The sequence below is a fragment of the Leopardus geoffroyi genome, chromosome A1 (assembly GCF_018350155.1).
Source record: "Leopardus geoffroyi isolate Oge1 chromosome A1, O.geoffroyi_Oge1_pat1.0, whole genome shotgun sequence".
NCBI classification, from domain to species: domain Eukaryota; kingdom Metazoa; phylum Chordata; class Mammalia; order Carnivora; family Felidae; genus Leopardus; species Leopardus geoffroyi.
The window spans coordinates 189,871,730-189,934,450 of NC_059326.1; the positions used below are offsets into that span (position 1 = coordinate 189,871,730).

Here is a 62,721-nt window from a genome sequence, read left to right on the forward strand (position 1 = left end):
GATGAAATCTTAAAGACACTTATGAAGAAATCAAATGGGGGGTACCTGGGTGGCTCAGCCAGTTAAGCTCAGATCATTATCTCGCAGTTTGTGAGTTCAAGCCCCATGTCGGGCTGTGCTGACAGCGCAGAGCCTGGAGCCTGCTTCAGATTCTGCGTCTACTTCTCTCTCTGCCCCTCCCTCACTCATGCTCTGTCTTTCTCTCTCTCTCTCCCTCTCTCAAAAATAAGGAAACATTAAAAAAAAATTTTTTTTTAAGAAATCAAATGGAGGGGCGCCTGGGTGGCGCAGTCGGTTAAGCGTCAGACTTCAGCCAGGTCACGATCTCGCAGTCCGGGAGTTCGAGCCCCGCGTCAGGCTCTGGGCTGATGGCTCAGAGCCTGGAGCCTGTTTCCAATTCTGTGTCTCCCTCTCTCTCTGCCCCTCCCCCATTCATGCTCTGTCTCTCTCTGTCCCAAAAATAAATAAACGTTGAAAAAAAAAAATTTAAAGAAATCAAATGGATACAGAATCATCCATGGTTTTTGCAACATTGTTATACCAATCTTTTGCAATTATTTTTCACACTCCTAATTCCACAGTTATATACATATTTTTAATGACCAAATTAATAAGCCTTTAAGTATTCAACCTTACCCTTACATGTACACTAACTTTATTTTTATACACATATCTTACTGGATTTCTCACTAGTACACATGGATAATTTGTCTGCATTCCAGGAAACAGCACATTATAGTAGGAAAAGAAAGGGCACTTATGTGTCAATTATATCTCAATAAAAATGGAAAAGACAAACAGACAGGCAGGCAAGCATACCAACAGTACTTTGTAGTCCTTCCTTATAATAGGAAGGAAATATAATTAAACTGATACGTGTGGTTTCCAAAGAAACTAACAGGAAACATGTATAGACTTATGTGTTAAAATAGACATGACAGCATGAAGTAAAAGAAAATATAATAAATTTAGCAGGTAGAACAAAACAAAAGAGCAGAATGCCCAGAAACAGAAGACCTAGTTCAAGAGTCTACTCAACCTCTTTCTAACAGTATGACCTTGAACAGCTCACTGCAGCTTTCTGGAACTTGGGTTCTTCCTCAATAAAATGAAAGGGTGGTCCAAAATCTAGAATTTTCAAACTATAAATCTAACAGTTTTGTGTACCCATTCCCAGACTGATAGGTACTCTGTCCTAACAGAGGAAGGTGAGGCAAAATGCACCCACATTCACACACAGTCTTTCATACCCGTACCCACATGTACACACCCTCCATACATAGTGGCTCAAGGCTATCTGCTTTAAATATCAGGCTTCTGGGTAATATCTTACTTGTTTCTGGCCTAAAAATAATTAGAAACCACTGGGATAGATGACATCAGAGTGCACGCCAGCTCTAACTTTCTCTGATCCTTCTTTCCATACTGCCATTTGTGCAAAAGGCACTCAAACAGATGTGCGTTACTGATGGTGTCTGTTGTATTGTAAAACTGAACACTTGACTCTCAAGAGGTGCTGGAATTAAGCTTCTCTCTACACACAAGATCCCTCACAACTCTGCACATGTTTAAGATTTAAAACGTGCAGCCTAATTAGCAGAGAAAGAAAAAAAGTTTAAAACCTAGCTGCTTAACTTTGGCATGGGCTTCAAATTATATTCCCATTTGCAAATTACCATTGGATTTTTTCACATATATTTGACATTTTATTTCCCTGTTAAGGCTAAATTCAAGGGGCGATAAAGGGAGGAGGAAGAAAAGAAAAAGAAAGAACCAAACAAGCAGCCATGTAGGAGGCTAGAAGAGAACAGCTTGATAAAGATCACCGGAAGATTGCTGCCTCTAGAAAGTTCAAGAGCCCTGTAGTAAAATAACCCTGTATAATTCTAAAGAGGTCTGAAATGTTTAACTAGTTTTTAAATGTGAACAAATACACATACACCCAGCAGTCTAATATGCTTTAGCTTCATGTCCTGAACACTATAAAATTGTCCTATTATTGGCATTCACAACACTTTAACAGCTTGGATAGATTATGTTTCTTAGGAAAGAAGGTAGCTACAAGGTAAGGTTCAAATTCCTAAAGTTCAGATAGTTTTAGGACATTAAAAAAAATAACTTCTCATAGGAAGAATTAATTTCTCTCAAGCAAAAAACAAGGAATGGGAATTTTTTCAATTAATGTCATGTTTTAGACAGAGCCAGTGGAAATTATCAGTCTCATAGGTGACTTTTGCAGAAAGGCTTAAACCAGCATTTTCCCAAGAGGCTATATCCAGGTCTGTTAGAAGTATATAAGCATGAAAATATGGAGGAGATTTGCATATTCATTGCACAAAGTTTACATGAACTGACAAAAGTTCAAACAATATATTCTCAGGCACTTTTCAAGTTCACATTTTATTGCTGCTATGTCTAAGTCAGTTGGAAAGTTCACTCATCTGTATTCCTTCTCACTCAGCTAATATTACTGTCTTGGGTCTCATGAGGGGAGGTACATTACTTATTTCATAAAATTGGAGGTAGGATTATGAGATTTGAGCATTGAAAGGGTTTTGTTCCCCACCTCTCTGACATACAGAATTAGGGAAATAAGGTAAGGTCATCTGAAATTTTCCTGTGGCCTTCAAAGTTGAACTTTTGGAAAATTTGATGAAACAGTTTGGAAAGCATTGAGCAAAAGGGGGAAAACACAGAAATCCACCTAAGAGTGAGCACGTAATATGGCCTTTGGAGTCAAATAATAGTGGGTCTTTGTCCCAGCTCTACTTTTCACTAACTGCTATTTGGCAAGTTATTAAACCTTTCAGAGGCTTTATTTTCTCATCTATAAAATGGGAATTAGACTGTTTCATAGAGTTTTGCAAATTTACAAAGATGCCTGTAAAGTATTTGCCATAATGCCTAGACTTAGTTCATTATTGTCTTTAGAACCATTAACTCTGTCCTTTGTTGCATAACTTTGATGTTTAAAAGCATCAAAAGGTCCCTACAGATAGAGAATTTCTCTTGAGTAAACTTCTGTAACTAAACCTTTTATATTCTACATTAGCACAAGAACTAAGATTATTCATGGAATAGGATTCATATATCCTAAAAAAAATTTTTTTAGTAAACTAAGATTATAGGTCATTAATCCAGTTGCCACATAACAAGCTCCACCCCTCATAATTCTTTAACAGTGAACTAAGGTCACCTTGCCCCTGTGTACCACTTCAAAGACCCCTAATACTTTTCATGGTCATTACCCTTGTTTGTATCCACTTTTTAAAAACAGCCATGTCTGAACCATTTCAGGAACAAGGGTACAATTAGGCATTGATTGTTTTCCCCCTTTCAGTTCTTCCATGTTAAAAAGAGGGGATAAAGAAACAAAACTCAGCAACTCCTAGAAAAGAGGATGTTAGACCCAGCCCTTGGCTGAATTTAATTTGAGGCATTTCAGTATGGTTATTTCTCAGAGTCATTGAGGGCTAATGGTGCAATCCGATTTTGCCCAGATGAATTTCCCATGACAAACGATATTGGCTCATCATTTGTGGTCGTGACTGAGTGCCAGTATTTTTCTTCCCCCAAAGCTCGGGTAGGACAGCATGGAGCTCTTATGTTCCTTGGGACATTTGTTTCCAATTTTGCAAACACTATGAATGTGGTTATTTTTGTAGCTCTGTTAGGAAAGTGCATGGCATTTGGTTTTTCTTGTTGGAGTTAATTATAAATCATTAGGGCTCCAGTGCCCACAACAAAGTCCTTGGACCTTGAAGCTCAATCACTGGTGATTGCAATAGTCCTGCCCACAGCCCCCCTACCTCTTGCTAAATCCTCCATTTCTCATTATAGAAAAGAAGGGAGGAGGGGGCGTTATTTTAAGATGTTTTTATTGGCTTCTAAATGTGAAGCTTTGGTTCCAAAGTCTTCTTTTTTCCCAGAGCAAGATAAACTTTTTCGGGTTGTAAATCATGGGACTTTTGTATCACTTGACAGGGTCCATGTTTAAAAGCCCTTCCAATTGCCTCTCTGATGACTTACGAAGCAGAAAGAGTTGCCCATGCATCATGAAAAGGACCCTTTCAGTAGCACTGGGCCTACACCCAAATCTGTTGCTTTAGGATGATAAATCATTCTATTTTCACCCACTCCCCATCTCAATCTCCTATTTACAAAAAACACCATTGTGACCTGACCAGTAATTTTAGTACAAACTACTGGCTAAATTGAGAGGCCCCGAGATGGAAAAGCTCAAGATAAGGGCCAGTCCTCCACCTCTGAACTGACTGCTTTTCCTGCCCACAGCCAGGCACCCACATCACTGAGCTCTCCCAAGCCCCCTATAATTACCCACCTCATCTCACTCTCCAGGAGAGCACCCATAGTCCCAAGTTTTTCCCATTAAAATATCCCTACCCCACATGTCATTTTCCCATAGGGCTTTGTTTCGTGCTAGAGAGTAAATGGTTAATCTAATTAAAAAAAAAAAAAAACTGCATTCATGTATAGGTGCCAAATAGATGATGAAAAAAACGATGATTTTTTTTTAACCTCCAAACTCTCTTCATTCAAGGCCTTCTTTGGTTGAATCAGAGCAGGCAGTTGACACTCCCTTGTTTACCTCTGCTTCCAAGGCCTGAAAGAGTACCTGGCACTGGGTAAACTTCAAGAACCACTTGATGAATGAATGAGGCCCCATCCAATCTTTCCTCCCTTCCCCCACCCCTGGCGTACCCTGGGCTTGGAGCAGAGCTTACACACCATGGAGTTAAAATATATTCAAAGGGCACCCTAGGTGACCCTGAAGACCACTAAGTCCTGCCTTGCCACTTCATAGATGAGGAAACCCATGCCCAAAGAGGGGAAGTTTCCCTCCCAAGGTCACACAGTGAGTGACTGTAACAGAATCTGATTCAGATCCCTTGATTCCCAGGTCAGGGCTCATCTCCCAACATGGTTTGCTTCCACTTTCTTTATTTTTTTAATATAAGCCTTCTGGAGAAGAATAACATGAGACAGATGTTTTCAACAGTTTCCTAAAGAGGATTTACTTTTAATCACACACACACACACACACACACACACACACACACAAGCCTTCTGATTATGAAAGGAGCAGAAGCTTCTGGTCCAGAATGTCCTCTCCTTCCTTTCCACCCACAGGAGTCCCCACAAACCATAAATACAATCATGACATCAACTTGAAAGCAAAAATGAAGAGCTTGGAGATCATTGTAGTGTGGCTTCCCCTCAAAAGCAGACCCCAAGATAGAAATCCTAGGAAGCATTGTGAGGAAATGAGGGAGGAGGTAGGCAGAGAAGGAAGGAAAGCCCATTAAGGACTCTTTTTTTAAAGAATGTTTAAATATTTATTTAGTTTTGAGAGAGAGCGAGAGACAGCATGAGTGGGAGACGGGGAGAGAGACAGGGAGACACAGAATCTGAAGCAGGCTCCAAGCTCCAAGCTGTCAGCACAGAGCCTAACTCAGGGCTCAAACCAACAAGCTGTGAGATCCCGACCTGGGCTGAAGTCAGCCACTTAACTGACTGAGCCACCCAGGTGCCCCTATTAAGGACTTCTTGAGGCACAGATCACACACAGTCAATGAAGGCTACTGGGGCTTCGGTCCTATCGAGAATCCTCTTAAAGGCTGTGTAAACACACCTCAGAGTAGTCCACTAAAGGGTGAGGAAACTCTAACTCCCTGTCCCATATTAGTAGAAAACCAGTGAGAAGCATTAAATCTCTGGTGCTGCTGGCTTCCCCCACAAGACCCCCATAGTGTCTGCAGCCAGACAGCCCATGTAGGTGGGGACAGGACCTCAGCCTGCAAGGCAGCTGTCTGCAGATGTCCCCTGTGCAGGCACCAACAGCATCTGCTGCAGAGAACAAACAGGTGATCAAAAACTACCACTATTCCTCCAAAAAAGTGACCTACTCTTGAGAATGCACTGTGCAGGATTACAGGTGGAGTTTTAGCAGCACAAAGAAATTATATGAAACCCAGTAGGAGGCTGACCTCTTCTGCAAATAATATCCTTATTTCTATAAGGCTTTTCCTCTTGCTCATTCTTCAGGTGTCAGCTTCAAAATAATAAAGAAATAAAGTTTATTGGGGAGGCTTTCCCTGCTTTGCTCTCATGTCCTTCCCCTTGGTATTTATACTCTTGCTTATAAATATGTATTCAGTATCCATCTTTCCCATAGATTCTATGTTCTGAGTGCAGGAACAAGTCTTTCTCACTTACTTCTATGCTGCCAGGACCTAACACAAAGCCTGAACACAGAAGGGGTTGAATAAACATGTTATGTTTGTCATTTGCAGGTTCTATTTAATGCAGCTTTGTCATGGGTCATATTTGCTTAGCATGGATGGATTGAATTAAGCCTCCTGGCTTGTTTTTGCCTCTTTGTACTTGGTCAACTGAGCTTCTTTGGTGGATGGTAGGTGAAGCTATTTCCTCAAAGACGCTTAGGTCAATAAAAACTCAGGTGAGAGGATCTCATTAAGTTTCATTAAAGGAAACTTGCTAAAACTTCCTCCCTCTAACCTCTTTATTGTCAGGACCCATTTATAAAGCACGGGGTTACAAATATAATGGATTTAATCAGATTTCCTCTCTTCTTGAAAGGATGAAAATTTAGCTTCCTTATAGAGTAAACTGTATGATGTTATCACTACCTGTTCTGAGAAAGACAAGCCTACACCAATTAATGACTAGCATTTTCTCCGGATTTTATATTCTTGGAGACTTTCACAACAGTGGACAACTGTGAATTGGCAAAATAGCTGCCCCCAGAGAATGGAGGGGAAAATGCATAAATTACTCTTGATGGATCATCCTTCAATTTTCTGCTAATGTGTTTTTGGTCAAGACAAATAACAGTAACTCACTTATAGTAACTCAAGTAAAGGGTGGAGTTAGTTATTGTAAGACTCAGGAAAGACAAGAAACAAGGCATCTTTGGGGGTTGGCCTCTTAGCTCTTTCCTTTCTTTCTCTTCCCCCCACCCTTTCATTCTCCATCTTCCTCTGACAACCAACTTTCATGATTTCTGCTTGAAAGTAGCTATCATGTTCCACTTTTCATACATTAATATTTTAATTCTAGCTCCTACTACTAACCAGCAACCGGCTCTTTGTTTCTCAATTCCATATCCCCAAATGAGGAACATGACCTGCCCTGCTATTTTGAATTGGAACAAACTCCAATAGTAAGTCATGGGTTATTGACAAGCCCATAGCACTGCTAACTTTGAGATTAGTTTGGACCCTGGTCCAATCAGTACGGTAGGAAGGAGAGTGGGAAGAGAGAGTTCCAAAGCAAAGAATGAAGACATGCCCACTCAAGGTGAAGGTAGAATTTCCTAAGAAAGGAGCATAGATGGTACCAACGATCCAAAATATTAACTACTCTAATCTTCTTTCAACATGGGCGGGTATCTGATGGCTAAGGATGCAGAAACTTAAAACGTTTTAAGACAGTTGTATCAGCGCCTCTCCTCCACTGTTCCTCTGTAAGCTAACCACTTCCAACTATAAGCATCTTTGACTCTCTGCGTGGGTCTTTTCTTAGCCATAGGTGCACACTCAAAGAGAACTAGAGGTGCCTGAGTTGATGGCACCAGAAGCAGCATTTACTCAATGACAAACGGAACTTCATAAATACCCCAGACACTTTGGCCCTTGGGTGGGACAACTCTGAGGCATATTCTCCACTTTTTACCAGAGGTCCAGACTATAAGTGAGCCCACAACCATAAGTTGCTCAATAACATGGAATTTTCCAGATTAAGAGTTGAACCAACACTTTCTCTAGATCGGTCTTCCAGATCTTCTTCTCCTCCCTCTGTGTCATGATCTCCTTGCTCCTATTCTATGAAGCAATCACCAAAAAACACTTAGGGACAACAAGGCAATGATAAAATCCACAAATGTATCATTCCCTACAGTAAGGTATGTTTGCTCTGTGTGTTTGTTCATTATAACACAGATCTTCTCAATTTGTGGTACAGGTTGTGTCTCAGCAACTAAAAACAGTAATTTACACGAGCTTAAGAAATGAACCGAGTGGTCCAGGCTCAGAAAGATTTTCACAGTTGGAAAAATTCAGTCAATAAGCAAAAAGTAATTTAAAAACAACACAAGTTCTTCAAATGGAAAGGTATATTATGTCCATGCTTAAGAACTCAACATCAACTTGATAAAGATGTCAATCCTGCCAAGTTAATATATAAATTTAATGCAATGCAAATAAAAATTATCAGCAGTATTTTTGAACTATTTTCACATGGAAAAATAAACAAGTAAAACTAGCCAGAAAAATCCTATTAAAAAAAGTAATGAGGTCAAACTAGCCCTGCCAGATATTAAAATATGATATAAAGCTGTATTAATTAAAGCAACATAATAGTGACCCATAAATAGACATATCAGTAGAATATTCCAGTAACAGACCCCAAAACATAGGAAACTAACATATGATAAAAATGTATTATTAAAGAAATGGTATTCACACAATGGGTAGCCATTTAGAAAACAGAAAGTCGAATCCATTCCCCTAACCTCAAACAAAATAAATTACAGATGGAGCAAACATTTAAATGTAAAAACTGAAAACCACAAAATTATTAGAAAAAAAGGGCAGAAAGCTTTCTAAGCATGACATGTAAATCAGAAGTCTTGGAAGAGAAGACTGATAAATTTGACTACACAAAAATTTTAAAAATTTGTATAGCAAAAACCTCCATATATACAGTCAAATGAATATCTTTTAAAAATGAGATAAATCTGTGCAATTCCTATCATAAAGAGCTCAGTTCCCTAGCATATAAAAAGCTCCTAAAACTTATTATGCAAAATCAACAACTCAATATTTGCCAACTGATGTGCCAAGATTGCCAGCAGACAGTCCATAAAATAGGAAGTACAAATACTCTAAAAACATGATTAGTTTCAGCTGCAATCAGTATAAAAGAAAAATACATTCCTCTATGTCTCTCCTTTACTCTCATACTACTTTACTTCTAAAACCAAAGGTGTGGATCTTCCACACATCAAGCAATTCTGCAACCCCAGCTGGGTGCCCTATGATTTAACTCAATTCTGCCACTATCTGAAGATCGCATCAGATCCCACAGGTTAAGGGTTCAGTCCTAAAAGACTGTCACCTCAGAGGTGAATCACAAGTCCAGATCGTTATCTGTGCTTCTGATTCACTGCCTATAAATGAGAGGTTCCCAAGATCCCCTCCTTCAGATCATTTAATTTGCTAGAGAAGCTTACAGAACTCAGAAAAGTGTCACTTGCTAGATAACCAGTTTATTATAAAAGGATATAATTCAGGAACAACCTGATGGAAGAGATGCATAGGGCAAGGTATGGGGAAAGGGGCACAAAGCTTGTGTGGCACTCTCTTGGCACCTCCACATGTCCCCCACCCAAGAAGCTCTCCAAACCATATTCTTTTGGGGGTTTGTTGAGGCTTCATTACCTCATTATGTAGGCATGATTGATTGATTGATCCAACCTTCACCTCCTCTCCCCTCCATCTTGGGGACTGTAAATTCCAATCTAATAATCCTGGTTGGTTCCCCTAATAACTAGCCCCATCCACTGGGGCTTTCCAAAAGCCACCTCATTAATATAAACTCAGGTGTGGCTGAAAGGGGTTTGTTGTTAATATCAAAAAATATTTCTATCATTTAGCGAATTCCTATCATTTAGCAAATTCCATGGATTTTAGGAGATTTGTATCAGGAATCAGGGACAAAACCAAATATATTTCTTATTATAACTAATACCTAAAACTAAATCTTACTACTAATAACATAAGTGCAATTAAATGATAGTGAAATACTATTTCTCACATATCAAATTGGCCACAGGGAAGTTTGATGTCACTCGGTGCTGGTGAGGATACTGGGGAACAGGCAATCTCATATATTGCTAGTGCAAGTATAAAAGGCAAAGGGCAAGTATAAAGGGAAAAATCTACTGAAATTTATTTTTTTATGTTTTATTTTATATTTGAGAGAGAGACACAGAGACAGAGACAGAAAGTGAGCAGAGGAGGGGCAGAGAGACAAAGACAGAATCTGAAGCAGACTCCAGGCTCCGAGCTGTTAGCACAGAGCCCTCTATGCAGGGCTCGAACTCACGAACGGTGATATCATGACCTGATCTGATGTTGTTGGAGGCTTAACAAACTGAGCCACCCAGGCACCCCTACCGAAATTTAAACACACATATGCGTTAATTCAGCAGTTTAATTTCTGTGGGCAATTCAGGACCCTCTCTAAAACAATCTGGAAAACAATCTGTTGTAGGCAACAGGTTTGAGCAATGGAAACTTGAGCCAGGCAAAGGGCCCACAGTGACCACTGAGCTGACACAAACAGGCTCATTAAGCAACACACCTCAAAACAGCCAGAGGCCCTAACTGACCAATTTCAATCAGGCGCCATTTCTACCATAAAAGGGAAAATTCCATATGTCCCCACACTCTTTACTGCACCCTTTAACTGTGGCCCGTCACTACCACTTCATGGCAGACAGTTTCTCCTTTGCTGCCCTCCCTGCTGCTTCCTTGCAGTGTATTCAATAAACTTTTTTTTATGGTTTTTTTTTTTTTTTTTTTTTGAGAGAGAGCACATGCGTGAGTGTGTGCATGAGCAGGGGAGGAGCAGAGAGAGAGAGAGAGAGAGAGAAAGAAAGAAGCTGAGAGAGAGAATCCCAAGCAGGCTCTATGCTGTCAGTCAGAGCCCCGATGCAGGGCTCAATTCCACAAACTGTGAGATCATGACCTGAGCCGAAATCAAGTATTGGACGCTTAACCAACTGAGCCACCCAGGTGCCCTTCCACAAACTTTTGTCTGATTTTTCTGCCTTCAGTGAATTCTTCCACGACCTGCCTTGCCAGCCCCCACACAATCAGGACGCCCCACACAGAGTCAGCAAACTTTTTCTATAATGGGCCAAATAATAAATATATTAGGCTTTGGACCATGTAGTCCCTGTCTCAACTATTCAACTCTGTTGTTGTAGTATGAAATCAGCCATAGACAATAAATGAATGAATGAGCATGGCTGTGTTCCAATAAAACTTTATTTACAAAATAGCTGTGGGTGTGATTTGGCCTGTGGGCCACAGTTTGCCAACTCTTGCTCAGAACACAGTAGAATACAGTAGAACACAGTAGAATATGAAGGGCTAGGCACAGTCTCACTGTGGCAGAGACCATTGCTGTCCCCAAGCTCCATTTCTCCCCCATAGTAAAAGATCTGCAGCTAGGACCTGGATGGCCAATCAGGGATTTCATTTCTTAGCCCCCTTTGCTGCTTGGTGACTGTGTAACTAAGCTCTCAGTGATGTGTAAGCAGAAGTTCTATTTCCAACCTCTGGTTCATTTGATTAAGACAAAATCTCTGTTCTGACAGTGACCAAAAGGACATTAAAGCCATATACTAACAATGGCAGAGCTGTCATCATCCAGGGTTCCTTAATGACTGGATGGGACAGAGGGGTCCATAGTCCCACATAAGAAAAATTGTTCCAAACCTGGTCTGAGGACAGAAGCTTTTTGCTTCACAATCTCTTTCTGAGAAGTTAGCATTCCTGATAAAATGCTTAAACAATTTCCTGTGAACTTGAATGGGATTAAGGTTTGCTCTGGGAAACCAATTACCCACATGCCCAATTACCCACACACTCAGTTGCCAACTGTCAATCAAAGATCTAGTGACCTTTAACCAGACTTACTTTTCTTTCTGTGTCTACTCTAACAGTGATTATCTAACTAAACCCTTTTCCTACCACGGTTCTCTGCCAAAAGTGAATTTGGGAAGCAGCCTTCTAGGGTGATTTCTCTTATGTGCATGACCATAATAAAACTGATACATGCTTATAACTAAATTGTCTAACAAGTTTTCTTTAACACTTGGAATAGTCACCTGACTCTGTAACAAGAGAAATAATTTTTTTTCTTTGAGCCATGAAATTTTGTTCTCTATTGCAGCCACCCAATCTACCTTAATACATTCACACTTTATAAATTAGTTTCATTTACTAAATGCTTACTATATGCCAGAGACTATACTAAGCAGTTGACATGCATTATATGTTACCAAATTCCATTTCTTCCCCCATTGCAAATATCTGCAGCTAGGATTGGATGTCCACTAGGCTGTGCCCTGGGATGTAGCTGTGCCCATGAACACAGGGAAAGGCTCAGATTTGCAGTCTTGAGCCAGAGCTCTGTGCACCCATTCACCCCGGCCCTGAAGGAGTGGAAGGTTCTTCTTGGAGAGCTCCTATGGCTCTTTCAGGTGAACCAGACTCTTGGGACTGTGAAGAATTCAGCTTCACCAGCAGCACAGTCTGGCACAAAGAAAGAAAAAAGGACTAGCTGTCCCACTCATCGTTGGAGACTAAGAAAAAAATCCTGCAGTTCATAGAAATGTTCAGGTCATGGAAGTCTCAGGAGAGATATTTGGAGTTCTTGTGTATGAGGAAGAGTTTAAACAATCTATTGAAAAATCAACCATCTATGTATCCATCCTTGCACTATACAAATGATGATTGAACACTTACTATGGTGCCAGGACACAAAACACTGGGCAGGGGTGGGAGAGAGTGTTAAACAGGGAGGTGTTTGTCAAGAGTACAAAGTTTGTTATGCAAGATTAATAAGTCCCAGAGATCTGCTGCACACCACGGTGCCTATAGTTAACAATACTGTATACTTAAAATTTTGCAAAATGAGTAGATCTAAAGTTCAGTGTTCTTATCACTAAATAAGTAGGATGGGAAGAAACTCTTAGAGGTGGCAGATACATTTATGGCATTGATTTATGGTGATAGTTTCATGGGTGTATACCCATTTCCAAACTCACAAAGTTGTATACTAAATATGTGCAGCTTTTTGTATTTTGATGATTACTCAATAAAAAGGTTTTCAGGAGCACCCAGGTGGCTCAGTTGGTTAAGCGTCCAACTCTTGATTTCGGCTCAGGTCATGATCTCAAAGTTGATTAAGTTTGAGCCCCACACTAGGCTCTGCACTGAGCTGACAGCACAGAGCATGTTTGGGATTCTCTCTCTCTGTCTCCCTCTGCCCCTCCCTTGCTTGCTCACACTCTCTCTTTCTCTCTCTCTCTCTCTCTCTCTCAAAACAAAATAAACAGAAAAAGGAGATTTAAAAAAAAAAAAAACTAGCAATACAACAGTGAACAGGACAGTCAAAGAGACATCATTACATTTGTACCCTGTAGTGTGGGGCAGTTCATACAAGCCATCAAATACAGAATTATTTTGTAATTTCAAATGTGTTCTTTTCAGTTGACACTTGCATTCCCCCACCCATCTCACGCAGTACATCTAGCCCTCACCCAGGGGTAGGGGCATCCATGTATAGTGATGGTTATATACAGCCAAATGCTTGCCTCATTGGCCTGCCCCTAAGACTGTAATTCTCCTCAAGGAGTCATTTCTCTGGGTTCAGACTGTGCAAATGTAAAAGTCCCCATTTAAATGCAAATAGTCCTGCAGCCATGATACATTACATCATTGTCATTCATTAACACCTTTCAAGTATAACAGCAACCAGGTCTAAGAAATCCTGGAGAGGGAGAGAATCTAAGAGAGTGCTTCCAGGAAGAACAAGGCTAGCTGGCCAGCCTCAGCAGGGGGATAAGAAGGGAGTTACCAAGAGACTGAAAAAAAAGCTAAGTAAGGACAAAAAAATCCACTTGGAATGGTTGAAGGACTCTTTTCAAGGAGCAACCAGGGGCAACGGGATAAATAGCAACAAAGTGAATGATGTCTGGTATTGGACTATGTAATTGATTACTCAGTATTTACATACATCTGAATCTCTTAATGGTTCACAGTCATTTTTGGAAGTAGGCAGGATATACCTTAATAACATTATGGAGAAAAATCTTCTTTACTGAGCAGGAGAACCCATCCACCCAAATAATTTTAGTTGGATGAATAACTAAATTGAAAGCTTTGATGAAGGAGGAAGCCTTCAGGAGGCAATAGAAGACCACTCTGAAGCTAATTCCAGGGTTTTGTTTTGCTGAAGGGGGGTCTGTAAATTGAGGACATACACTGAGTAACTTGCATAATAAAGGAGTCTTCAAATACTATGTGGAGTAAGAGATGGGGAATGACAAGTTTGCTAGCAGAGGACAGAACAGGGATGAGATCTTCATTAGCTATCTATTACATGGTCTATGGTAGAAATCATCTTCCCTGTTTCTTCCTGAAATCCTCAGTAAAAAATGCATTTTTGTTTATGTGTCCTAGAACTGGGGGTTCACCAAAGACCCTAGAGAATAGAGAATAGCAGGAACACCAGCTTTCCTCAGGAAGTCTGCCACATCCGGATTCCAATTAAATTATCTAAAAAAATTTTTTTAAGTTTATTTATTTTTGAGAGACAGAGACAGAGCACAAGCAGGGGAGGGAGAGAGAGAGAGAGAGAGAGAGAGAGAGAGAGAGAATCCAAAGCAAATTCCAAGTTCTGAGCTGTCAGCACTGAGCCCAACGCGGGGTCAATCCTGATGGCAAGTCCTGACCTGAGCTGAAATTGGACGCCAAACTGACTGAGCCACCCAGGTGTTCCTTCAGTTACAATTAAACACCTCGAGTTGCACAGGATCCAATGCATGAAGTCTTCTGCTTAAACAGGGTTATAGATTTGAGGATAGGATTTTTAAATAGCGGTGAAAAGGTCTGGGTATTCAAAATACAGTGCTTTTACTGGTACTACACCAGACATTGTTTTGTATTCAAAACCAGTTCCCTACTTTTTAAAAATGAAGATCCTAATTCTCAAAGCCAGGAGAACATAGAAAATTTCCCATTTTCAGGAGAGATGTGACTTTCACTGGACAAGACTAGAGAATTCCACCAAGGTCACTTTTCCCAACAATGACAAGAATCAAAGAACCTGGCTCTCCTCTGAGAGACAGACATAATCCATGGAGCCTGGGAGCCACATTTGAGCATAGAGCTTCATGAAGCTTATCTCCTCAAAGTAAATTCTATTTTCTTCTCTATCAGAAGGCTGCTTAGACACCATTGGATGGCACCATTGCTTACATTTTAAAATTCCAGACAGTCAAGGCAAGTCACGTTTCAAACCCAGCAACAGAAAGAATAGCAGAACATTCTCCAAAGAGCCTAGAACACATCATCCCACCAAGGTGTATTACCAAGACAGTTCAACTACAGAAGGTTCAAGGTAAGTAAAATATACTGTCTTAGAAAATAACCCAACTCATATAAAAGACACGATCTACAGATTCAATGAGCATTAGCAATCTCATTACAATTTCCATGTAATTTGACATCCTAAAGAGCTCTACTCTTGGTTCGAGATGGATTACCAGCAATTGCCACTCACTTCTGTTTAGGGGCTAATGGGGGAAGGCATACTGTTTTGTGGCTTTTGCTTTCCGCAAACATGCTTAAGCCTTGGTTAGTCAATTACCCCCATGACTCCTATATCCATTTACAGTAATTTCTATTAAGAAAAGTTCCACCTCTTGCACTAATGGGAGCTTTGATGATCAACTCAAGGTCCCTAGCTACTATGTTTAGCTACTATTCCTGCTTGAACTTGCAAGACCTCTCTCTGAATTATAGAAAAATGGATCTTTGAGAAGTATAATGATTCTGATTACTCCTCCTCTAACACCCATCTCACTAGCAGACAGAAATCAGCATGGGTGACAGTCAGGAAAACAACACTAAAAACAATTGTTATAGTTGTCATTGTCTGGCATAACATACACAGGCATACATGTGCCACACACAATGGAATTTTATCCAACAGAGCAATCCTGTATTAATTATATGTTAATACTCTTTCACTAATTTAAGTAACTCTTTCCACATTGCTTTCCCAGAGTAAAACCAGACATGTCCACTGCTAATTGTATTACAATGAAAGATTCCATCATCACAATGAATTACATGTGCCACCTTTTTTCAGTGGCACATTCCCAGCTCATGACAGCCAGCGGAGCCACAGGAGAGAAGGAAAAACCAAAAACATAAGTCATATATAAAATAGGAGGAAAAAGACAATAGAGAATTAAACCAAAGTTTGATGCAATGACTATGACTAGTGGTGGGGACCTGCCCCATTCAAGCCTGGCTTCTATAAAACTGAAAAGAAAAAGCTCCAAAGCAGTGATTTTAAGCAGAGTCATCTCCTTAGTGCTCAAAGTGTGGTCCACAGGATAGCAGCAATGGCATCACCTGAGGGCTTGAAATGCAGAATCTCAGGCCCTACTTACACCTTCTGAATCAGAGTCTGCATTTTCATAAACATGCAGGTGATATGCATGTTTGAGAAGTACTGCCATTGTCAACAGTCACCAACATAGGATCAAATGTCCCCACTCCAACTCCATGACACCACATGAGCCCATCAGTACTTAGATATCTTCTAGAGATAAGGAAGGAGGGTAGAAAATACTGACTTGACTGACTGTAGCTAGAATAAACTAGTATTATGTTTCCAAACATCAAGCAGAATGAAGTCTCAAAAATGAGACCAATTTAAGCTATCAAAAACTAAACTGACTTTTTTTGCACAGCTAATTGTTAAATCCACACCTTTACTATTACCAGCCTTCAAGCATCAGTTCACTTTTTTTTTAAATAGGTCGGTTATTTAGTTAAGTTCTTTGTAAAACAGTTCACATTTTGGTATCTTCCATGAAGGCCTTCCCGATAGGCCCACCAGGCTGCGTTATTCATTCAGTACACATCATCTTGCATTGTCAAGGTTTTTTTTTTTTTTATTTATACAGCTTATGTCCCCAATTAGACTGTTACCTCCTTGAATTCATTAATACTTGATTCCACTAATGCAACCCTGTTTTTAGACCACTGTATAGGCTTAGAATTGCTTTCACCACAAGTAGCAATGCATACCTAATAGTTGCTTGCAAATTTCACAATTCAAGTCTCTTTCTGGAAGTCTCAGGACTGATACAGAGGCTTCACAATGTCACCTAGCACCCAGACACTCTCTACCTTTCTGCTCTTCAATCTTTACTTTTTACATTTGGGCTTCTTGCTTTAGCAATATGACTGCCTCAACTCCAAACATCATAGCTTCACACAACCACATTTAAGACAAGAAAAAAGCTAATCTCCTCGCCTATCTCATTTTACTCAGAAGCAAAATCCCTCCCAGAAGACTTCTTCTTACATCTCACTGGCCACAAGTTGGTCACATGGCCACCCCTAAATCTCTGGAGCAAATGGGGAATGCAATTACTAAACTAGGTTTAGACCCTGTACTCAGGCGAATGGTCCACATTCCCAGATCATATTGTAGCCTGAAAATTGGGGGGTGTACAAACTTAGGAAGAAATGAGGAACAGCTGCTATGTAAGCAGCCAATAGTGTCTGATGCAACCACTACATTCAAGGCATCCTTCTAGTCACTGTTTAGAATACAAAAATGAGGATGCCTGGCTAGCTCAGTTGGTAGAGCATGTGACCCTTGATCTCAGGGTCATGAGTTCAAGCACCACATTGAGAATGGATCCTACTTAAAAAAATAAATAAAATAATAGAATACAAAAATGAATCGGGCAACTATAGGCCTAACTCAAAACATTGGTTGTTTATACTTCATAGACACTGAGTGCACTTAACAAGCACTGGGACCCATGCAAGGTTTGATCTCTGCCCTCCCAAAGTCCCCCCTTTCTCCATCCCCAAGCATATGCCTCAGAGTTAACCACTCTTCACAGTTTGATGTATACCTGTGTACAAATATTTTTATTAAATAATGCTTTTTATTTAATAAAATAAAAATAAAATTTTATTTAGTAAAATTTAATGATATTTTCATTAAAATGTTATCATAGTCTTACCAAACACTTAATATATGCCAAGGTCTATTCTAGATGCTTGAAATAAAACAGTGAATGAGACACATTCTTCACAAGAGCATGCTTCTGTTCACATTAAAATCTGCTTTTCTCTCATGATCGTCTTAAAGGTCTACTTCTTTCTTTGTAATGGTTTTCTGTATCACATTCTATGCTTCTACCAAAACATATATAACTATTCCCTTTTTAACAGACATTATGGTTCTAATTTCCTACCATTGATGACATACAAGATCTTGATGAACTTTCTTTAAATGTCTGAACACAGACAGGAGTTTTTCTCTTGGATAGCTTCCTGAAGTAGCTTGCTATAACATACTTTTTTCCTTTGTATCCTCAACACTAGGCACAGTATTTTACACACAATGGGTATTTCAACAACATTTACTGAATGACCAGTCTCCGCATCATCCCCACCCAATCAAGAACCCCTTGAACTTTCGACATGACTTTTTTTTTTAACATTTCAATAAGAAACTGAATTCTTGCATTTATAGTACAGAAATAAAAAATTTAAACCCTAATTCTGTTTTGTAGATTTAAGCTATAATTCACTCTAGTTTATTAAAAGACCGCTTTTGGACTTTCCCAGCAACAACTTGGCATTTTTAATATGTTCTCATTATTAATAAAATTCTGTGTTTTAAGGAACACGTTTTCAAACTGGCTTTTGAAAGGGTCCCTAGAGAACTGCTGTGGATAGCTACTGACGTGAAGAAAACCCAACATTCACCATGTGAAATTATCATCTGCATATCCACAGGGCCCCTTCCCGGAGGCTGTCTGGGGACTAGAGCTCCACATTGCACTCGCACTGTGTGACAAACAGCAGGGAAGATGTCTTCTTCCACATCTCACCCATCTGATGTGGGTGCCAATAAGTGACAAATGAGCACAATTATTGCTTGTGTTGAATGGGATCGATGTGGGCTATCATCTATTAAAGTGTTTATTAAATGTGCACATTTCTTGTCATTTAATAACCAAGCAAACTATGTACTTGCGGATTGTGAACAGAACTTCAAAGGCATGCAGCACCAAATTTGGCACTCACCAACCAAATCTTAAAAGGGCATGTAAGGTAAGTCAGGGATGACTGTGAGGGAGCAAAAAATGTACTTCAGGGAATTTGTGATTTGTGAATTTGGAGGATGAGAGGAACATCTCCATATTTAAGAATGCAGAAACTAACAAGGACCATTTAGGCACAAAGAAGTTCATACATAAGGGGGAAAAAATGAACCTGCGAGTAGCTTAGCGCAACACTTTTCAAAAACTTTTGACTGAGACCCACAATAAGAAATATATTTGGGGCGGCTGTGTGGCTCAGTCGGTTGAGCGTCCGACTTCGGCTCAGGTCATGGTCTTGCAGTTCGTGAGTTTGAGCTCCGCATCGGGCTCTGTGCTAACAAACAGCTCAGAGCCTAGAGCCTGCTTCAGATTCTGTATCTCTCTCTCTCTCTCTCTCTCCCCCCCTCCCCTCCTCATGCTCTGCCTCTCTCTGTCTCTCAAAAATAAATGTTAAAAAATATTCTTTAAAAAAAAAAGAAATATATTTTACATCATGGCAGGGCAGACACACCCATACATGCCACACACATGTAACTGAAATGAGAGTTTCACAAAGTAATACTCTTACTACCTAACATTTTCCATCCTATTCCATTCTATTTCAGTTTCTGATGAGGTTTGTGACCCACTAAATTGATTTCAGAACTCACTGATTAGTGGTTTTTATCACTGATGGTCAGCAGGTATCCACTGCAATTTTTTTAAAATCATCTTTATGAAAGACAGGAAACTCAGGCACATAATCATCACATACTGACAGTTTTAGAGTCACCAAGACCTGGGTTTTAATCCCACCTCTATCACTAGTATATAACTTAGAAAAAGTGCTTAAATTTTATAAACTTTAGTGTCTCCATCTGTAAAATGGAGAAATAACAGTATTAATCATATAATGTACTCTTAAATGATAGCTACTATCACCAATATCAGGAGGGGGATGACCATGGGGATTTACTTGCCCAAAAGATGAAAAAATTCATCAACAGATGAATAGACAAACATAATAGAATATTATTCATCCATAAAAAAGGAATAAAGTACTGATACATGCTATAACATGGATGAACCTCCAAACCATCCTAACCAAAAAAGCCAGACACAAAAGTCACATACAAATTTTCCTTGCTATGAAATAGCCAAAATAAAGAAAACCATAGAAACAGAACACAGAATGGTGGTTGCTTGGGATTAAGAGGTGGGGAGAGAGAGAGAATATGTTTAATGGGTAAAAGGTTTTATTTTGGGGTGATGAAAATGTTTTGGAAATCAAATGGTGGTTGAACAACATTTTGAATATACTTAATACCACTGAACTGCTCATTTTATCTTTTTTAATTTTTAATTTTTTAATTTATATCCAAGTCAGTTAGCATATAGTGCATTAATGATTTCAGAGGTAGATTCCAGTGATTCATCCCCTATGTATAATACCCAGTGCTCATCCCAATAAGTGTCTTCCTTAATGCCCCTTCCCCATTTAGCCCATCCCCCCACCCACCTCCCCTCCAGCAACCCTTAGTTTTGAACTGTTCATTTTAAAATGGTTAATTTTCTGATATGTGACTTTCACCTCAATAAAATATTTTTCTTAAACGAGCAGGCATAGTACATAAAAAGAAACCCAGTAATTATTAGTAAGTTTTATTATCTTACCAATAAGTTATTTTTAGCCCCTCAACAAAATATAAAATCACTATGACATCATTAATAGATGTTTATTGATATGATAATTAATGTTTGCTAGACTTTCATCTAAATTTTCCTTGTTACAACCCACATACATACTGTATAAGACTCTGAAAACTGAAGAGTTTGGGGAAGGAGCTTGGTCAGCTGCTTTCTGTCTTTCTAAATTGACATTTTCTATGGTGACCCCACTGACCAGCTTCACTCTTCCACCCTCAGGAAACTTTCTAGGGAGGTCAGGTTCTAAAGCCACAGACAAATGCATGCAGGTGGGAAGGGACTGTCTTGGCCTTGGTACTTAATACCTACAGGCCTCAACCACCTCATATATAAAATGGAGAAAATAACAGGCCCCCCTCCCCCCCCCCCACAAACACTCCTGAGGTTGTAATGCACAATGAGGTAATGCGGGTGAGAACTGCACTAAGAACACATGCTGGCCCCTTGCACGTGTTCAATAATGGCAGCTACGTTCACTGTTATTTTTTTCTTTTTCAAGTGCAAGCTATATTGTGTGAAAAGAGATCTAGTGAATCCTGTGGTGGATTCTGTAAGGGATTTTAAGTGAATTCTTACATAAAATAATACGTCAGCAATTAGAGCAGTCCACAAGTGGTCCAAAGAGCTTTGCAAAACAGAGTTCCCATTTCATAGGCATGTGTTAAGTAAAAGCTGTGTTCATCTGTCAGGGATGCCACGGGATATTTGCTATCATCTGAACATAGGCAGTTAACACCTACCTCACAGGATTATTTTAAAGAATAAGAAAATCACAAAGGAAAAAGTCATGGCCCAGTGTGACATAGCGAGGTGTTCGGCAGGGGGAGGGGGGGGGTAAGGGTTATTACTATTGTAATTACCTCTGACACCAAGTCATTATTAGAGAAGATTCTAGCGTAGAGTAGATCAACCAGAAGACTCCCTTCCAACTCTTGGTGGCACACTTTATAGGAAGACTCATTGTTGAGTGTATTTTCCTGTTTACTCAATAAGAATATCTGCCTCGTTAATATTTCAGAAAGAAATACAGTCCAGGGGTCCTAAGGGCTGAGATTTTTGAGGACTCATAAAAATGTTTACCCTGAGATATTCCTGGAAGCATTGTTTATAAAATGTTAAGACTGAGAAATAACTAAAACACACAAAGTTAGAGAACTGGATACAAACAATGGTGCATGATTAAGAGCACAGGCTCTGGAGTCAGCCAGGCAAGTTTAAAGCTCCACTCAGCCTTTGGCAAGTTAACCTCCTCCCCCCCCCCCCCGCCCCCGCCCCATGCTTTCCTCTGATTCATACAGTAGTTGTGAGAATTAAAGTAAGTAAAGCATTTAGCACAGTGCCTGACGCAAGCCTCCAGTGATGATGATGATGACAATGGTGGTGATGATGGTGGTGATGATGCCATCACCATGACAAATAATGTTGTAGATCTATCTTTTCCTGCTTCATAAATAAATTAATATATATGGCTAAGTTTTCACACTAGGTCATGCAGTAGAGAAATCATAATACCTTAATCCAGTGATGGGTTATTGTGTCCTTTATATCTTTCTTTAGTGTCTGCAGTTTTCTTTTACAGTGACTTTAGAATCTAATAAAAACAAAATCTTTTCTATTTTAGCAAAATAAAAAAGGAAGAAAGGAAAGAGAAGGTGGAGGAGGGAAGGAGGAAGGAAGGAAGAGAAGGAGGTGAAGATTTGCTCTATAGGGCTAATTCCAGTTTCCCCTACAGCTGAACTCAGTGCCTTCCCTGGACCATTATAACTGGTATTATTTGAAGACTTGAGGATTTTTCCCCCTGAAAAATGAAAAAATTATTTTGTAGTGCAAATGGTCTTTCTCTGGTATATTTGTCCTACAATTTGGAGATTGGAAGTTTCTTAAAAGCAGGGCAAACATGAGTGCCCATCCAGATAATGGTAAACTTTCTTCTTTTCTGAACCTAAATTTTGATCATTTTCAAGCATTCAAAAGTTGAAAGAATAGTATCAACACCTCTGTAGCCACCACTTAATTTCAGTACATTTTGCCGTGTTTGCTTTCTTTTCTTTCTCTAACACACACAGATATACTTTTCTTTTTCTTTTATTTATTTACTTATTTGTGTGTGTATTTATTTATTGCTGAACCACTTAAGTGCTGACATCATCCCACTCTGCCCCTAAACACTTCACTTGAGTATAACTTGCTGATGAATAGGGCATTCCCCTAGATAACCACAATAGTTTTGGCTAATGGCAATTAGGTTCTCATGCCAGTAAAGATTGCCATGTAGCTATTTATTCATTCCACAAATATTTATTGAGAACTTACTATCACCCAGTGAGCTAGAGTGATGAGCAAATAAATACGATCCTGCTCATAGAGAGACTGACATTTTAAAAAATCACACTGATCACTGTACAGTATATAATAACAAATGTGGTGAGGGTCATAAAGTGCCCCAGTGTATTTACTTCAAACTCACCCTTGATTACCTACTACTGTTTTGATGATAACAATGGCCAGTACTGATTGCATTAATTAGGAGATTTCCAGTTGCAAGTGACAAAAACCCTACTGAAACTAGCTTAAGGGTAAAAAGGAAATTTATTGGCTCACTGTAAGCACACCCAGAAGCAGGAGATGAAATGATAACTCCCTTTGAATTTCCAGACCCCCACCTTCTTCCTCAGTGTTGATTTAATCCTCAGGCAGCCTCTCTTCCATGTGGCCAAAGGAATGGCTACTGGCAATCCGGATATACAGGACCTATAAAATTCTAGATCCAGGAGTGTGAGCCTTCTCTCCCAGGGTCCCTGTACCAACTCCTAGAGAAGACCTGATTTGCCCAGTTTTGGCCATGTGCTCTTTCCGGACCAATCCCTGAGGCCAAAGGAATGGTGTGCTCCCATTGGTCAGGCCATGTCCTGCACCCACTCCTTGTACTTGGGCTACATGCAGAATTGATGCCATCCATACTCTAAAGAAAGGTTCTTGTACCAAAATAAGAGGTATTGGATGGTCAAAGTCACCCAGCCACCCCATGGCAGTGTCTGACATTGTGCCTCTCCGCAGGTCCTGGAGGTCTTCAAAATACTGTGCAGTGCACACTCCAAGCCCAATACCAGCAGGTGGGGATAGGAAGCAAAGGCTTCCAGTTTCTAGCCTGATCTGTGTCTTAACAGGCCGAGTCCACCAGAGGTCAGGGCAGAGCGCAAAGCAGGAATCGTCCTGAGGCTGGCTCTTCAACGCTGCTCAAATCAGCAACTCACGCCAGAGATCCCGGGGCACGAGCAGACTGCAGCAGCCAGAAAGAAAACTCAGGCTGGAGCAAAGCGGCCACGTTTCCTTAAGAACTGCCTTCCTAAGATACAGGTCTAGACTTCAAAGCAGGGCAGACAGAATCAGGGAAGTGACTTTTAAAACACTGTATTTTGGAACTGCGCATGTTCTGCTGAAGAAACAGAAATGCCAGGGCCTCAGAATCATGCAGAGTGAGATACCAAATGTACCAACGTAGAATTGGCCACAAAAACTGGATTCTCTTCTCTGCCCCTACCTGCCTCTCTAGACTCACCTTCAATCACCCTTCTGCCTGCCTGTTCACAGTCAGCCACACTGATGGCCTTTCTGCAACTTAATCATGCCAAGCTGATTCCCACCACAGAGCCTTTGGAAAATCCTTTTCCTAGATCTTCCCTATTGAACTCCTTCTTGGTCCAGTAGTCTCTTAGGAAATGTTAGTACCACATCTAAAATAGTGCCCCACCTAATAGCACTAACACATCACCCTGTTTATTCCTTTCATATCATTATCATCTCTCAACTTATCTGTTAATTTGTTCTTTTGTTTCTCCCACCCCACAAAAAAAGCACAACAGACTCAGGGACTTTATTTTGCAGTTTACCACAGCACCTAGAATAGTGCCTCCTCAGACCACGTGGGCTCGGAAACATAATGAACAAACAAATGAATGAGTCCCAGTTTCCCACACATAAAATGAGATGGATAGATTATATAATACTAACAATGGTAAAATACATTGAACATGTACTGCGTGTTGGGCACAATGCTAAGGGCTGTGGGTAGCACTGTAGATAACTGCCTTTGTATTTTTTCAGCCCTGACAAGATATCAAATATTCTCAGGACCTCAAATATCTAAGATGTTTTTGATGCCCAAATTCTTCACCTAGCCATTTATTCCTTTAGTTTTGTTCAGAACCTTTCAAAATACTTTTTTGTTACAGAAACATTTGTTGAAGTGAAATTTTACCTAGAAGTCCTATAGAAACACCTGGGAGGGGGTGGGGGGAAAGTCTGTGTATTACACCATTAAAAACACCTCCAACAAATTTCAAGAACAGGAATCAAAGACTGTCATCTCGGACCACAGGTAATTGGGTTAGAAATTTAGAATAGATGAGGAAATATTTCTCTTCGTAGAAGTATTCCAGCTAATAATTGAACAGATAATAGAGTATTTTGCTACCTGTCATGATATAATGGATCTAGGCAATAAGAATGGAAGCCAGTTAACATGACAAAGAGACCATCAGACGCCATGTACCTCCTGATAAAAGAACACAGCACCCATGAAGGAGTCTCACCAAAAAGATCACGTAAAATCTGATTAAACCTCAAGACTGAGCTATCAATATACAGGAAATACAGAGGAACATGTTAATCTACACCACAGGAATACAATCAGCAAATCCAAACAGAAGGACACTAGAAAACTGAATTCCTCCAAAATAAATTATGAGGGAAAGAAGGAGATGTAGCAAAAACTGATTAAAAGACGCTTGAGAGACATACCAACCAATCACAATATGTGGACCTGTTTTGGATCCCGATTCAAGTGTACAATCTGAAAAACAAAAGATTTCAAAATATATGAGAAAAATTTTAACACTGAATAGATGATATTGAAGAATCATCATTCTTATAATGGTATTTTAGTTATATTTTGTAAACTGAAATATGAATAGAATGAAGAAAGTTAACAAAAAGAGAAATTAAAAATCCCCACCCATTTGGGCATTTAAAAATACTCTTAGCCTAAAAAAGTTATTACAGTTTTTCAAACTAGAAATGAAAAAGCCACTGAAGCATCATACCGTTTTCCAATTCTAATAATATCAATAAATATAATGTACATGAACAAAAAGCTATTGGGAGTTCTCAGCAATTCTTTTTCAAGACAAATAGATTTTTGAGACCAAAAAAATGAGAAAAAACACTGTGGATGATCACCAGCCAAGATTGGTCCGTTTCTTGCTGTGACCTCACAGCAACCATTATTATAGAATTCCAAGCACCTATATAAGCCCCTGGTTGGGCTGAGATTTGCTGTGCTTCTAGTTCAGGAAGCTGGTTTTCAATGACCTGAAGGACATTTGACTAAAGTTAGCTTGTTTTCTCCTTGGCATTGTGGGTTTTTGTATATTTTGTTTGTTACTTTTTTTCCCTCACTTTCCCATTTTATTTATCTTTTCTCACTTTCTATTTTTCTGACTTTTCTTTTTTACTTTTACTTTTTTTCTTCTTTTTTCTTTCATTTTTAAAAGTTATTCTTTTTTCTCACATCTTTTTTTTCGCATTTTTTTAGTATTTGTTTTTAGTTCATTTTTAGTCTGCCATTGTGTTTTGATTCCATCATAAAGATCAGTTCATCAGGTGGTCTTTGGAAGTGATTTTTTTTTTAGGTGACCTGGCCAAGCTTCTCACCAGCTTATCCCGAGCTTAAATTCCCAAGCTTGCTTTCAAGCCCAGCTGTTAATCCAACATGTTACAGGGCTTCTCAGCCATCTCTGCTTAGGAGAACCATGTTGGCAACAACCAACTCTTCAAGACCATCAGCAAGTGTACCTTTGTCGTGGTGAACTTGGCCTGACACATCCTGACTAGGAAAAGGTAGCCATAAAGATCACTGATAAGATCATCAGAATTTCTCCACCCTCCAGAGACTATCCCGAAAAGTAAAAATCATGAAGGCTTTCAATCATCCCAACATAGTGAGATTATGTGAAGTGATGGAGACTAGGGACAAGCAGCCTTGTCATAGAGTATACTAGTGGAGATGAGTACCTAGTGGCTCATGAAAGTATGCAAGAAAAAGAGATCAAAGTCAAATTCTGCCAAACAGTGTTTGCTATACAGAACTAGCACCACAAGTTTATTGTCCATAGAGACTTAAAGAAAGAAAACTAGCTCTTGGATGCTGACATGAACATCACGATTGTAGACTTTGGTTTCAGCAACTAATTTACCTTGTCAACAAGTTAGATAACTTTTGGAACAGTCCCCCTTTATGCTTCCCTGGAACTCTCCCAGGGTCCAAAGTATGAGGGACTTGCCATGGCTATGTGGAGCCTGGCAATCATTCTCTATACATTGGTCAGTGGATCCCTGCCTTTGATGGACAGAACTTTAAGGAACTGCAGGAAGAAGTGAGCAGAATATACCATCTTCCTTTTGACTTGTGCATGGAATGTGAAAACCTGCTCAAGAAATTTCTCATTCTCAATGTCCTAGCAAGAGAAGCACTTTAAAGTAAATGACGAAGGATCCATGGATGAATATGGGTCATAAAGATGAGGAACTAAAACCTTATGTAGAGTCAGTCTCTTGAGTACAAAGACCTCACAGACTGAGCTGATTGTGTCCGTGGATTACTCCGTGAGAATATCCAGGACTCATTGACAGGCCAGAGGTACAAAGAAGTGATAACCAGCTATCTGCTTCTGGGATACCAGAGATCCAAGCTGCAGGTCTACACCCTCACCCTGAAGTCCCAGCCTTCAGCAGATCTGACCAACAGCAGCACTCCCTCCCCATCCTATGAGGTACAGCACTGGGTCTCTGCCAATCCCAAGCACTGAGTTTCAGTGAACCTGTCATTCCTATCTTTAATTGCTGTATTAGTCAACTAGGATGACCATAACAAAATGCCACAGACCGGGTGCCTTAAACAACAGAAATTTATTTTCTCACAGTTCTGAAGGCTCCAAGTTCAAGATCAAGGTGCTGTGAGGGTTGGTTTCTAAGTGAGAGGTATCTTCCTGGCCTCCTCTCTATGTCCACACATGGCCTTTCCTCTGCATCTGTGTAACTCTAGGGTCTCCTCTTCATATGAGGACACCAGTCATATTAAATTAGGGCCCAAGCCTTATGACCTAATGTAACTTTTATCACCTCTTTAAAGGCCTTATGTCTAAATAACATTGGGGGTTGTGCCTTGTGGGGGAAGGGAGGCCACATAATTCAAATCACAACAATTGCTCCTCTAGGAATACTCCGAGGAGCAAGGCAGATTTTGAGAGGATCAGAAGACAAGGCAGAACACAAGCAGCAAAACTATCATGCCTACCAGCCCCCTATCCTGCCTAGAGAGGAAGGAGACCACCCCTCACCCCTCAGCAAACAGCAATCTGTCTACCAGCACAAACAAGAGCAGGAATTCCCCACTTGGGGAAAGAGCCAGCCTTGGCCAGACCTCCATGCAGAAAGGTAAAGATAACCTAATGATGCCAAGGCCCCACCACCTCTGGGGCTTCTGTTTCCCCTGCAGTCTCCCTGGCCTTTTCTTGCCAATGCCAAGCATCCAAGACAGCCTGGGTGTAACTCAACCAGGCCTCTGGGCCTCACCCCATGTTGGGTTACTGTAAAGCGCTACAGCCCAGCACAGCCCTCCAGTGTGTCCCTGTGGCCTCCCCTTCATCCCACTGTATCAACAGCAGTGCTAGAACCTCAGATAATACCAATTTCCCCCAGGTTGAATCCAAACTAAACTCCATACACACTGGGTGGCTCCAGCAGGCATGGAACTAGCAGATTTTGCCCCAGTGTGCCCCCAGCCTCTCCCTCTTGTAACAGCCACAGCCAGCAGTGGGCCACTGGAGGCTGCTTCAGCAGGTGCTCCTTCAAGGGTACATGGAGGCCTCTTTGTTTCTGATTTGCTGGAATGAACCTGAATGAACCTAAAAGCAAAAATCAAGTGGAGATGCTCAAACCTGGAGAGGTCAAGCCACACTCACTGCACTTTATGGGGAATATGACTATCACAAGCTCCATAGAGCCCAACAAGATGATGCGAGAATTCAGCAAGGTGCCTGACACAAATAGCTGCCCGTACAAACTGAACAAGAAATGGTGCTGTGCATGTGCGGCACCCCAGGGCCAAGAAGACTTCCTGCGGTGGTAGGTGGAGGTGTGCAGACTCCCACGGTGGTCTCCCAACAGGGTTCATTTAAATGCATACCCAGCATCTCCATGCCCCACAAAAGCAAAATAACCAAAGCGGTTAAGCTTGCAGGCTGCCAGATTTTTAGGGCAGTTTAAACTACTCTATATGATACTATAATGATGGATACATGTCACTACACATTTGTCCAGACTCACAGAATGTCCAACACCAAGAGAGAATCCTAATGTAAACTAAGGACCTTAGGTGAAATGATATGTCAGTGTAGGTTTACCAGTTGTAACAAATGTACCACTCTGGTAGAAGATGTTAATAAGTGGAGGAGGCTGTGCAAGAGTAGGAGTAATATATGGGAAATCTCTGTACCTTCCTCTCAATTTTCCTGTGAACGTAAAATTGCTCTTATAAAAATCGCCTTAAAAAAAAAAAAAAAAAAAAAAGCTGCCAGGAACCACCTGGGAGAGAAGAGGCAGGGCCAGCCAGCTCCATCTGCTAGCCTGCCACTCAGCCCCACCTCAAAGCCAAGACTGGACTGGTTTGCTTCCCTTGGGGGCACTTCTCCCCTCCCCTATCCTTCTGTGTCTTTTCTTCAGGGTTTGTGAGAAAGCAGAAATGGTTGTGTAAAATGAAGACAAAAAAAAAAAAAACCTCTTCCTCCTTTATCCTTCCTCCTCCTTTCTTTCCCTGCTACTCCCTCACCTCTTGTGTTTTCAACCTACACAGCAAGAGTTTGGTTACATATAGGATAATGGAAAACAGGGTTCTCACTGAAATAAGAAAGTTACAAATATGGAAAAGGGGAGGGGCACCTGGGCAGCTCAGTCAGTTAAGCGACCGACCTCTGCTCAGGTAATGATCCCACAGTTCATGGGTTCAAGCCCCACATCAGGCTCTGTGCTGACAGCTCAGAGCCTGGAGCCTGCTTCGGATTCTGTCTCCCTCTCTCTCTCTCTTCCCCTCCCCTACTCACACTCTGTCTCTCCTCTCTCAAAAATAGGTAAATAAACATTTTTAAAACTTAAAAAAATTTTTTTTAATTTTTTTAAAAAAGGGGAAAGCAGAAATAAGCCTTATGGTATTGGATTGGAATTGGAGGTATTAGTGTGAATTCAATGGTTTTAATATAGATACATATATGTATGTTTATGTCCATTCTGTTCACTAAGACTAGAAGCATAATATACCAATAATAGTACCCCTAGATCTTGGTTTCTGTAGATCACCCTCCATGTGAGTAAATCAAGTCTCTTAGGAGAAATGGCTGATTGCAGGGCTGGGTAGGAAAAATACAAGATAAACCTCCAACATCTTTTTGCTCCAGAAAGTAAGGAAGAACTCAAAGAATGATGCGGACATACCAAAAAGACACAGAAGTATCTATAAAATAGAGCAATCGTTCTAAATGGGAAAATGCTAGAATCTTTCTTTTTAAAGAATGGAATGGATCCCGCTAATACCACTTCTACTCACGTTGTAAAGGTCTAAGCCAGTATGATAAGATAAAAACAAATGAGTTCTAAGAATTAGAAGAAAATATAAATCCATAGTTAATTGCATATTATATGATTATTTAAAAATAAAACTCAAAGGGCACCTGGGTGGCTCAGTCGGTTAAGTGACCGACTTCTGCTCAGGTCATGATCTGTTGATTCGTGAACTGGAGCCCTGTGTCGGGCTCTGTGCTGACAGCTCAGAACCTGGACCATGCTTTGCATTCTGTGTCTCCTTCTCTCTCTGCCCCTCCCCTGCTCTCACTCTGTATTTCTCCCTCTCTCCAAAATACATAAACATTAAAAAAAATTAATAAAAATAAATAAAACTCAAAATAATACTTTTAGATAAATTACTAGAAAAAAAAATTTTTTAACGTTTATTTATTTTTGAGACAGAGAGAGACAGAGCATGAACGGGGGAGGGTCAGAGAGAGAGGGAGACACAGAATCTGAAACAGGCTCCAGGCTCCAAGCAGTCAGCACAGAGCCCGACGCGGGGCTTGAACTCGTGGACTGCGAGATCATGACCTGAGCCGAAGTCGGCCGCTTAACCAACTGAGCCACCCAGGCTCAGATAAATTATTAGAAATAAGGTTTTACATGGATGGAACTGGAGGGTATTATGCTAAGTGAAATTAGTCAGAGAAAGACAAAAATCATATGACTTCACTCATATGAGGACCTTAAGAGACAAAACAGATGAACATAAAGGAAGGGAAACAAAAATAATATAAAAACAGGGAGGGGGACAAAACAGAGGAGACTCATAAATATGGAGAACAAACTGAGGGTTACAGGAGGGCTTGTGGGAGGGGGGATGGGCTAAATGGGTAAGGGGCAGTAAGGAATCTACTCCTGAAATCATTGTTGCACTATATGCTAACTAATTTGGGTGTAAATTTAAAAAAATACAACAAGTTAAAATAAAATAGATAAACAAATAAAAATAAATAAGTAAATAAATAAAATAATTTTTAAAAAAAAAGAAAGAAGGTTTAGGGGTGCCTGGTGGTTCAGTCAGTTAAGTGTCCAACTTTGGTTCAGGTCATGATCTCATGGTTTGTGAGTTCAAGCTCTACATCAGGCTCTGTGCTGACTGTGCAGAGCCTGCTAGGGATTCTCTCTCTCCCAGTCTTTATACCCCTCTCCCACTTGCACACGAGTCTCTCTCTCTCTCTCTCTTTCTCAAAATAAACTTTTCATATATAACATTAAAAAAAATAAAGTTTAGCAAGTAAGTTGGCTACAGAATTTTTTTATGGTGAAAAAATTTAGATTTTAGTAGCTGGACTGTTTAGATCTTAATTTTGTTGGCAATATACAAAGCATCATAGTCAGGAGCCAGTCAAATTATGCCTCTAACTAAGCCTGATGAGGGTGTTGACCTTAGTCATGTCAGTTTCACAGAGCTTCTTCATAGCCATGCTGATTTGGTGTCATTGGCCTTGACATCCACAAGGAACACAAATGTGTTGCTATATTCTATCTTCTTCATGACTGGCGTGGTGGCCAGGGAGAACTTCATGACATAGTAGAACTTCATGACCTTGTTTCTCCTGATGGCACTCTAACGATATTAGAGGGGCCTTCTGAGCTGCTCCTGGAAGGTGGGTGATGTGTACATCTCTTTTCTGTGGCTGTGGACATCTTTCAGCACGGCTTCTTGGCCTTAAAAACCTTTGCTTAGCAATAAACAGTTAGAAAATGTAGTTTTAAAAAAAATCCATTTACAAGGGTATCTGGCTGTCTCAGGCAGTAAAGCATGAGACTCTTGATCTCAGGGTTGTAAGTTCAAGTCCCACGTTGAATATGGAGATTACTTAAAAATGAAATCTTTAAAAATAAATAACCATGTACATAATACAGAGAACATCAAGATAGGAAAACTAAGAATCACAGAGGAAATTATAAGACTTTGTTAAAATATTAAGACCCAAATAAAAGAAATATCTAAGATGCCCATGATTAGAAAGACAATATGGTGGAGATATCCATTCTCTCCAAATTTATCTACAGATTTCAACATAAAATCTCAACAGGATTTTACATGGAACTTGATAAACCAATTCTAAAATGTACATGGAAGAGGAAAGGACCAAGAATGGATAGGATCATCCATACAAGAGCAGAGCAGTTTGTAGGTCTTGCCCTACAAACTATCAGGAATATTATGAAACTACAATAATTAAGACAGTTATATTAGTGCAAGGTCAGGTAAATGGACAAGTAGAGTGGAATGGAATGGAATGGAATGGAATGGAATGGAATGGAATGGGCTGTTAGGACAGGATAGAATAGAATAGGATAGAATAGGAGTCAGACAGTACAATAGAGAGCTCAGAAATAAATGCACACATTTATGTAATGTTTTGATAAATGACAGAAGTGGCATATCACTTCAGTAGGGAAAGAAGTAACTGTTCAATAAATAAAACTGTCATAAAAAATGCAACCTATATAGAAAAAAAATGGATCCCTGTCTCACACTATATCCAAAAATCAACTCCAGATATGTAAAAACATAAGTATAAAAAAACAAAACTTGTATTTTTAAATAGAAAGCACTAACTGGGTATTTTTTTTTACCTTGAGCAAGGGAATGATTTCTTTTTTTTTTTTTTTTTTTTTTTTTTTTTAATTTTTTTTTTTTCAACGTTTATTTAGACAGAGAGAGACAGAGCATGAACGGGGGAGGGGCAGAGAGAGAAGGAGACACAGAATCGGAAACAGGCTCCAGGCTCTGAGCCATCAGCCCAGAGCCCGACGCGGGGCTCGAACTCCCGGACCGTGAGATCGTGACCTGGCTGAAGTCGGACGCTTAACCGACTGCGCCACCCAGGCGCCCCAAGGGAATGATTTCTAAACAATATAAAAAGCATCGACTGTGAAAAACAAAATTGAGAACTTGTTTATCATCAAAAGACACCTTAAAGAAAGTGAAATAAGACATTAGCTAGATGTCCTACAATTTAACTCAATTCTGATGCAGTGTTAGCCTGATCCTACAGTATAAGGGCTATTAATTATAAAGGATATTAAAGATGCAAATGAACATCCAGATAATCACTACAGGTGATAAAACCAGAGATAAAGTTGAGGTTTGGAAGGAGCTGAGCACAGTACTTTCTGTTCCCATGGAGTTTGGGGTAAACCACCCTCCCAGAACTTTCTTGTTCACCAACCTGGAAGCTTTCTGAACCCTCCTGTCCTTTAGGGGTTTTACAGAGACTTCATTACATAGGCATGATTGAGTAAATCATTGGTCTTTGGTAATGGAACTCAATCTCCAGGGGTATGGTTGAATGTTGGAACCCTCTAATCAAAAGGTTGGTTCCCATGGCAACTAACATCCTTAAGGGTGGTCCAAAAGTCACTTCATTAACATAAACTCGGGTGTGGTTGAAAGAGGCTTGTTATGATAAAAAAAAAGACACTTTTATTGTTCACCTTACTTGGGAAATTCCAAGGATCTTAAGAGCTCTGTTGAGAATAGAGGAACACCAAATATATATTTATGATAAATCATAACATCACAAGACCCTAGAGAGCTCCTTTACCCATTCCACCATGTGAGGACAGAGCAAAAAGATAGCCATCTATTAACCAGGCTCTCACCAGACATTGAACCTGTCAGCTTCTTAATCTTAGACTTCCCAGCCTTTAGGACTGTGAGAAGTACCTATTGTTTATGAGCTACCCAGTCACTGGTGTTTTGTTACAGCAACCCAAACAAAGATAGGGTGGCTTCATTCACATGCTGGGTGGTTGGCAGAATAGGTGGTATAGGGGCCTCCCCTGGGACCCTTGTCTTTACTCCCTCTGTTTTCTCATCTTCTAGCAGGCTGTTCTGAGCTTCCTCGTGTAGTGACAAAAGGGATCCAGCAGCAAGAGAGGGCAAGCCCAATGTTTTTGTTTTTTAAGCCTCTGGCTGCATTACATTTCTTAATGTTCCTTTGACTAAAGCAGGTCACATAGCCAAACCCAGATTTAAGAGGTAGAGAAAAAGACTCTATCTCTTGATGGAAGGACAAGAAAATCACATGGCAAAGAGGAGTGCAATCTGAGATGGGAAGAATTTGCAGCCATTTTACAACCTACCAAACTGTAAACATTTAAACAAGGATGTGAATTCATATTCTGAGTAGTCAGTGACTTAAATTACTAACCTCTCATCCTAGCCCTCTGTGGTTTGATTCCTCAAGGAAAGCTTTTCCACCAAGTCTATAGAATAGTCCATGTTTTTGCTTTTCACAGAGCTCTCCTGTGCAGATCTCTTGTCCAAATGGGTCGGCTGAGACATTTCTATGAAAATACTATATATGTCAATGATTCCCAAAGAGACAAGCATTCCCCCCACCCCTACCAAAACTCCACCCAGAGAGACTTACCAGACATGGTGGCGGGGAGGGGCATATAATTTGAAAACACTCAAATAAATGACATAATTTTATAGTTAGAAAATGAAATATATACAGCTATTTTTATAATACAAATTATAGAATGCATCACATTTCTAAAATGGAGGCATGGGTTTTAAAACTTGAGAAGTGCCAACCAGATACTAAAGAGATCCCAGTTTCCAGGTATTCCCTGAGCTCAGTAGAAGCCATTTCTCTTCAAAAGAGACCCTGTGGTCATAGGGTTCAGTTAAAAAGAGAGCATCCCTGGAAAAGTCACAGGAATATTATTCTCCCAGCTGAATCCGCCCTGTGGCTAGTTGGCACTTGGCAACCTGACAAGTGTTTTACATTCAAAAGGTCAGACTCTGAGTGAATCTGCCCAGAGACTCTGGTACTACTCACGCCTGGATGCCCAGGCCCAGCGTCTGTCCCCTGCCCCTGCCATTCTGACAGCTCTGGAGGAAGGGACCCAGGTCCCTGGTTTGGGCTGTCAGCACAATGACGGCAGCCCTTTTACTGAAGGTCAAGCTCTAATTCTCACTCCAGGGAGCCTTCCCTCTCTTTCTCTCTTTCAGCTTGTTTATCTTCATAATTGTTGGTATTTTTCTGCTACTTTACATTCTTCAAAACATTTTCCCTTTCACATTCTCATTTGATTCTCTCTGCTAGGAAGGAGTATCAGAGTAAGTAGTTTCCCTTTTATAAAAACAAACTGAGGCCTAGAGAGGCCAGGCAATTGAGGATTGGAAGAAAGTAGAAAGTGGTGATGAAGAACAAAGGCTGTGGAGTTAGAATCCTGCCAGTTACTAACCAAGTAACCTTGGGCAAACTACATAAGCTCTCTCTGACTCAGTTTTTTTTCCCATTTCATAAGGTTTTTCAAGAACAAAGCATCATAAGTAAAATGCCTGGCATATAACAATAGCACCATAGCCATCAGTATATTCCTATTATTTATAGTGCTTCTGTTGTCATATAGATAGTGAATGGCAAAGTGAGGACTAGAACACACATCCATGGGCCTGAAAGCCATACTACCTGTCTCCATCTTTCAATAAGTAGAGTGGTGGTTCTGTTCTGCTTTCCCAAATAAGAAGTAAGCTATCTCATGAAGGAGTAGTCTAGAGGTCTCCTTTAAACCCATCTTTTTATTTATTTCTTTTAATAATTTTTTTAATGTTTATTTTTGAGAGAGAGAGAGAGAGACAGATCATGAGCAGAGGAGGAACAGAGAGTGAGAGAGAGGGAGACACAGAATCTGAAGCAGGCTCCAGGTTCTGAGCTGTCAGCACAGAGCCCAACACGGGGTTCAGACCCACAAACCACAAGATTATGACCCATCTTTAGAAAGTGTTTTGGGGGTACCTGGGTGGCTCAGTCGGTTAGGTGTTGGACTTCGGTTCAGGTCATGATCTCGTGGTTCGTGAGTTCGAGCCTCATGTTGGGCTCTGTGCTGACAGCTCAGAGCCTAGAGCCTGCTTCAGATTCTGTGTCTCCCTCTCTCTCTGCCCCTCTCCTGCTCACAATCTGTTTCTCTCTCTCTCAAAAATAAATAAACATTAAAAAAAATAAAAAGAACATATTTTCTTATAGTTTACTAAGACTTCAGAAAAGAATCCCAGCTCTACTGATAATCAAAGTTCTTGCTTCTAGCCAGAAGTTTCAAATTCTTCCCAGTGAACCTTTTGTCACATTCGCTTAAAAATCACTAAATTTTAATTGCTTGAGTTTTTTTTCCTCCTTCACCCCTGGGTGATTATTAATAAATATGTTGGTGAGCAGGAAAAGGTTATAAAATTGGCAAGAGAAAGAAGAAGGTAAAAAATAAATAAATAAATAAATAAATAAATAAATAAATAAGAGTCACATTACCTGATAATCAGGTTGCCATTCCCTGAATAACCCACAATTTGACTTTGCCCACCATAAAGAAAATTAGAAATGTGTAGTTACAGGATGCAAAAACAAGCAAATGAAAGCTTAGAAGCAGAAAAGAATTAAATTTCAAATGTAATAGTGATGATATTAAAAAAAAAATCAAATGGGAAAAAAAATGATGTGAGTATGAATCCCCAGGAAATATATTAAACCATGGCTGTGAAAGACAAAGAGAATGGAAAGAGAGAGAAAAACAGCATAGAAATCTACCTTCATTACACTGTGTCCGACCAAAGAACAGTATAATGAATCTCCCACTACCATTAAATTAAACACAAATTGCTTTTGTTTCTAATTAACATCTGCCTTGCCAAATGTGATGTGTGAAAGTCTCCTTTTTAATGTCTTTCCCATGCCACAGAAATATTATAACCAGAATGAAAGCTTATGGATGTTTTTCAATAGCTTCCTCTAAAGTATAGGCCAAACCTTGTGGAAGGTATATGTGAGAGTCATTTGAATTCCAAATGCACTTATAAGGACCGGCTCTATTACAGTGCATAGCAAATGAATACATAATGAGGAGATATTCCAGACCAATTGTTCCAAATTATGCTTTAGATTATCTTCATTTCTCTTTTGAAAATATGTCTTGTTATTTTTAGCATAACATAAGAAACCCTTGACTTTTCCGGCATCAAATTTCACCCCCAGTTTCTATAATTGTTCTTTCTTATGCATTTACACACCAGTCTGACCTCATTGGACTTAGATTCTTGTCATTTCTCATAAACTCCTGCCATCCTTCAAAGTCCAGCTCAAACCTCCTGCCCTCCTACCCTGTGTGAAACCTCCGCCAACACCCTCAGATAGAGTGAGGAATCCCTCCTCAGTGCTCCCAACACCTTATGTCCACACCTCTATTATTCTCCAGGTGGCCTTCAGCAAGAATCTTCTCTTGCAATATCTGAACTCACCAGGTAAGGGGTGTAGCCACAGTGCCCATACAAATGGATTGTATTAATAATTGAGCAACAGAGGGGCACCTGCCTGGTTCAGTCAGGAGAGGATGTGACTCCTAATCTCAGGGTTGTGAATTCAAGCCCCACATTGGGTGTAGAGATTACTTAAAAATAAAATCTTCTGGGGCGCCTGGGTGGCGCAGTCGGTTAAGCGTCCGACTTCAGCCAGGTCACGATCTCGCGGTCCGTGAGTTCGAGCCCCGCGTCGGGCTCTGGGCTGATGGCTCAGAGCCTGGAGCCTGCTTCGGATTCTGTGTCTCCCTCTCTCTCTGCCCCTCCCCCGTTCATGCTCTGTCTCTCTCTGTCGCAAAAAAAATAAATAAACGTTGAAAAAAAAAATGTAAAAGTGGGGGGAGGTGGGGCACAAGTGATAAGTATACATGGAAAGCACACAAAATCCAAGCCAAGATTCAGAAAGACAGATATAAGAAATGGAAAGCCATCTCTCATCCAAAAGTCACACTCTTCCCTATTCCATCACCGATTCACCCTTACATCTGCTTTGCACTACAGACTGACTTTTTCTGTTATCAGATTACACAGCGAAAGAGGAGGATGGTAGTGGAGGGACTCGGTTCTACCACAATTTTTGCACCTACAGGGCAGAAGTGCAGCCATGCCAAAAGAATTCCTGTTGTCTCCTCTTTGGTCTCAATTTCAAATTCCAGGGAAGGAGTCAGAATGCCCAGTTTGAGTCGGGTATCCACGGCAGTTCAATTTACTAACTTCAGTTGGTCACAGCTATATGATTTAAACACAATTACTAGGGACAATGAAAAGGGGCAAAAGAGAAGAAAGAATCATTGTGAGCTAAGCAGACCGCCCAAAAGGTGACTCCTACACAGGTGTTTTGTTGAATAGAAGGGAGGGAAAGAAGGAGGAAGGGAGGAAGGGAGAGGAGGCAGGAGGGACAAATCCAAATACATTTGGAGGGCTTCCCTATATTGGTAAGAGTCAAACCAGAAGGTTAGGAATTTAGTGTCTTAATGTAGATACTTATGAAATCCAGTGACAGTGATATCATCGATGTCCATATGCATGTGATGAGTATCCAGAAGTAAGTAGCCACTGATAGGGACTCTTAGCTTTAACACCATGTATGCCAATCAGAAGCAGGGATCTACAGCTTAGGAAAATAAAAAATTGGCCAAGAGTCCACTAAAGAGCCCAAAACCAAAAATCCATACATCTGTCAGTGGCATCTGCTCCAAGCAATGCAGGGTCTGTGGTCTTCACATTTAATACACATCAAATCTGAGTGGGAGGCAAAGGAGAAACCCGTATCTATTCACACTGATGCATAAATGTGTGTTTGCAGCAGATAATTAGCTGCCCTTTGGACATCAGATTGTCAATAAGATTAAAGCCTTGGTATGACCAAGATTTCCCAAAGTATGGTCTACATCAGAATCTCAAACAAGCAAACTGCAAATTTAGCTCTCAAGAAGCTTCTTGTGCACAGCATCACTACGCAGTAGTGGAGTAAGCAGCCTCTAAAATGACCCTCAGTAATACCCAAGCTACACCATTTTGTAGCCACCCCACCCCCAACATTGTACCAGGTTTTGTCTATATGACCAATAGCATATAGCAGAAGTGACAGTATATCACTTCCAAGATTAGGTTATAAAAAAATTGCAATTCCAGACTTGATCTCTTTCTCTCTTCCTCTCTCTCTCTCTCTCTCTCTCTCTCTCTCTCTTTCTCTCTCTTATTCTTCCCTTTATTTCTCCATCTTCTTTTCCCTTTCCCTTTCCCTCTCCCTCTCATTATCTTTCCTTAGACCACTCTTACTGGGGGAAATGAGCAGCCCTATGGAGAGAATCATGTGGTGAGAAACTGAAGCCTCCTGCCAACAGCCGCATGAATGAGCTTAGAAGTGGATAGTCCAGCTCCTCCAGAAACTGCAGCACCAGCTGACAGCTTGACTGCAACATCATAAGGGACTCTGAAATCAGAATCACTTAGCTCAGTCATTCCCAAATCCCTGAGCCTCAGAAACGATGTGAGATAATAATGTTCATTGTTTCGAGCTGCTATGTTTTGGGGTAACTTGTTATGCAGCAATAGATTATCAATACAGATAGTTAGTCTCTTTCCTGTGTGCCCTTCCTGTTCCTGATTACTGCTCCTCACATCAAGAGATGAAGTTTAGGGGCACCTGGGTAGCTCAGTTGGTTAAGTGCCTGACGTTGGCTCAGGTCATGATCTCACAGTCCATGAGTTCAGTCCCTGCATCGGGCTCTGTGCTGACAGTTCACAGCCTGGAGTCTGCTTCAGATTCTGTCTCTCTCTAGTTCTGTCTCTCCCCTGCTGGTGTTCTGTCTCTCCCTCAAGAATAAATTAAACATTAAAAAAAAAGAGAGAGAGAGAGAGATGAAGTTTATTTTTCCTCCACTTAAATCTGAGCTGGCCCTCGGACTGATTTGAGCAATAGAAGGCTGCAGGAGTGACATTCTGGAATTTCCTAGCAGCTTCCACCTCCCACCACTTGGAACTCAGACACATGCAGTGAGCAACCAAAGCCACATGGAACAGACATGTGGAGGTGAGCTGAGGTGCTCTGTTTGGCATTCCCAGTTGAGCTTCTAGCCAACAGCCAGCACTGACTGTGTACCACGTCTTGGACATCCCACCCAATTGAGCCCTCCAGATGACTACAGCACCCCCCCCACAAATGCCATGTGAAACAAAACTGTCCAGTCAACTGAAAGAATTGTGAAAAATAATAAATTGTTTTTGTTTTTTTTTTAAGTTACTAATTTTAGGGGTAGTTTTTATGCAGCAATCGATAACCAGAACATACTGTCTTAGGCTATTAAATTTATTCTTTAATGACTATTCTGAGCATCAGTCCATAAGTGAAGTATAGATGTCTGTCCAGAGAACCTTTCTAGGCAAAGAATTCATGCCAGGTAACATAGTCCTGCACCTTGTATCTCCTTCACATATCTCATGATGTGGGTATCCACCAGAAGCCCACTTAGGCTTTTTACATTGGCTCTCTGGATTTCATTCCAGCTTCGAGTAACTACTTGAATAGCTACCAGTTTCTGAGCTCTGCTAGGCCCTAGCACTCTCCTAACTACTTTTCTTAATTTATTAAATTATTATAGCAATTCTAAGAGCTAGGTCTATTGTTAGCTCCATTCTCCAGATAGGGAAACTGGGACTCCAAGAGGTAAAGAGCTTGCCCACAAGCTCACACAGAGATAATACACAGTGGAACCAACAGTGAGATCTGGACAGTCCACCTCCATATCCACACTCCTAACCACTATCCCGTACCCCCATCCGTTCTATGAGGTAAGGTAGATGCTTTTATTACCTCTATTTTAGGTACAAGGACCTGAGGCTTAAAGACAGTGAGTCCCTGCCACAAAGTTCACACAGTTAATAAAGGGAAAAGCTAGAAGGAAAACTTCCTCTAACACCTATGTTCTTACACATAACTGTGTTCTGCACTCCTACGTTTGGAGAATGTGCAGATTGTAGCAAGGTCTGGCCCAGTCACATAATCTCAACTCTTAGAGACTCTACCTTATCAGGTATTTTAAGAATAAGGTCAGTGAATCACGTATCTGCAGAGTAAACTTGGTAGCTCCTTAATCCTCCCTACCTTCCTTTTGGAGGAGATCCTCAGAACTTAGCAACATTCCCTTGAGTTCTTTAAATACTCTGAAAACAGCTGGCTCATTTTCAAGGACTCAGAAGAAACTCACCATATTTAGAAGTTCTGAGAGAAGAAAAAAAAAAAAGAGCAAACTCACAGATCTGCAAGAGAGAAGTATTCCCTCTGTTACTACTCTCATCCTGAAAACCCTTTTGCGCTCTTTTCATTTTAAATATGAACATCCTGAAACCCCTTTTGCTCTGCCTTTGTTTCAACTATGAACATCTCTATCCAGGAAATTTTCCACATCTATACCCTACAAACAGTGAGAAAATTAAAAGAAAACAAAATTTCCCCTACACTATTTCATCTGACGTTCATAAGCTTCTTTTAATAGCTAAAGGTATTTTAACATACGTAGCCTGATGATTTCTTGAGAATTTACTGCAGAATAATAATCTACTGAGATATTTCTGTGTCCATTTCTTCTTTGTCTATCAGGAAGGAATGAGTGGTATTTACCCCTCCCCAAAGGGCCTTTGTTCCAGGACCAAAAAGGAAAGCTGCTTGAGATGGGTGAAAGGGGGAAGGCCCTGATTACAACCCCAAATCAGACTTGTAAGTCCTGGAGGCCTTGTTCAGGGTCAGGAGAGACAGGCTCTTTCTAACAGAGCTGTAAATACTCAGCCGGCTTCCCAGAGGAGATTTGGGAAAAACAGTCTTGAAGCAAGTAGTTTGCAACTAACTAGGTTGATCCAGAGTGGAGAGGAATAGTAGGTTACTTGGTCCTTTGATGCTTTGAGGGTAATCTGAGGTAAGACTCCTCAGGCCTGTGGGTGGAGGATAAGGAAGAGTTGACCCTCTCCATACCTAGGGCCTGTGAGGTACAGGACTGGCATGGCCTCAGGGACCTCAGCAGCAATCTGTTCATCTTTGGGTGATACTTTAATAGAGGTCAATGCAAAGGATCTTGGGGAGCTCCACTAGATTTTAAAAGGTCCCGTATACATGGTTTATAACTGCCATCTATATAAAGTTGAGGCTTCATGTTGCAAATAAAAACTATTCAAGCTGTATTTGGTCAAAAATAAGATTTTTTTATAGAATAACAGGATGTTGGTTTCTTCTCTATCAGTCAGACTTCAATCAGATAACAGAACAACTATCAATATTATAGAATGGGAAATGTATTAGTATAGAAATGATATTTGCACAATTGTGGGAGTTGCTGGGGAAGAAAAGGTCTGAGAAGACCAACTAGAGGATCAGGAAAGTCACTACCTTCCCTGAAGCCTAGCCTGGGGGGACAAGCTGGAACAGTGGGAGGCAATGAGGGTACCATAAAGCATATGCCTACTAATGTCTACGTTGACATTGCCTATTATATCTCTTCTCCTCTTGTAAGGGTCCCACTTGTACCCATCGAAAGAATAGAAATGTACTCCAAAATTCTACCCTTTGGAGGAGTCATGATGCTATGGCTTGCATTGGAGTGAAAAGGGTCCTCATTCAAACTCCTCATTTTCATGCCTGTATGTACAAAGTGACTACACTATTTTATTTCTCTGCAGGAGTCCTTGTCTCACTCAGAATAGGTGTTCAAGTCTCAGCTTAATTGATTTTGACTTTATTGATTTCACAAAACTTCCAGAACAGTGAATGGGTGAGTGATGGTTTTGAAACATGTTTGCAGGTTCTCCCACAAAATGTGGAATCGAATTCAACCTCCCCTTGATTATGCACTGACCCCCGATAAGTGACCTCTTCAAAGGGACAGAGTGCAGCAGAAGTGATGCCATGAGACTTGGGAGGTTAAAAAATAAAAAGCAATATAACTGCTACTTGGCTTTTTCTCTCTCCTTGGAACACGTACCCCTGGGGCCCTGCGCCATTGTGTATGAATTCCAATTACCCTGAAGCCACCATGCTAGAGAGATTACACAGACCTTGCAGAGCTAGAAAGAGATGTCAGAGGAACCCTGGTTTATCCAGCCCCCAGCTGTTCAAGATTCCTAGCCTAGGCAAGGAGTAGCTTTCAGATGCTTCCCCTCTCCCGCTGCCAAGTTGCTCCGGCCCACACCAAGGAGAGCAGAAATGAGCTTTCTCTGCCATGCCCTGTTCAAAATACAGATGTGTGAGCAAAATAAATGTTGTTGAGAGGTAAGTCATAAGTTTTGAGGTGGTTTGTTATGTAGCCATTTTCACTGAAAGAGGACGCAAAGCAATTTTCCAAATAAGCTACAGAGTTCTAACTTAGAATAGCATCAAGTAAGTAGAGCTGCCAAAGATAAAACTGCATATATCCCAATACATCACTATGGAAGTGCATTCATCTGAGTCACTAATCTCTCCATCCAACGAATGTGTATGAACTGTCTGTGTGCTAAGGACTCAGCAGCAAAGACAGAAGTGGTCTCTGCCTTGATGGAGCTTTCAGACTAATGTGGATTAAAGAGACATTGAAGGAGTAATTTATGAGTGTCACAAAAGGGGAAGCCCAGGAAGCTCTGTCAGATAAGTCACATGTCTTTTCTGGAAACTTCTTGAAGATATTTTCCCATTAATTAAGAAGAATCCTTTAGATACTGGCAATGTTCCAGACATAGAGAGCAAAAGAAATCAATTTACAAGTTCAACAAATGCAGGCTACCTGTGTTACAAAGGTTTATGATGGCTGCTTTTGACTATGGCAATCAGCTGTCCTTTCTCTAAATCAAACATACATAAGCAAGATGTTGATTGTATGCTCTTTTCTGAGCCTACTTCGAAATTATTTATAATGATGAAACTCTAAGATCATCTTGTCTAAGAAACACTGCTATGCAGAGTGGCCATAGTTTGGTTGCAAATCGAAATCATGCACAAGATCTATATTAGAAGCTAAAAGCTTTCTCATCAGGCTTCTGATAATGAAGTTTGCTAACCATTCTAGTGCATGAAGTAGAATTATGAAAACTGATTCAGTCTAATTATCAAAGGGTCGGAGTTTTTCCGCTATTCTCAAAATGTAGCCATTGAAGCGGCTTGGAAACTCGTTGTCCGGAATTTAAATTGCCTATTGCCAAGGCTCACTGACTGTTCCAGGAATGAACAAAAGTACTTAAAATCTCCGGACTGTTTGATTACAGGTACCTATCCGCCGTTTGCTCGGTCATGTACAACCGTGCAATTAAAACAAATGGTGGCACATAAAAGGCTGACTGAGGTAGATTTAGCCTGTGGGCAGAGTGCCAGTCTGTTAGAAAGAAGTGCCAAGCATGGTGGGGAAAACAATGAACAGAAGATACAGGGGCCCCCATGCAACATACCCTCTTGGGGCTTACAGTCTAGTAGGGGAGAAAGACAAGTAAATGGCATCAATAGGACAGTGTATAACAGCAGTGTATAACTGCTTGCAAAGGAGCAGTTGAGTGTGGTGAGGGATGAGAGAAAGCTAACTAAGGAAGCAACCTCTAAGCTGAAGGTTGTATAGAAGTCAGCAAGGCCAAGGTGTGGAGGAAAGGAGAAGAAGGCATGGTTCAGGCTGAGTCAGGTACAAGCTATGACACTGGAAAGAATCAGAATGTCAGAGAAACTAAAAAAAAATCAGAATGGTTGGAAGATTAGGAGACAAAATGGGGAGAGATAAGGCTGCACAAGTAGGGAAAAGGGCCGGCTGGGTCATGAAGGGCCTCGTAAGCCATTTTAAAGAGGTTCAACTAACTGTGCCTTAGATTTCATTCCTAACACGAAAAAGACAAGGTTAGCTAGCATCTCAGAATTGTTCTTTAAAGAGAGATTCACTTTTATGAGGATCTCTAAAGATCAAGTAAATGGAAGAATCTGTTCTTCTTTGGTCTTAGGTCAAGACTTCAGAGAACATGGAGTTTCCGTTCTCATGCTCACATTTTTGTCTTCCCAAGACTGGAAGCTATTTACTCCTTTACCTAGTCAGCCCTGACCTCCCTCTGCCCAGCAGATTAGAGAGGGAGGCTACAGAATGAAGTCTGAAAGATTAGAAAATATAATTTTCCGTTCTTAAGAAGGAATCATGCAGCAAAAAGGATAAGGATTACTGTTTCAGACAAGCACAAGACTAAGTAAATACTGAGAGTTTAGAATTGTCAAATATTTTACTTTTCGTGTGAGGAAGACTCCTGCATAGAACATTTATGCCTTTTATCTGGGTCTCAGAAAAATCATGTATCTTATGGTTTAGTACACAGCACGTGTGAATACACTACTACCACTTGGTAATCAACCATTTTTACTGTAGGCAAAGTGATTACACACTTGTAAATTTACTCAGTTATGGAATGACCACCTCTCCTGAACGCTGCTTGGTTTGCAGAAAGGACCTGAGCCAAGTGTAGGATGCCTCCCTGTTTGAGTGCTAGACATTTAGTGTACCTAGCTAGCATGGTACTAACGGGAAGAAAATAAGAGATGAATTAAATACAAGCCACAGTCCATTGGAAGTCCAGGCACAGGCTTGATGACATGGGGCAGGCAGGTCTTCCAGAGCAAATCAAAGTCTGAGTTCTGCAAAAACTTTACACTTTCCTGTTTCCTGGACCAACCAGAGTAAACTAACAATAAAGAAACCCCTTAACACTGAACATAAAGACAAGTGTATTAGTTCTCTACTGCTGCCATAACAAATTACCACAATTTAGTGCCTTAAAACAACACAAATTACCTTATAGTTCTAAAGATCAGAAGTCCAAAATGAGTCTAATGGGCTGAACCCAAGGTGTCAAGAAAGCTGTGTTCCTTCTGGAGGCATTAGGAGAAGAGCCATTCCTCTCCTTTTCCTGTTTTTAGAGGCTGCCTACATTCCTTGGCTCATGGCCCCCTTCTCATCACTCTGTCCTGTTATCTCATCTCCTTTTCTGACTCTGCTGCCTCCCTCTTTCCCTTATAAAAATCTTTGGAATTACATTGGGCCCACCCAGATAATCCAGGATAATCTCCCCATTTCAAGATCCTTATCTTACATCCATGTTTTTCTTCTTATTTTTTTTTAACCTCAATATAAATATAAAAAGGTGGGGGAGGAAGATCTCTAACTTAATCACATCTCAAAATCCCTCCTGTCATGTAAAGCAATATAGTCACAAGCTCCGGGGATTAGGACATGGACATCTTTAGAGGGCTATTATTCTGCCTGCCACAACAAGAAGGGAACAATCTGTGAGATCTGAAAGAGTGAGATTCTGTCTGGTTTGTTTGACATCATCCCCAGCATAGTACCTGGGCTCATCATCAGTAATCAGGGTATACCTATTGAGTAACTGAATAAATGAATAAGGAAAAAGAAAACATGTGCTACTTCCTGCATTAACCCCTCATGTGAATAAGTATTAGAAGTTTCCAAAATCTGTAACTTGTGTCTCTTAAAAATTTGAAGGACTGAATGGGTACTTAGTGTCAGTTTGGGAAGATGAAAAAGTTCTGGAGATGGATGGTGGTGATGGTTGTACAACAAGATGAATGTATTTAATGGCACTTTAAAATGGCTAAAATGGTCAATGTTATGTTATGTATATTTTACCACAATAAAAGAATATGAAGAAGTCAAGAAAAAAAACATACAATGGGCCTTAACAAAAACAGTAACTGACTTGGATATCCCTCTTACAATAATTTCTGGAAAGAAAGTGTGGAATATCCTCAATCCTTGGGCCAAATTTTCTTCTCATCATCTTGTTTTCCTCCTAAAGCATTAGAATTTGTGACAGGTCATGTTCATTATGCCAAAATGTTTTCCATTTGCTTTTGGAGTTACACTAATGTAGGAGAGATCAGTCAAGCGAGCAGATTTTTATTTGGGCCTTTGGTTAGTTTACTTTTCTAAGTATCTTCATGTGTCTGCATCACAGTTTTAAACTCATACTCATCCACACACTTCCTCTAACACATAAACACAGTTACATACACACACATAAACCTGTGCAAGAAGTTAGTGTTGCTCAGACCCAACGAGTCTGTGAAGTGAATTTTTCACTGATTTGTCAGTTCATTTGAGCAAACTGCAGACACAGCCTCAGAAAGACCATTCTCAGAATAGATGATCAACTTTTATCCCAGAGCAACAACTAGGAACCAATTAGAGCCATTCTCTTCAATGGGGCTTATTATTAGTGTTAATCTGTGAATAGAAGAGTCCAATTGTGAGGAAGGTTAGCAACCCCAAATAACATGCCAGTAAGGTTTATTAGGCTTCTGCCAACACCTTTAGGCTGCCTTAATTGTTTCTTCAGGGCTGGTTTCACACAGAGAATGGAGTCATTTCCAGTGCTCCAGCCTAGTTTCTCAGCTTCAGGTGCAAAAGGCAGGGAAGAGCCCAGAAAACTTGGTTCTCTCTACTAAACCTATCAGAGAGGTATTTTAAGGAACATACACAATGTTGCACATCTAAAATCAGTAGAATAGAACCTGGAGCCCAAATCTGTCTTACTCGAAGTCTATTACATTTCTACTACATCACACACTGACCCACTGCTGAAGAGTCAGTCCTCAGAAAAAGACCAAGCCAATGTATGCCTTCAACAACTATTCTTCAGTCCTTCCCCTATATCCTGGCCCCCTTCCAGCAGCCCTCCCTCTCATTGTTTTACAGGAGCCTAGTCCCCTGCCATACACGCCCATTAAGGAATAAGGCAGTCAACCTCAAGCCAACCTTTCAAGCCAACCTCATCTAGAACTAACTGGGTGCTTTATTTTGGGCCTGAACCTGTGTTAAATGTCTCACATATGTTATGAAAAATATTTTGTAAAATCTTATTCTTGGATACGATTGGTGATGCTGAGGTCTGAGAAGTCATCAGCAAAACCAGAGCCTGAATTTATAACACCAGACCAAGTTCCAGGCCTTTCTATTCTACCACATTGCCCTTGGGGCCAAAACTTACAACTCCGTCTTCCTTACCACAGTGAATGTCAGTAAGTGGAGTATAATATTGACTTTGTCATATAAACAAAGCAGGCAAGGGAGAGAATGGAGATGGCAAAGAAACAAGGAGCCCTTAGCCAAGGGAAGAAAGGACTTTTCTATAAACAAAGCTCTCTTACATTTTGCTTTCAAAGAATTTCTTTATAGCCGCAAGGACTGTATGAAATACATTTGTGTTGGAAAGCACAAGAATGTATCAATATTTCTTCTGTGTTTTGTATGCCTTGGGTTGAAGGAGCTTGGCAAAAATTGTTCCTTCCAGCAGGAAGCTGACCCTGATCCCAGCAGATAAATAAGGTAAGATGGATCCAGAGCCAGTCTTGATAGTGTCCCAAAGCCCTCTCGCTCCTCTGACCAATATCTTAGAAAACGAGATCAGACGTTTCCCAAGAGATTTGCCCACAAGAGGCTCATTATTCTTTGAATCAGTCTGGAGTAAAAATCCCTCTGTGAAAACAGCCTTCCCTTGGAGAGCTTAATGTTATTTCCTGTCTCAAGATCGCCAGGGCTGAGAGTACTCACTCATGAGCACCCCTTTGCAAAGTTGGGAGCGGTGTGGTGTGCAGGGAAAGACTTTTTATAGAGATTCAGGTCAAGGAGCAAGAGAAGATTCAAGCTGAATCTTGATTTTTCTTTTCTTTTCTTTTTCTCAGCCAATAAAACTATCCAAGAAATTGTTTCCACAGACCAAAAAACTGAAGGTTTGAAAGGAGGGATTCTAAGCTCTTAAATCTTTTTCTCTGAAATTAAACACAAAAGCAAACTAACACTACCAAACCAGTGGTAAACAACTTTGATGAAAACTAATCGGGGCAAATCAGTGTGGCAGGGATATTTGGTCTCCTTTGAAATTGCCAGAAAATCATACAGTTATCAGACAGTAAGTCTCTAGCCTGCAACCCAGGACAATGGAGGAAACTTGCCGTGGATGAAATTGATACACAGAAATCCCTCCGTGGGCGGCATGTACTTACCAGGGAAGTTGGTGCCTGAGCTTGGGAAGAATCAGAGTCAAATGTAACAAACAGTTCCAGGGCAGAGCTAAGCTGACCAACAACATGTGGTTTGTTTGTTTGTTTGTTTGTTTGTTTGTTTGTTTGTTTTTGCCTATTTTACAAACTTGAGTTTGTAAAATTTAAAGAGTTGAAGAGAAGAGTTAAATCTTCCACTGACAAGTCTCCTGGAGAGCTTGTGTCTATTCTCTTGCCGGTTATGGCATTTGAAAACCCCAAGCCAAGTGGTCCTCATGGAATGTGCAAGGAAAATTCCACTTCATCTGACTGACACCACACTAGAGTCAAATTGTAAAGCTGGCCGAAGCCTCATGATATACGTGGAAAATAAAATGCCTTGGGTTCCCATACTGGCCCTGCCACCATGTCCATGGGAGATCAATGCGAGACCTTATTTTTCTCCTCTGCAAAATGAGGCTTTGGATTAGATCATCTCTAGCATTCCTTTAAGCCTTCACAATCTAGATTTCTAAATTTGTCTCTGGCCCTTTTTATTTCCCTCTATTCCAAGTCCTTCTCCCCAAGTTTTGTCACTTGCCTACTACATTCCAAGGCAGAGGACAAACCCAGACATTTCTGTAAATGGTAATGTCTGTAAATATTATGATTTAAAATACACACACACACACACACACACACACACACACACACAAAAGGATAAAGGTTTTGTGATCTTTGTTTTGCGGATGCAGAAGCTGAGAGAGATTAAAGCACTCGCCCAAGGTCAAAGGTCAAGAAGAGGGTTGTGTCTGAATTTGAATTCAGGACCATCAAACTCTGAAGTTCACATTCTCTTCGCTATACCCTGCAGTCTCCCTCTGTGGCCCTGGACTTTTTCTAAGAGTCCCAGGGCAAATGGCTTTTTTTTTTTCTCAACTTGAAATTCCTAAGGAACAAACCTCTGTTCCCCATCAAAGCTTATATGTCCTATCTCTCACTTCCTCAAATGCTTATCAGTTTTGCACACATTTTCTTTGTAACTGAGATAGAATAACCTATTCTGATAACTTATTCCAACCCATTTATAAAAAAGAGGAAGAAACTGAAGCCCAGACAGGAAGCATTTTGCTCCTACTCACAGAGTACACATAAGACCCAAATATAGCCCATCAAACAAGCCCAGCTGTCACATTTTAAACTTTTTAAAGCTTTAATTTGTCACACAGCCATGACTACTAAAATGTCACTGAATTACCTCAATTAACATATTAACTCTCATAGGTAATATTTTTTTATAAATAAGATATGTTCTCTTTCATAATAAAAATAATACATGTTTATTTTTGACAATCTGGAAATTAAAGCAAAACAGGACAAGAAAGAAATCCATGTACAAATCACCCAAAAAAGAGGAAAGTTAATTTTACCAAATTTACTTCCAGTACTTTCTCTTTCTTTTCTTTGACATCATTTCAGTTTTATTTTTTATAAAACTTTTTTTTCTGATTTTGAAAATATGTGGCCCACAAAGAGACACCACTGCATCCCCAATCAGAAGGACTAAAACTTAAAAAAAAATTTTTTTTAAAAAGACTGACACCATCAAATATTGGCAAGGATATGGAGCAACCAGAACTTGCTTATATTGTTGGCAAGAGTATAAAATGATACAACCACTCTGAGAATGGGCCTGGCAGTTTCTTACAAAACTAAATATATACCTACTCTGTGACCCAGAACTTCACCCAGGTACCTACCCAAGAGAAAAACATATGTCCATAAATGACTGTATAAGAATGTTCATAACAGCTTTATTTATAATAGCCCCAAACCGAAAACGGACTAGGTGTCCGTCAATAGGAAAATGGAAATACCAAAAGTGATACATTCATACCACCCTCACGACAGAGAACAACAAACTGCTGGTACATGCAGTAGCATGGTTGAATCTCAAAAACATTACGTTGAATAAAAGAAGCTTTACACAAAAGACTATATACTATACGAATCTATTTACATGAACTTCTGTAACAGGCAAAACTAATCTATGCTGGAAAAAACGAGAACAGAAGTTGCTTTGGGGAAAGGGATTGACTGGAGGTGAAGGAATTTTCCAAGGTGATGTCAATGTTCTGTATCTCGCTGCGGATTTGTCAGGTGGATGTATTTTCAGAACCCACTGAATGGTACATAGAATCTGTTCATTTCATCACAAGTAAATACTACCTCCTAAGGAAAAAAAAAAAAGTACCCAAACAAATTCTTAATTTTAAAAAATGCATAATGAAGTATTTAGGCAAAGGTATAGAGAGGCCAACGATGTATCTTGAAACGCATCAGAAAATAAAATGGATAAACAGAGAAATGGATAGATCAGTGATAAAACAAATATAGTAAAATGTTAATTGTAGAATCTAGGTTGTGGGTATATGGGTATTCACTGTAATTCTTCCATATTTTCTGTATGTGTGAGAACTATCATAATAAAATGTCTGGGGGAGGGGCGCCTGGGTGACTCAGTTGGTTAAGTGTCCGACTTCAGCTTAGGTCATGATTTCGTGGTTCATGAGTTCGAGCCCCATGTTGGGTTCTGTGCTGATAGCTCAGAGCCTGGAGCCTGCTTCAAATTCTGGGTCTCCCTCTCTCTCTGCCCCTCCCCAGCTTTCACTCTGTCTCTCTCTCTCCCTCTCTCTCTCAAAAAATAAATAAACATTAAAAAAAATTTTTTTAATGTCTGGGGGAAAACTTCAAAAAAAAAAAAGTAGAATATATGGGAAACTCAAAAAGTTCAAAGAAAATAAGCCTCTCCCAAAACACTAATGCCCAACAACAATACTGAAAACAACGGTGAATTGCCTTCCATCCTTTTCTCCTGGATTTATGGGTTAGGTGGGTGTTTTTACAAAATTAGTATCAAGCAGATATAAATCTTCCTAGTATGAAGTAGCAATTTATGAATGACACTTTCCCAGATCATTAAATACTCTTCAAAAATATTGTATTATAATTTATTTAAATTTATTTTGAATATTTTAGGTTAATTTTCCACTACTATAAATAACACTTTCATGAACATAGACAAGTAAATATGCATTTTGTCTAGGGCCTTACAGCCACCCCACGCTATTACCAAAAGGAAATACTTTTCAAAACAATATAGCATTGTTGTTTAACAGGTGGAAATATGTCTACCTCCACCGCCTACTAAACGGAAATGTGCTAAGTCTCCCTAGGTCTATTTCTTCTTCTGGGTTCCAAGGTAGTTATTACTGGAAGTGCCTAGCACTGTGCCTGGCACATAACTAACTCCCAATAAATGGCAGCTATTATATTTCACCCAGTCATGTTACTTGTGCACTGTGACAGCTAGTTGAGAATATTTCTGACAAAGGAAATATTTGGGGAAACACTGCAAGAACCATAGACATAACAAAAGCCTGTCTGATTTGACTTAGTATCACCACATCTCGCACAGTTTCAATCCTATAAGAGGTACTCAATAAATATAAGCTAAATAAATTAGTAATGAATGAATGCATAAATAAAGGGCAGCTACCTGACTTTAATTCACCTAGGTGTGATGGCAGCCTCAACTTCCCCTGTAAGTTTTTTTCTGCCTCTGTCCCTCTGGAAGCAGCTGAACACATCTATCCTTTGTTAGCTGAAATTGTATGACATGCCTCAACCGGGAGACCAGAGTTCAAAGTCTGGTTCTATCTCGAACTAGCCACGTGTCTTTGGACTGCTAAAAACATACCCATTATTCTATTTGACTATTACAATAGTCTGTAATGAGGTAGGGGTAGAGAGCATGTCATTACTCCCCTTGTTCAGATGTGGAAACTGAGGCCCAGAGAAGTGAAATGATTTGTCCAAATTCCCTCCTCTCCTCCAGACCAGGAGGCAGTCAGGTAAACAATTTCCACAGGCCTTTCTGGCTGTAAGGGGCTTAGGCTGCATTGTTTCCTTTTGACCACTGTCTGGTTGCAAATAGACCCCCCATCTACTATTCTTCATGCTACATCCTCCTGTGTTCCCTCTCCCTGCTCCCTTTCCAACAGCCAGCTGTGTCAGGTTGCGCTAGGGATTTTTGACAACAGAGGGGGCTGCTGAGCCAAACTGGGCTTTCTCCAAATAAGGAAGAAGAGCTTGCCTGCCGGCTTAGATGTAGCCTGAGTTCCTCATTCCATCCTGAGTTCTGTGAAGCCTCTTAGGTCACAGTAGCACAAAATATTCTAGGGATTTGTGGTACAAAATATAATCCATGAAGAACATGTGCTCTGGTCCTAGCTCTGCTAGTAACAACTTGTCACCGCAGGAAAGTCCCTTCACAGAAATGTAAAAAAAGTCCTAGCGCAGGGGTTCTTAAACCTGGCTGCACATCAGAATCTCGCAGGCTGCTTACTGAAACACACAACCCTGGCAGATGCCTGCACTACCCAGCTATGATCATCCCCTCTGTGTTCTTAGACATCATCATGCATGGTGAACCCTTGGGCCATTACTCCTTCGAGCTGTTTGCAAACAAAGCTCTAAAGACAGCAGAAACCATTTATGCTCTGAGCATCTGGAAGAAAGAATTTGGAGAAGGAATTACAGAGTTATTCTGGGATTTCTGTGCCAGGATGGTGACTTCACATGCCTTATTGGCACTGGTGGCCCGTCCTTCTATGGGGAAAAATCTAATGGTGAGAATTTCATCCTGAAGCATATGGTCCTCAAATCTTGTCCATGGCAAATGCTGCATCCAACACAGAGTTCCCAGTTTTTCATCTGCACTGTGAAGATTTAATGGATGAATGGCAAGCATGTGGTCTTTGGCAAGGTAAAAAAGGGCATGACTTTTGTGAAAGCTAATGGAGCACTTTGGGTCCAGGAATGGCAAGACCAGCAAGACGATCACCATTGCTGACCATGAACAAGTCTAATAAATTTGACTTGTGTTTTATCTTAACCATCAGACCATTCCTTCTGTAGTTCACAAAAGTACCCCTTCACCCTCATCTGCTCAAAATAACCTATAATCTTTGTGATCTCACTGCAAAGAATACGGGTTCCATATTTTTCTATCCCCCTCCAAGTCTAGCTGGATTGCAGAGTTAAGTTTATTATTATGAAATAAAAACTAAACAAAAGCAAAGGAAGAAAATACACAGTCCAGGGCCCCATCTCAGACCTATTAACCAGAATCGCCAAGAGTGGAACCTGGAAATCTCTAATTTTATAATTTCAGATCCCAGGACTTTCTGATACAGAGACATATTTGGGAACCACTAAATTAGATAAACTCAAGCTCTTTTTTTTTTCATTCTAGATGTAAACTCGAAATGTCAACCTCTCTTCTGCTCCCCAAAAAATACAACTCCTTTAATTTCTGGTTTATTGGTCATTGAATGCCTAAAGAACTGTCTTAATGATTTGAAGGCAGCGTTATACAGTAGAAATAGAACATGAGCCACAAATGTGAGCCACATTTATAATTTTACATTTTCTAGCAGCCATCAAAAAACAATGTTAAAAGAAATAGGTAAAAGTAAGTTTAATAGCATATTTTAATTAATATATGCAAAATATTATTTCAACTTGCAACAGATATAAAATTATTGAGATATTTTACATTTTTTTCTTTTGTGGTGTCTCCATGATCATTATGTATTTTACTTGTACAACATTCATCCATTTGGACTAGGCACATTTCAAATGCTCCGTAGCCACATGTACCCAGTGGTTCCCCATTGCAGGGCTGGTAAGCTGCATCAATAGCGGATAGGGCAATAATCAACTAGCAGTATCCATGATGAGCAGGATATTGGGGGCGAGGCACATGTGCCCTATAGTTGTCATCACTGGGTAGTAAACACCAAATGACCTAATTTCCAGTTCTCTAGAGATCAGGCAAAAGGACAAAGGTCAAAGAAGACTCCGCCTACGACTCATTCATGGTGAGGAGACAGGAAATCCACACTAGTGGTTAGTGGTTAGAAGCACTGCAATGGAGTGTAACAAATATTAAAATAAGTAAGACAAAGACTTAGCCAGGAGTGGGTAGAATAGCCCAAGCACTAGCACTTGAGAATATATGATCTTCCTAACTCAGGGTCAGTATAATGGGCCTATTGAAGGGCTATTGATTGATTTATAAGGAACATTCACAGTGTGGTTGAATATCCACTATGAGAGATAGCCAGCTGACACATTGCAGAAAAAGGAGGGGAGGAAGGTACCTAGGCCACGAAAATAATAACATAATCAGTAATAACAATAGATCACATTGAAAAATTATAATTTTAAAAAGCACTTTATTATCCATTTTCATTTGTTCTTTATGACATTGGCAGGCAGATGAGATGTGTGTGCCCATTTTAGACTGGGGAACTGAGGTTCAGAGAGGTATGTGTTTGCCTAAGTCTCCCCAGGGAGTAAATAGCATAGTTTCTCCACATGAAGCTCTCTGGTCCATATAGGAATTCAATCCTGGTCTCATTATCAGTGAACTCTGGCCAACTACTTACCTGATGCAGCTATAAATATCATTAATTCACTTTTAAAAGGCCTTTCCTCTTCTAATAGATTAAGTCCTGTTAGCTTCCTATCCACTCCCTCCTCTGTGTCTGCGTCTGCCACCTCCTCTGCCCCTCTGCTGTCTCTAATCATTCATCTCCCTGGAAGGTGTAAATGCCTTTGCCTGGGGCAAGGATGCCTTTTCTACAGCACCACGTGGAGCTGACAGCCCACTGGTAATACAGAAAGCAGCACTTTCCTCTGCTGGCTGAGCCCAGATAACAACTTGCAAAGTCACTCGTGGAGGCATGGGAAGGTTTTGAGCATGTGATGAAATGAGCCGATGTGTAAGGCAGACGAACAGTTGAAGTGGAAAGAGGAAGAACCAGAAATAAAAAGAGGAAGAAGGAAGGAATAGTAATAGTCAATATTGGCTCTTTTTCCCATTCAGCTCTTAGCTTCTATTAGTTCCTCAGAGAGGCCTTACCTGTATAGGCTACCCATCATGTCACTCTCTATCAGATGATCATCCTTTGGTTCTGCACAGCATCTGTCACTCTCAGATATCTTTGTTATTACCTGTCCCCACCCCAGATTGACTATAAAGTCCATGAATACACAAATCATATCTGTTTTATTCACTGTTCTATCTGCAGATATTAAAACCACACCTAGACCATAGTAAACGCTCATTAAATATTATTTTAATGAGTGAATGAGAGGTTGGGCTAAGTACCTAACACCATTTACAAGTCATATCATTAAGCCCTCACCTTAATCCAAGGAATCAAGTATTAACCATCTGCATTTTACATGTTCCAATAATCTAAGCATGAGGTGATAAGAGTTTATAACCTATATACTGTAAAGTCACTAGTAATTTCCTAATCCCTCAAATCCAAGCCCTTTTCTCAAAGAAACCTTTTCTCATTCATCCCAGCCTTGTTTTAACATTGGGAGACTGTTGACCTTGGGTTCCTCCTAGAAAATCTCTTTTGGATTCCACACATTCAGTCATTTAACAAAAGTTTACTAAGCACTGACTATGTGCCAATCGCTGTTACAAGGGTTGAGGGTGCAAAGTTTTGGCCAAGTAGAAATTAAGAAGGGACCTAATACAATAATGCTAGTTTTCTCTTCATCATTTCTTCTCAACTTCCTCCACTTTCAGGTCCCCATTTTTCCTCAATCTCTCACATGTGAGTATCCCCAAGGTCCAGCTGTAGGCCTCTTTTTATGCACATTCCCACCTGAAAGAAAATGGTGATTTCAATCTACCATTGCCTCTTAAGCAGTCACCTATATGCAAATGCCTTCTAAATCAATAATCTCCAATGCAAACCTTTCTCCTAAACTCCAAATCTACATCTCTTTTCTACCAGGACAACCCATCATCACCTCTTCTCAACTCTACAACCTGCAAATGGAATCCATCAAGTACCCTGCCCTCCCAAACTGGCCTGAATTCCTGGCATCTATTACTACAGAGAGGTCACAAGGGAGAAACCAAAGAGACCCAACAATTTTTAGCTTCAATTAAGTTTATTATCAGCAATAGAAGCATCTGCTCCCTACCAGGTCTCTAACCCTGCCCTCCACCTCTCCAAATGTCATGGCAACCAAAAAAAAAAAAAAAAAAGGTAAGTTTTCCATGGCTCAGCATGAGGAAGAGTATCCATAATGCACTGAGTCAGTCCAGTGGTCTGAAATAACTGAAATAGCAAACTAGTAGTAGGAGAGCTGGCCTCATAAGGTGACATACAGATTGGGAGAGTGGTCAAGTGCACTAGAAGTCAGGGCTGTAAGTACAATGGACGCATTTTCAGCTCCACTGTAGAGTCACCAGAGGGCCCAAGGCCTTAGGCTTCAAAGTAGGAGGTGGGAACAGGGGCTCCTACAAGAATGTTAAAATCCTTGAAATTAAGTCATTATGTACTATTTAAAGGCTCTATTACACTGAGTCCACTTTGACCCCCATGCAGGGATGTGTTAGAGTCAAAAATGCACATAGAATTTGAGTTGCAAAACAAGTGGAAAATCCTTGGCTTAGCAGATTCTGGTGTAAGGAATGAAAAGTTGACAGACTTTAGCATTAGAAAAACTTTTGCAAGTTAACTCAACCCCTTGGAGGAATTCCCTCTACTGCAGAAAAGGTAAACTGAGTTTGAGGACCACCAGTAATAAGTAGTATTAAATAAACAGAACCACTGCTAATAAATAAATAAATTATAAATAAATAAATAGTATCTATGTATACATTCTTTGAGAAAGAATGGCATGATTGATGATTTCTGCCATAACAAGGAATGAGAGGCAAGGTAATAACAGGATTATCCCACCTATTTGCCATCCCAAATGGTCAGGCATTTTTTTTTTTTTTTCAACGTTTATTTATTTTTGGGACAGAGAGAGAGCATGAACGGGGGAGGGGCAGAGAGAGAGGGAGACACAGAATTGGAAACAGGCTCCAGGCTCTGAGCCATCGCCCAGAGCCCGACGCGGGGCTCGAACTCACGGACCGCGAGATTGTGACCTGGCTGAAGTCAGACGCTTAACCGACTGCGCCACCCAGGCGCCCCTGGTCAGGCATTTTTAGATGTATTCTGCTAATCATAGTCAATAAACAACAACATTTTATTTTATTATTATTTTTTTATTTTATTTTATTTTTTCAACGTTTATTTATTTTGGGGACAGAGAGAGACAGAGCATGAACGGGGGAGGGGCAGCGAGAGAGGGAGACACAGAATCGGAAACAGGCTCCAGGCTCTGAGCCATCAGCCCAGAGCCTGACGCGGGGCTCGAACTCACGGACCGCGAGATCGTGACCTGGCTGAAGTCGGACGCTTAACCGACTGCGCCACCCAGGCGCCCCTTATTTTTTTACTACACAAAAATGTGGATTTAACTTAACCAAATACATTTTATTTGAATCAAGTTAAGGAACAGTTGCTAACATTCCATATTGCTCAGGACAAGGCCATAGGTTCAGTCTCTGAGGGCTAGTTAACTTTGCTCTGTTAAGCAATACCTGATTTCATCCCTTGAAAAGTCATAGATTTACTTATAAATATGTACTATTCCATATGTGAAAAACAGATCAAAATGAAATGCACTGTCAATATTAAGATGTCAACTCTTCCCAAATTCATCTACAGTTTCAGTGCAATCTCAATCCAAAATCCAAGCAAAAGAAATTTATTATTTAAATGTCTATTCAATTCTAGGAATTTACAAACTGATTTTAAAATTTGTGTCAAAATGCAGATAGGCCAAATAATTTTTTAAGGAACAAAGTAAGGGAGCTCACACTACCTGATTTCAGGAATTATTATAAAGTTATTACAAACAATAAAATATGATATTGATGAAAAGACATACTTATAGATCAGTGGAACAAAATAGAGGGCCCAGAAACAGATCCACACATACAAGTTCAACTCCTTTATAACAAAGATGTCAAGTCAGTCCAATGAGAGAAAGGATAATCTTTTCAACAAATGGTACACCAAAATTAACCACACCCTTACATTATACTACACACAAAAATAACTCAAAATGAATCAAAGAGCCAAATATAAGAATCCAAACAATAAAACTTCTAGAAGAAATCATATAGACTTTGGAGTAGTCTTAAATCAAAACATGAATTTAATAAGTTGGACATCATCAAAATGAAATTTTTTTGCTATATAAAAACCACTATTAAGAAAATGAAGGCAAGCAAGCCCCAGACTAGGAGAGAAGATCAGCAAAATAGATACCTTGAGAAGGATTGTAAACATATATAAAGAATTCTTACAACTCAGTGATTATTAATAAGAAAAACTAATTAGAGCCTAAATAAAATATTTGAACAATCATTTCACCAAAAAAATATATACATACATACACTCACACACACACACACTCACACACACACACACACACACACACACAGATGGCAAACAGGCACACAAAAATGTGCTGATCATTATTAGTAATTAGGAGAATGCAAATTAAACGACAATGAGATATCATTACAATTCTTAAAATGTTTAAATAAAAAAAATGAACTATACCAAGGGTTGATGAACACATAACTGAAACTTTCATACACTGCTAGTGAAAATGCATAGTGACAGAACCACTTTGAACAGTTTGGCAGTTTCTTAAAAGTCAAAAATACACAGGGCGCTTGGGTGGCTCAGACGGTTAAGCATCCGACTTTGGCTCAGCTCATGATCTCACGGTTTGTGAGTTCGAGCCCCGTGTCGGGCTCTGTGCTGACAGCTCAGAGCCTGGAGCCTGCTTCGGATTCTGTGTCTCCTTCTCTCTCTGCCCCTCCCCAACTTGTGCTCTGTCTCTCAAAAAAGAAATAAATGTAAAAAAAAAAAAAAGAAAGTCAAAAATACATCTGCCATACCATTCAGGCATCCCTCTCCTAGGTATATACCCAAAGAAAAAGAAAGCATATATACATACAAAGACTTGTATGTGAATGTTCATAATGGCTTTAACTGTAATAGCCCCAAATTGGAAAAACTCAAATATCCATCAATATGTCAATGGATAAAGAAATCAGAAATCAATACAATGGAATACAACTCAACAGTAGAAATGAACAGATTATTAATACACACAACAGGGATAAACTTCAAAATAATTACAATGAATGAAATAAATCAGGCAAAAAACACAATATACATGTTTGATTCCATTTATATGTAATTCTAGAAATGCAAAAATAATTTACAGTAGAAAAAAGCAGATAAATAGCTGTTGGAGAATATGGTTGGGGAGACAAGAAGGAATTTTTTTGAATTTTTTTAAAGTTTATTTATTTATTTTGAGAGAGGGAGAGAGAGAATCTCAAGCAGACTGCACGCTGTCAGCACAGAGTTTGAGGTGGGGCCTGAACTCAGGAACCATAACTGAGTTGAAATCAAGAGTTGGACGCTTAATCAACTGAGCCTCCCAGGTGCCCCAAGAAGAAGGAATTATAGTGAAACATAAAGAAACTTTTGAGAGGTATGTGTTCATTACACTGATTTTGGTGATGGTTCACAAGTGTAGACATACATCTACACTCATCAAATTGAACACTTTATATACATGCAGTTTATTTTATGGTTTTTATATTTCACAAAGCAGTTTTAAACATTTTTTTAACGTTTATTTGTTTTTGGGACAGAGAGAGACAGAGCATGAACGGGGGAGGGGCAGAGCGAGAGGGAGACACAGAATGGGAAGCAGGCTCCAGGCTCTGAGCCATCAGCCCAGAGCCTGACACGGGGCTCGAACTCACGGACGGTGAGATCGTGACCAGAGCTGAGGTCGGACGCTTAACCGACTGAGCCACCCAGGCGCCCCTCACAAAGCAGTTTTAAAAGCATGAGTAAAGACTAGAAATTTAAATAAACTAAAATGTTTAAAAAATTATATTTTATTATTGAAGTACAGATATCATGTATTTTATACATATTTCCTTTGCTCTATTTGCATTTTCCAAAATTGTAATACACTATTTTTTAAAAAAAATTTTTTTTTTAACATTTATTTATTTTTGAGACAGAGAGAGACAGAGCATGAAGGGGGGAGGGGCAGAGAGAGAAGGAGACACAGAATCGGAAGCAGGCCCCAGGCTCCGAGCCATCAGCCCAAAGCCTGACGCGGGGCTCGAACTCGCGGACCGCGAGATCATGACCGGAGCTGAAGTCGGACGCTTAACCGACTGCGCCACCCAGGAGCCCCAGTAATACACTATTTTTAAGAGTTTTTCTTTTTTCTCAAATGTACCTTTGTATTTGCTCTTAAAAAAAATTTCTCTCTCTGTCCCAAAAATAAAATAAAACGTTGAAAAAAAAAAATTTCTTTTAATGTTTATTTATTTTTGAGAGAGAATCAGAGCATGAGCAGGGAAAGGCAGAGAAAGAGGGAGACACAGAATCCGAAGCAGGCTCCAGGCTCTGAGCTGTCAGCACAGAACCCGATGTGGGGCTCAAACTCATGAGCTGTGAGATCATGACCTGAGCCAAAGTGGATGCTTAACCAACTGAGTCACCCAGTCACCTCTGTATTTGCTCTTTATAACAAGGGTAAACAACAAAGAAGTTTAAAAGGCAAAATCTACTTACCATACTCATCATCACTGTCAAATCCCAATTCCAAATTAACGACCATTAACAATTTCATGTGGGGCTTTCCAGGGTTTTATCCATGAATATAAACTGACAGAAATTGTGTGTGTGTGTGTGTGTGTGTGTGTGTGTGTGTGTGTGTTAGTTTGGAAGTAGGATTTGATGGTGGTAGTGAGTAATGGCCCCTCTTCACTTAAACCTTCCCAATCTCACAAAGCTCCTCTTTTGGTAAGCTTTAACATAGCATCATACAGGGAAGGGAACTCTGGGAAACAATTCCTAGCTGAACCAAGCCGACCCAGTATAATCTAACACATATAATACAGTATATCATGCTTTATTTCTTTATTCCTTTATTGATTATATGTATTTAAGTTGATTCTATGTGTTTGCTGTTTAAAATTGCTATTGGGGAGCCTTGCTGGCTCAGAAGACCATGCAGCTTTTGATCTGGGAGTTGTGAGTTCAAGCCCCACCTTGAGTGTAGCGATTACTAAGTTAATTAATTAATTAATTAACTTAAAAAAATAAAACAAAATTGCTACAATAAATGCCCTTGAGTATTTCTATTTTTGTACCAGCGTTCTTTTGTAAGATAAATTCCTAGAAGCGAAATTGCTAGGTCAAAGGATATGTGCAATTAAAGTATTTATAGATAAGTCCAAATTATCCTCCAAAATGGTTGTGGTAGTTTACTTCCTTTTCTATATTGCTTCTTTGTCAACACTGGATATTACTTACCAATATGATAGAGGGAAACAGTACCCTGTTTCATTTTGCATTGCTTAGCATATTAAAAATGATTTATGTTTCATATGTTTAACAGGTTTATCTTTCTCCTTTGGGTTTCCTGTTGATATTCTTTGCTCTTTTTTTATATATGGAATTGTCATTTTCTTGTTTTCTTGCTGTTCTATAGTGCTTGGCTTTTGTTTTATTTTGTTTTGGT

At 40.1% G+C, this 62,721-nt stretch overlaps 3 pseudogenes; all 3 read left to right on the forward strand.

Moving 5' to 3' along the window:
• The first annotated feature begins 26,252 nt into the window (after nucleotides 1-26,252).
• On the forward strand, nucleotides 26,253-27,712 carry LOC123604749 (annotated as a pseudogene).
• Nucleotides 27,713-27,716: 4 nt separating this feature from the next.
• Nucleotides 27,717-29,489, forward strand: LOC123604891 (annotated as a pseudogene).
• Nucleotides 29,490-53,463: 23,974 nt separating this feature from the next.
• Nucleotides 53,464-54,122, forward strand: LOC123604971 (annotated as a pseudogene).
• The last annotated feature ends 8,599 nt before the right edge of the window (nucleotides 54,123-62,721 follow it).